The sequence below is a fragment of the Cannabis sativa genome, chromosome 8, assembly GCF_029168945.1.
Source record: "Cannabis sativa cultivar Pink pepper isolate KNU-18-1 chromosome 8, ASM2916894v1, whole genome shotgun sequence".
NCBI lineage: Eukaryota > Viridiplantae > Streptophyta > Magnoliopsida > Rosales > Cannabaceae > Cannabis > Cannabis sativa.
In genome coordinates, this window is record NC_083608.1 from 28063986 (window position 1) to 28135925 (window position 71940).

At 31.7% G+C, this 71940-nt stretch overlaps 5 protein-coding genes and 1 long non-coding RNA gene across 16 annotated transcripts; 3 read left to right on the forward strand and 3 right to left on the reverse strand.

Moving 5' to 3' along the window:
* Positions 1–2953: 2953 nt before the first annotated feature.
* Positions 2954–6746, reverse strand: LOC115699152 (WPP domain-interacting tail-anchored protein 2). 8 transcript variants are annotated; one of them, XM_030626405.2, is made up of 7 exons: positions 6312–6746; positions 6133–6185; positions 5897–5969; positions 5180–5711; positions 3953–5082; positions 3395–3592; positions 2954–3228 (listed from the first exon to the last, which is right to left on the reverse strand). In XM_030626405.2, the coding sequence occupies exons 4-7, from the start codon at positions 5679–5681 to the stop codon at positions 2992–2994; spliced, it is 2067 nt and encodes a 688-aa protein (XP_030482265.2). In that variant the 5' UTR covers positions 5682–5711; positions 5897–5969; positions 6133–6185; positions 6312–6746; the 3' UTR covers positions 2954–2991. The 8 variants fall into 8 exon arrangements, with proteins under 8 accessions (XP_030482265.2, XP_030482264.2, XP_060958668.1 ...); XM_030626404.2 differs by having other exon boundaries at positions 6290–6746; XM_061102685.1 differs by having other exon boundaries at positions 3391–3592; positions 6290–6739.
* A 4315-nt stretch (positions 6747–11061) lies between these two features.
* Positions 11062–12591, reverse strand: LOC115699155 (uncharacterized). The gene is made up of 2 exons (XR_004008301.2): positions 12371–12591; positions 11062–12268 (listed from the first exon to the last, which is right to left on the reverse strand). It is a non-coding gene; the product is annotated as an uncharacterized LOC115699155 (long non-coding RNA).
* A 120-nt stretch (positions 12592–12711) lies between these two features.
* Positions 12712–15570, forward strand: LOC115699154 (uncharacterized). Of its 3 annotated transcripts, XR_009684090.1 has the most exons (3): positions 12712–12884; positions 14929–14995; positions 15093–15570. XR_009684090.1 is itself a non-coding variant. In XM_061102688.1 (2 exons), the coding sequence occupies exons 1-2, from the start codon at positions 14023–14025 to the stop codon at positions 15319–15321; spliced, it is 321 nt and encodes a 106-aa protein (XP_060958671.1). In that variant the 5' UTR covers positions 13702–14022; the 3' UTR covers positions 15322–15570. The 3 variants fall into 3 exon arrangements, 2 of the variants coding, with proteins under 2 accessions (XP_060958671.1, XP_060958670.1); XM_061102688.1 differs by lacking the exons at positions 12712–12884; positions 14929–14995 and adding an exon at positions 13702–14114; XM_061102687.1 differs by lacking the exon at positions 12712–12884 and having other exon boundaries at positions 14152–14995.
* Positions 15571–50934: 35364 nt separating this feature from the next.
* On the forward strand, positions 50935–55092 carry LOC115699512 (transcription factor bHLH49). 2 transcript variants are annotated; one of them, XM_030626967.2, is made up of 9 exons: positions 50935–51482; positions 52032–53110; positions 53199–53438; positions 53533–53598; positions 53685–53753; positions 53904–53975; positions 54085–54285; positions 54488–54575; positions 54671–55092. In XM_030626967.2, the coding sequence occupies exons 2-9, from the start codon at positions 52160–52162 to the stop codon at positions 54706–54708; spliced, it is 1725 nt and encodes a 574-aa protein (XP_030482827.2). In that variant the 5' UTR covers positions 50935–51482; positions 52032–52159; the 3' UTR covers positions 54709–55092. The 2 variants fall into 2 exon arrangements, with proteins under 2 accessions (XP_030482827.2, XP_030482828.2); XM_030626968.2 differs by having other exon boundaries at positions 50935–51378.
* A 10108-nt stretch (positions 55093–65200) lies between these two features.
* Positions 65201–70735, forward strand: LOC115701256 (putative pentatricopeptide repeat-containing protein At1g68930). The gene is made up of 2 exons (XM_030629005.2): positions 65201–69401; positions 69595–70735. The coding sequence occupies exon 1, from the start codon at positions 65731–65733 to the stop codon at positions 67960–67962; it is 2232 nt and encodes a 743-aa protein (XP_030484865.2). The 5' UTR covers positions 65201–65730; the 3' UTR covers positions 67963–69401; positions 69595–70735.
* LOC115701258 (uncharacterized) lies at positions 68478–70642 on the reverse strand. The gene is made up of 5 exons (XM_030629007.2): positions 70382–70642; positions 69678–70291; positions 69217–69325; positions 68822–69142; positions 68478–68728 (listed from the first exon to the last, which is right to left on the reverse strand). Exons 1-5 carry the CDS (start codon positions 70532–70534, stop codon positions 68687–68689), a joined length of 1239 nt encoding a protein of 412 aa, XP_030484867.2. The 5' UTR covers positions 70535–70642; the 3' UTR covers positions 68478–68686.
* Positions 70736–71940: the final 1205 nt, after the last annotated feature.

Genomic DNA, 71940 nt, shown 5'->3' on the forward strand with positions numbered 1-71940 from the left:
TTGAGTATAACTCACAATTTCGGGACACTATTAAGAACTTACACACTTGTGTATAGACAAACTTAGCACACACTAAGACTTCACTTATTTTTGTGCACCCACATCCATGAGACCAAGAATCTATTTATAGTACCTCATGGTCGGTTGATGTAGCCACTTCAATTTGCTAGAGAATTCTAGCAATTATATCATAATGGGCTTGGCCCAAAAACTAGAAATATCTAGTGACTATTGTTTCTAAAAATTTTTAGAAAACTATTTTCTAGTCTTTCTTACATGGGCTATTTTCAAAAATATGGGAAAAATTATTAAGGTTATGATAAATATGGCATAAAAAATAAATGCCACTAAATATGGCATTATCTAACCAATCAAACTAAAAATATGGTTTTTTTTCTAAAAAAAACCATAGAAAACATTAAAAAGAAATCTGAATTTAAAATTCATAAAAAATAAAAACTTAATTAAATTACCATAAAAAATATTAAAATTCCCTTCATATTTATTTTTTTAAAAAAATAAAACAAATAAAACTATAGTGATTGCCGAAGTTATCATTCGTGCTGGGAAAGTCACCGGAGTTTACTGTCGGCACCGGAAAAGTCGTCGGAGTAGTCGCCGGTGCCGGAAAAGTCGCCGGAGTTGCTGTCGGCGCCGAAAAAGTCGTCAAAATTAGCATTGTCGCTGGAAAAATCACCAAGAAACTGGTTTCTTGATGTTAAAAACCGGTTTCTTGGTAATTTTTCCAGTAATTTTACCAGTGACAATGCCAAGTCCGATGACTATTCTAGAGTTTGATGTTGGTGTCGAAAAAGTTGCCGGAGTAGTTCCTGGTGTTGGAAAAATTGCCAGAGTTATTGCCGGCGTAAAAAAGTCGTCAGAATTGGCATTGTCGCCAGCAAAATCATTAGAAAAATCACCAAGAAAGTAGTTTTTTCATCAAGAAACTGGTTTCTTCACCAAGAAAGTGGTTTCTTCATCAAGAAACTAATTTTGTTACACAACAATAATAAAGATTATGAAAACAAAACAAAATGATATACACTGAAAATAATTGAAACCAGTTTCATCAATCAACCAAATAGAGAAAAAAAAAATACAAAAAAAAATTACCAAGAAATCGAAAAAAAAGCAGTTTCTTGGTGATTTTTCCGGTGACAATGCCAATTTTGACGAATTTCCCAGAGTTTACTGTCGGTACTAAAAAAGTCACCGGAGTAGCTGTCGGTGTATTAGTCGTCAGAGTTGCTACCAACGCTAGAAAATTCATCAAAATTGTCATTGTCGTCAGAAAAATTACCGGAAAAATTACCAAAAAACTGGTTTCTTCATCAAGAAATCAGAAACCAGTTTCTTGGTAATTTTTCCGGTGACTATGCCAATTCTGATGACTTTTCTGAAGTTTACTGTCGGTGCCGGAAAAGTCACCGGAGTAGCTGCTAGCATTAGAAAAGTCGTCAGAATTGGCATTGTCAACGGGAAAATCACCAAGAAACCGGTTTCTTAGACTTCAAGAAACCGGTTTCTTGGTGATTTTTCAGTGATTTTTCCGGCGACAATGCCAATTCTGACTAATTTTCCGGTGCCGGCAGCAACTCCGATGACTTTCCGGCACCGACCGCTACTCCGACGACTTTTCCGGCACCGGCAACAAACTCCGGTGACTTTTCCGGCATCAATTACAAATAAAACTTCATAAACAAATAAAAACATTAAATATGGGATTTAGAAACCTAATTACATATATATGGCATATCAAATACCATAAAAAAACCTAAAAATAAAAAAATACCATATAAATTTGTAAAACTTAAATGTGTCATATTTATCATAAGAACTTTTAAAATCTCATACTAATACTAAGTGTAATTTTCTCTTCTTACATTTATGTAGATTTTCTACTAACTTTTGGCAATTACAATGGGCTTTTGTCTCAAATCAACTAACAAATATGTAACTAGAAACTTCTAGAAGTTTAGAAGAGGTGATGATTTCTAACATGTATCCCCGATCCATTCTGCATAAGCACTTTTATCTTCTTTCCTATGAGTTGTTGAAGATCGTTGTTTACTTATATGGGATGTTTATTCTCTGAGATTTGGCATCTGCAGAGAAATATTAACATTAAAGGGGGAGATGTTAATGTGATGGTGGCTCTGGATAAGGTGCAGTCCATGTTCTCTAAATTTTCTGATCATGTCGAGACAGGTTCTGTTTCTTGTAAGGAACTAGAGTTAGTTCCTATCCATAGATGAGAGGAGGCAAATGTCGTTCTGTAAACAGATGCCTCCTGATCTGAAGGGATAGCGAGGGTTGTTGTTGTTATGATTAACACTCTCGATAATTCGTGGGCTTTCAACTCGCAACAAACGACTACAACATTTTCTTTGGAAGCAGAATCAAAGGCAATTTTGTTTGCCCTTTCGTGGGCTATTCAGAATGATTGGAGGGAGGTTCATGTTCTTTTTGACTCGCAAGTGGTGATTCAAGCTCTGGAAAGGCCTAGATGCATCCCTAACTAGAATTTTTTGAATGTATCGCTGTCAGTGTTAGATTTAATTGAATGCTTTCGTAGCTGCAGTTTTTTCTTTGTTAATCGTAGTTTAAACTCGTTTGCGGATGGTTTAGCAAAAAGTGCTAGAATTTCTAGCCAAGTTGTTGGTCCTTTTCAAGGGGAGGGAATTCTCCTGTGATTCCCATTTATCTTTTCTAGTAATTGAACTTGGCTTTCTTTCAAAAAAAAAAAAAAAAAAAACAACAACAAAGAAGATAGACATAGGAATAGGACAAACATTGCAAACTCATGTGGTTCTTATCAACAACCAACACAAATTCAAGAAATTCCTTGACGTCTCACTGAGGTCTTAGTGCATAGTTCCTTGAATGGATATTTCAGATATTTTCTTTTTAAAAAAAAAAAAAAATCTACAGAAATGGTACCTCTGCACTATGCTGAGAAAAACATTGGTGTTAAGACCATGAGAAATTCATTCACACAAAAAAAATCAATGAAATAGGTAAGGTTTGGTTAAGCAAATACATAGCTGAGACTATAAGTAGTGATACAAACATTGCCACAACAAATACATATTTTAGGTTCAAGCATCTAGTGGACGACACAACATTTGAGACCTCAAGCTTTGAAACTATATCAACACCACTATTTACAGAATTGGAGTTCCTGACATCATTATCTGATGAGGAAGAAGCTTCATGTGTTTCATCCAACTGATTCAATTGAGCAGTAAAACTTGTTAGTCATCACATTAAAAAAACTTAACAGGTTAATGAAGTTTCATTAGAAAAACAGATACATAATAGACTTATGAACAAGAGTATTGGGGACTCCTCCTATGTAAGTATCAAAGTAAGAAAGATACAGAAGAATACCTGCCTGGAAACTTTGACCAACAGAATCTTTCACAGCTTCCAAGGATGATTTTGCACAAGAATCATTGTTGCTTAAATTATTTGTCAAGGAAGGAAGATCTTTGTCATCATCATTATTGCTGTTGTACCCGACCGAGGCATCCTTCACTGTCATACCCAGCTTCACAGCCATAGTTTTGTTCTCCTTTGTTAAGAGATTTAACTGCAAAATAGTAACAAGTAATAAGAATGGTCCTCTTTAAGTTGTTTCATTATTGTTGAAGACTATTAATTAATCTTCCAAAAAAGCTTATCAAGCGAATTCGGACATTATGGATGCTGTGAGGACTGAGGAGATTCATAATCAAGCATAGTCTGTAATCTGGTCTTAAGTTTCTGGTTAATTATTTGAGGAGGTACCATGGAGCAAAAGCAAACGTTCTTATTGATATTTTCTTTTCTCTTATTTCATGACAAGTTCCAATTTTAGCTTTCTATAACTACTGCTTATTAGAGACAAAGACAAACAAATCAATCTCAATAATGAAAACAAGTGAACTATTCATACAAGATAGTTTCATACCTGCTTCTCAAGGTGCTCTCTCTCTTTCCCTAGTTGCACTACCAAATCCATTATGAATTTAGTCTTGACATTAATATCATTTGCACTTTCAACTTTTGACCTTGTAGCTTGCTCCAACGATTCCTCCAAGTACTCTATTCTTTCTCTAAGAATACTCAGTTCTTTAGTGAGTTCTGAATTAGTTTCGGATAAGATAATACAATGCTCCTCTGCATCATCAGTCTTGTTTTCAGCCTTTGCAACCTTTGATTTCAAATCTTCAATTAAAGTCTCCATATCCCATATTGCAGAATACAGCATATTCTGTTGCTCTTGACTTGCTTCAGACACTGCCTTTGCGTTCTGTAATTGGATCTCAGCTTCTCTCAGTTGCTTCTCAAGAACACCAACCTTTTTCTCTGCCTTACTAGCACTTCCTTTCAGAAAATTAAGCTCTTCTGTTAGTTCAACATTTGTTCCAGTCAACTCTGCAACTTTGAGCTCTGCACTTTCAGCTCTAGTGTCTGCTACATCAGTACTTTCTCTGAATGATTCAATTACATTTTCCAATTCCCTTATTTTCGCTTCACTTGAACTGTTTGTGGCCTTTTCATTGCTCAGATGGAGCTCTGATTCTTTAACCTTTTCCTCCAGAAGCTTCAGTGTCTCCCTCAAATTGGAGAGTTCAGCATCAATGGCACTATTTTCAGCAGTCCTGATCTTGAAACTTTGTAAGGCTGCATCTTTTTTCTTAAGGTCTTCTACACAATCTTGGTACTTACATTTCATCTCATTTTCTCGTTGAACCATGCTATTTAAATTAAAATGAGCAAGTTGGATTCGACCTAATAATTCGTGAGAAGTTCCCTTGAGCACCACAACTGAATTCTCAGCCTCTAGAAACCTTCCCCAAACTACTTGAGCAGTTTCTTCCATGCGAAACGCTACCTGCTCAGTGTAATGTAGCTTGTGTTTTAGTTCTTCCTCACTTTTTCTTGATTCTGTTAACCTCTTCTCAAGATCTAGCTCCCTTGCTAGTGATTTCTCTAGCATCTTTAGAATATGTCTTTGTCCAGCCATCTGCAGATTCGATTGGGCATTTATATTTGACAGCAGACCATGTTCAGATACCTCGACAATGCAGTTTTTCCCTATTATCAAGCAATCACAAAGTGAAAATAAACCCTTAATTACGTAAGTTCAAACAAAAGAGAACAAAAAAGAATTTACACTACTAGCATTGCTTACAATTTTCATGTGTAAAAGCAAGAACAGTTCTCTGCAACTTAGATGACTGAATCTTGACATCTGATATCTGAAGTTGAGTCTGTCTCAAAGATCCTTCAGTGTCAATCAACTTCTCCTCCATCATGGTAAATTGTTCTTTCAAGTTTCTGCATGAAGATTTTTTTTTATGTGCATCAACAATTTCTTCTTGGAGACTAACCATGAAACTGTCCAATTCTCTTACCTCAGAATCTAAAATACTAGATAAGAGATTAAATACCAGTGCCTTCTCCATAAATTCTTCTGAGATATAGTTATTCTCCACTGCTATTGTTTCAAGCTCATTTTCTTGTGCCAAAAGGTTCATCAGTAGTCCATGAAGATTTACTAATTTCTCAGAAGAATATGCCAAGTCCAAGTCTAGTTTTGTTAAAACTTCCATGCAGTTTTCTAATTCCACCATCTCTGTTTCTTTAGATGAATCTGAACTGTCAATATTGACAGTACTGGCATAATCCTCCATTATTCAAGCTCAATATTGCTCCTTTAGAGCCTAGTGAGAAAAGGAAAAAGCTTAATTTAGCATTAAATGCATAATTAATATAAGGACCCTTCATGTCACTCTTCATGATGAATCCACTGAACACCCAAGATCTAAAACTGGGTATTTCATTTGACCTGACTAGAAAATAATCAAAACCAAAATTTCATGGAAATAAATCGGGTAAAGCATATAACCTCAGAAACAAGAGCAACCCTTTTCATTCAACTACTCTAAAAACCAGGTTTAACTCATAATAAACTCCATCACCTACATTACCATTCACAAATCAACCAACTAACATTAATTCACATTCCATTTAACCCAAAACACTCATACAAATCATGATCTAAAGCTTATTTAATTCTGTAAGGACAGAAGAGCCTTGACTCCTTAGAAAATTTAATACAGATCCCCTTGAGAAAATAATTACCTGGAGCGAGTAGCTAGGGAGGAAATATTCCTGGGTCTTTCTTGGAAACGCAGCTGGAAAAAGAAAAAAATCCACCAAAGAATTGAAATGTTATATATAAAGAGAGAGAATTAGAAAGGACCGAGAGGAAAAAAAAAACAGTTTTTGTTTTAACTACCTTTAATAAATTTCAATATTACCGTTAAGAAAAAGAATTAAGGTACAAACTTTGATTCTGAATTCTGAGATTATGGGATCTGGTGAAAGCTGAGTCTTTTAATTAAACGCTTAATCAGTCTAAGAATAGTAATTGTTTGGTTGGGGTACTGTTCTTTTCCAATCATAATGTTGTGTGGCGCACGTTGTACAACCCCAGCTCGGATCCATGACCCCATGTAGGTATCAATTATTGAGTAAGGCCTTAAATAAACGACAGGTTTTTTTATTTATTTATTTTTAATTGTCCAATATGAGTTGTCAACGTAGGTAATAGTAATAGTACTGAACCCAAAGCTCAGTTCCAGTGCTTAGAAAAACTCAAGCTGTTTTATTCAGTGCATGTGAGTTTAGATGAATCCAAAGTCATATTGATACACTTTTTTTTTTTTTTTGAAGAATCATTTTGTTACTTCTTCACATCTATTTTTTTTCCTTCGCTATGACATTAATCAATCTATGTGTCGTTTTTTTGAATCTGTAATAAAGAAGATTTTTTTTTTCCATGGTTATGACATTAATAAAACTATTGATGGTGTCGTTTTTGAGCCTGTAATAAAGAAAAGTCTCATTTTAATAAAAACCATTAAATGGGAGAAGTCTAATTTATGATGAGAATTTCAATGAGGGCTCCTTCGTTAAGATTATTTTGAATAAGTATAGTTGAACCATTTTGCTATATTAAATGTTATCATGTAACATCATATTGTAAAACGGCTATTTATAGCGATATGAGGCATTTAATATATTGGATAAGTTAGTAAACAAATAAACATTGTAGCTGGAGTTGTTAAATAATTGTGGAATAATACTTAATACTAAATTCATGAGTACGTATAGCATATAATATAAATGTTTTTAATTACATAGCAACTGACATGAGAAGTGATTTGTCAGTAACTATTATTAAATAAAAAGCTAACAATTATTGAAGTTTTATAATGAAGACTCAAGAGTGATCCTGCTACGGCTGGACCTGGAGTGGACTAGTAGGAAATTATCTTTTAAGACTGTAGTTCCAATCTCCAACTACTACTTTATATTTAGATTTATATTCTAGTTTACTCCCTAGTCTTTAAAGCCCGATAACAGCCAACACGTCTAGTTTGCTCTTACGCTTTGAGCTTTAAATGTCTTATCCAATTGGGATTGGGTTCAGCCTAAGAGAGCCCAAACAGAAATGATCCAATCCGGACATTGGAAAAACTAGATAATTCATAAAAAAAGTAAGTTCAAAAATGTCTCTTTTATTAATCAATTAACCAAATTTGCTTCTAATTTTATATTTATTTGAAACATACCTCTTTTTATATATATTGTACCCAAAATATCCTGACATAAGAGAGTGAGTATCTTGAAGTGACAGGGGTAAAATTGGTACAATATTTAAAAAAAAGAGGTAAAAATGATAGACTTTAAAAAAGAGGGTAAAAATAAAAGAAGACAATATAAAAAGAGTATAGAGTGTAATTTCCTCTTCATAAAATAACCGATCTAATCTAATCTGCACGATCCAATCCAATCCAATCTGCAAAGTGCAGATATCCGCACTTGTGCGGATTGGATTGGATTGGAAAATTCAAAATCCGCACTTGTGCAGATTAGATGTTAATTGACATGTAAAAGTAACTGATTCAATCTAATCCACGCATTTATAAAAAAAATTTAAAAAAATTATATATACAAATAACATTTTAATATAAAGAAAATAATAATTTAAAAGTCTAATACATATAATACAATTATATTGTTAAACTTCATAGATCAAATATATATTCTATTCTTAAATATATATGGGTGACTATTCAATGGTTACATTTTTATTGTAACCATATGGTTACATTTTTCTTTAACCTGTAATAGCAGGTTACTAATAGGTAGACTTTCCTTTTTTAGATTTAATTAATTATAATTAATTATTTTCTTAAAATAATTAATTAAATAGACATTCCTTTTTTAGAATTATTTAATTATAATTAACTATTTTCTTAAAAAAATTAATTAAATATTTAACAAGATCTCTTTTAGCAATTAATATTTATATTTAAATCCTTACTTGAATTATTTTAATAATTAAGCCATTTAATTATAACATTTACAATAAAATTTATTTTTTTTACAAAAATTAAACTTCTTTTGACACAAATTAAAATTCTCTTCTTATAATAAATTTTCAAATAATTAATTATTTTTAAATGATATTTAATTATTTTGTTACAATTATATGAACTAAGTATGAGGCCTCAAGCTAATCAATCGATAACAAGTGCATCCATTTTTTTTTTCTAAAAAATCCTTCAACTTATTTTATTTTTTACTTTTTAAATATTTAAATAAAAAAATTAAATAATTAAGTGTAATAATTTAAAATTAAGATTACAAGTATAATAAAATTTAAATTATGAAATTATATGTGTATAATTTTAAATTATAAAAAGTTTTGCTATAAAATTTTAAATAATTTAAGTATAAAAAAAAATAAATTGCTAAAAGATCCTTATATAGTAATAAATTGTAAAAAATTAATTAATAATTATAATTAATTTAATTTTAAAATATAATTAATCTTAATTAAAGTTTTATAAGGAAATAAATGATTAGGTTACTTTCAGGTTACAAGTTATTTATTATTTATTTTTATTTAATTTCCAAATTAATCACAACCATTTAATAGTAATCCAATGGCTTAAAAAAATGTAACCATGATGGTTACAATAAAAATGTAACCATTGAAACCTCTTCCAATATATATACATGGAACATTTCTTAATAGGTATTACTTATGAATGGTTACTAAACAAATTTAATTATAAATATTAATTTTAAAAATATCAAACCATCGAATTTTGATCTAATAACAAATAATAAAATCACAAATTTGAATTTCTATGCTTAATTATACTGCTTAATTAAAAAAAATATCAAAAAATATCTCTTTTTTACACTATATCAAAAATATGTTCATACAAAAATATTTAACTCAAACTCAACTTTTTCTTTTCTTATTTTTCTTGCTAAAAAACTTTTTTTTTTTAATTTTTTTTTTACCGATGGAACAATCTCAGCCCATATGATATAAAAATGAGAGATTTTTTTAATTAGATAGAAAAATTAAGCATAAAAACTCAAAATTTTTTAATTTGGAACATTTCTTAATGGATATATATATATATAAATATATATTTCTACATACAATTTAAAATAAAATTAAATATTTTTTTACACATACAATTTTTTTTCTTTGAATTTATTATTTATTATTTATTTATTTTAATGTGTTGTTGAAGACATAAAATAACTATAATTTATTTTATTTTGTTGCTAGTTATGTGAAAAAAAAAATATTTTTTTCATAAATATTAAAAAGTATAACCAATCCAAAATAACTGATTGCAGATTGGATTGGATTGAATTTGAGTTGTTGTGCGGATTGGATTGGATCCAAAATATGAAATCCGCATATAGTGCGGATCGGATACACTATGAGCAAAATAGTGCAGATTGGATTGGATGAAACCCCTATAATTACATAAGACATTATTTTTTGTAAAAAAATTATATTTTTACGTTTGCAGAATTTTTTTTACATTTTTACAGTTTTTTATAGAAACAATACCAACACGTAAATAATAAAAAAAAACTACATAAAAATAACATCTAAATAGCATCAAAACAATAACAAAAAATAACATACAGAAACAAACAATTAACAACAAATTAATAAGAGTACAACATAAAAAGACTGTATTTTCTATAAATAAAATAAAAAATAATCGTAAAAATATTTAAAAAAAAATTTTTATTGTTTTTGTGTATTTGTGAAATAATCCCTAATTTTTGATGAGGGATTATAATAAGCATAAATACCCAAATATGATAACAAACAAATCTAAAAAATAATAAGCATCTACATTTTTCTAACATTTTTATGAGTTTAAATGTTTTTTATACAAAAATATGAATGGGTGTGTTTATATTGATTTCAAAATAATGTTATTTTCACGTTGCTATTACGTTATACTATATTGATCCAATGTGAAAACAGTGTTGTTTTTCAAAGATGTAAGTAAGAAGAAAACATGGTGAAAAAAAAATCTCTTAAAATGTAAATACATTTATATATATACTAGAAGAAAGTTATGTGTGAGACACGTATACTTCGTTTTATGCTAGGTACTTTCATTAAAAGTAAATATTGAATGCAACATATTAGTGATTTTAATTTAATAAATCTGTATGACGCTTGAAGAAATCTTGATAATCTAACTTTATTAAGAATAATTACTCAAAGGTAAAAGTAACCATTTTCAATTAAACAAAAAGCTCCTTGTACAATTGAAACCTAAATAACAAAATAAATTTAAATCTAATCACAAACAACCAAGTAAATTCTCAATCCGTGAAAAATAATTTGTAGATATATATCCAATTACAAGGGGCCACCATATTTTGAACCCCCAATTTATAGCATCCCTGGAAGAGCATATCTCCACAAAAATATATATACCCTTTAATACATATAAAGTAGGAAGATAAATACACAAAACATGTAACAAAAATTATGAATGGAAGCGTAACTATCACATATCAAATTTTATCTCATAAATATAGTTCCAAATACTTAATAAAATCTAAAAGGAGCCAAGATAAAAACACTGTGAGCATCATAGAGGTTATCATCAGTTTCTTCGTTTATATAGTTTAAGGCACGCATCCGATTTTACCAGAAGCAAGTTAAAAAATATAATTATATTAGCAAAATTATCCCACAACAAGAGTTATTCTAAATGATCAAGCATTACAATTAAGTATCACTATCAGATATATATGTCTCAAGAGGACCTAATGAAATATATAGTTAATCATAAATTATCAGTCTTGTGGGAAGTGTGAAAGTTGTGATTATTGAAAAGGCATATAAACCTAAAATAATGAAACTAAGTTTATGAAGATAAAAATTTTACTGCTCCACCAACCCTGAAGGTCATGATACTGTCATTCTAAGGAAATAGAAGCGTATCAAGATCTCCCTTATAGTTTCTTCAAATTAAAAAGATCAATACATCCCATCCCCTTAAGAAGACTCATAAAGGGTGGGCAGTATGGATAAATATTTGAAGTAAAAACTCTTAAATGTCTCTTGCTTGAACAACGTTTCCTAGAAATAGATAACAAATAAATAAAAATGAAATGCATATAAGGATAAATCGCTAATGAAACATTGAATAAATAAATAAGCATAACAAAATCAGTATAATGCATTTTAAGTAAAATAATTGACAAATTGAAGAAAGATTAGAGTGTAGCAAAGTAATACAATAACAATAGTAATACATATCTTTATTGTATTTAGAATGATGAGATATGATCGAAGATTTTCCACCAAAGTCTAAATATGACTTTGGGCTAAGTGATATTCTACAAGCTAGACACCAACCAATGATATTTTTCTTTTTTTTTTCTTTTAATATATATATATATATATAAATAAGATTTTCCCTTTTTACTATTGTTTGTTGGGATACATAACCTCCTGAAAAAATAATCATGAGTAACGAAACAACATAGCAGCAACAGTCTCTGCCATGTTTTATAGTAAAAATGTTCGAAGAATAAGTTAATGTTAATCAACTTACAATAACAAAACATAAGATCCAAAAATATCTCTACAAGTACAAATAACTTTCTAGTAAATTTAAGAAACTCACATTCAAGCAACAACCCCACAAGCTTATTTTTTTCAAACTACTATGTTTGATGATCAGATTCTAGTAAATATGTGAGACTGTGGCATTACCATGTTTTTTGTACTTCACAATCACTACTTTCTTCTGAGGTAGGCTCTGGAGAATTGGGATCACATATGGTCATGCCACAGTCCATGAGTTCAAGAATTGGCAATTGTGTTGTGGTAAATTGAATGATGACCTTAAAAGATATTCTAACATATATATTACACAATAAATCAGATATTAACATAAGAAATGACCTTAAAAGATATTCTAATATATATATAGATATAATTTAGGAGAATGTCACTTACATAACTCAAGAGGTCTCCACCACCGTGTGATTCATTGAAAAAATTGTTTCTCTTGCCACTGAGAATTCCTAGAAGCAACACGCCTTATTAAATTTTGGTAGGTAATGATACTGTAGAAAGAGATTAATGTTGTCATATTAAGTGTAGCCTCCCCAAAGATTCCAGATCTAGCCTACCCATGTTTAAACATTCATTAAAAATTATTGATTACTGTCAAAGTTTAAGTCATAGGTAATTTAATTAAATACATAATAACTTTAAGAAATAACAAAATATTCCATATAAATAATAATAAAAAAAAAAAAAAGCAATTACCTAATGGTCAATATCAATCGTTCTTGTTCTTTAGGTATTAGTAAGGCATTTAAGTCCATGGAAACACAACAATAATTGATGATATAATATGTAATCATGGATATATACACATTGTTGTAACACAAGCTCACACTCTCACCATGTCTAGTTGACACGGTGGTCGCACGTGTCGCATAGATTGACGATGCAAGCATCATTGGTACATATACATCACCCTATATTCTTCATTTTTTATTTCTTGGGTGGGTTTCAATAAGAGATTTTGAGAGATAAATAAAGAAAGGAAGATGGGTTCAGTTCTGATTTTTTATCTTTAAATTTTTACCAAAGCTACATAACAAGAATTAAATATGGATTTGTTTAAAAGAAGTTATCGAGCGTGGAATGTTTATCATCGCATGGTGAAATGCAATTCTCTAACTTAAATTCTCTTTTATGGTTAAAATAACAGATTCACTTATTTTTCAAAACATTAATTATTAAATAACATTAAATCAATAAAATCAGTTACATAATCATTTTAAATTTAAATTAAATTTTTTTTATATAAAATATTTACATAATTTTATTTTTATTAAAATCAAAAAACATTAAAAAAAAGTTACCCAATAATTTCTCATAAACCAAGAATTCTGTTATATAGCCACATTTTATATAGAATATATATATATATATATATATATATATGAATTTGAGTACTTTATGTAAAAATCACTTAATAGTGAGTTATACACATTTAATGGGTTCTATATAATTTGTACAAAATATGGTTTTTGTAACAATTTATTTTATGGAAAAAAAATTAAAAGAAATTAAAAATAGGAATTTTTACATAAAATGCCATTTTTTTCCGTTTTTAAACATTTATACGGTTCCATAGTTTCATTTTTCAATTTTACCATTTTGTTTAAACTTTTATATGGTTTCTTTAAAACTTTTTACATCATATACGGTTTTGATTACATCATCCAACTGCCTACACGTTTCCCTCCAAACTTTCAATTTTCAATCACTTCTCTTGTCAATTATCACACTCTAACCCACTTCCTCGTTAATATCAATATTTTTTTAATTTCCCATTCTTCATCATTTTCATTTTGCTCTTCTTCTTCATTCTGTTCATCGAGTTCCTCCTTTTTTTTTCTCTGTTTTGTTTTCTGATTGTTGTTTATGCATTTTTTCTTTGTTTTTGAGTAATGGCTGTTACTCGATCTCGTTCGAGTTCTTTGTCCCCTTCTCCTAAGAAACTCAAAAAAAGACTATTAAACAATCTAAACCCAAATTAGTTGCTCAAACTACTTCAAAACCTCTTAATCAGAAATTCAAAGTTGTGGTTCATGTGGGTGAGCCTTCATCTGGTGAAGCTAGGAAAGCTAAAAGGAAGAGAAACGATAATGAGGATGATTTTGTTGTTGTTCGTCCTAGAAAGGTATGTTTGATTTATTTTTATTTTTTTGTATTTTTTTTTTTGATCTGTTCTTGTCATGTTTTTGTTCATTGTTTATGACTAGTATTTTTTTTTATTATTTGTTTATTTCCTTAATTTTTCGTGTTTAGGGTTTTTTCTTTGTTTTTTTTTTATGTTGTGGGTTTCAATCTCATTTTTTTCCAAATTAGTTTTGTAAGTTCCATGTTATTAGTTTAGTTGTTTAATTTAAATTATGTTCAGCGAAAGATGTGGTTTCACTCGTTGCTTCATTGTGATCAGTTTCTTAGTGATTCTGTAAGTTTTGTGTTGCTTTTTTGTTGTTTTTATGTTTTTTGTCAGTATTATTTTTGTTTATTCATGTTTTCAATTTTTTCAGCACATAGATGTGATTTTTTATTATTTTAGAAAGAAAGTTAAGTATTCTACTGCAACAAACATGAAGATCACAACTACAGATTGCTATTTCAATAGCAGCATCAGGTCATTGCATGAGAAGTATGTAAGTATGAATGAACAAATGTCTCTTGTTCATTCCAAGCACCAAATTTCTCATTTCATAAAGGGTAAACGACTTCGATGTGGTACACGTTGGAGTTAGGCTAACCATGTGTTGTTATTGGTGCACATAAAGATTGTTAGTCATTGGGTTATGGGTAGGGTTGACATGAAGTCTAGAATTATATATTTGTATAATTCTCTAAGGACACCGAAGTATCGGTTGCTTCTTTGCTTGCTTTGGAACCTTATTCTGTCATGTTGTCATTGTTTTTCTCTCTGCTGGGTGTTTATGATGAGCTTCCTTATACCTTACCAGCATCTGTGAATCCTGTTGCACCTTTCCCTATTGTCAATGCTGAAGTACTTCCTGAACAAGTGGATAAGTATGAATGTTAATTGTTTATGTTCTGTTATATTTTTGTTGTTTTTATGTTAATTTAACATCTCTAACATTGATTATTTGTTTGTTATTGTTTCTAGTGATTGTGGTGCGTTTGTTGCTACTTTTGTTGAGTATTTCATTGAGGGAAAGAATATTCCAGCTGACTTCGATGTTGAGGAGTATCGCCTTAGGCTTTCTGTGTTGCCATACAAGTTTGGACTTATGAAACAGATTGACAATGTTGAAAGTGAGCTAGAAAGCCCACCTAAATCTCCAAAGAAGACGAAGGCAAAAGCTAAAGGGAAAGCGAGGGCAAAAGCGAAGTGATTTGAATTCAAGAAAAATACTCTATGTTTATCTTTTTTTGTTTAGCCAGGATATGATATAATACGTTGATATTTTGCTGTAGGCTTCTGTATGTTTTTGTGTTTTTATGTTGTTTAGCCATTAAAGCAGTTGTTGGTGTATTGCTTATGGCTATTTTTATGTTTTTGTTATGTGTTGTTAGCCTAAAGTACAGAGCAATGTTGGTTCATTACTGAATCTTTATATTCTATATAATGTTGATATTATGTACAGGTGTGATCTTGATTTTATTATTTTTTTCTTTGTATTTCAAATGATTATTAACATTTTTTATACAATGGTAAGACAAAAAAACCAACATGTACATCTATTTTCAAATGTATTTTTATACATCAACCAATTTCTATATGTTTTAATAGTTTACAACTTTAATTTTGCCATTCTATGAAATTCAAAACTAAACATTCCATTATCAAATCAATTCAGTTAAAATGTATTCCTGAGTTCATTTATTCAATAGAAACCAAATTCAAAGCTAATCATCTAAATAGCAATCATTATTTAAAATTCCTTATTTTTTTTCCTTTTTGTATCTGTAAAAATGTTCTATTTATGTTGTATTTATGTTGTTGTAATGTTCTGTAGCTGCTGTTGTTTTTCAGTTATACTTGGGTTGTTGCATGTCCTCCTGTTGTGTCCTTTTCTTCCACATTTGGTGTATTTGATTTGTGTCTTTGTCTCCCAACTAGGTCTTGTTCTTTTCTTCTTTGGTCTTCCCGCTTTCACCCTTTCAAGTGGTGGCAATATTTCAATATCTTTGATTTCTCATGGAATGTCCCAACTGCTTTGATTTCCTACTGGATATACAGTTGCTTCACAGGTTTCCAGCCAGTTCTTTGTGCTGTAGTAATCTGAACAGTAATTTTGTGAGTCAAGATACATCTCTTTCATCATTGCTAAGGCATGCGCACATGGCATTTAATCTATTTAAAACCTGTTGCATGTGCATGTTTTTTTGTTCTGGATTCACAACCCATGATCTTTTTACTTTGTACACTTCAAATATGTGTTCATTTGATGCTCTAACCTGAGAACAAATTTGTTGTGTATATTGTTTGTTAAAATAACAGAAATTAAACATTAGTTCAACATTATGAAATATAATTCTAGAAAAATTGTGTACCTTTAATTTCAAAGCAGTTTTGTAGTTGCCCTTCATCTTCATCTCTGCAACTGGAGTCAATTTTGTGAATGTTCCTTGTGCCATTTTCTTGTTTTTGCATGTCCATTCCTGGATTAAAGTCCTCAAAGCTTCCATTAGTGTTGTTATTGGGAGTTCTCTAGCTGCCAGGTTTGCTACATTCAATGATTCAACAACATTGGATGTCATTGTACTGGATCTTTTGTGTTTGGAATACAACCTTGACCATTTCTCATATCCAATTTTTTGTAGATAAGGTAGAACTCGTTTGCCTAAGGCATCGAGCTCTCTCATATGATATACGAATTTTTTAGCAGTGTATGCCTTGGCTGGACGAGAAAACGGTTTTTCAAAGAACCTTGCATTTTTCTTGAATGTTGTTTTCAGGTTGTTGAGTAGGTGATACACACAATATCCATGTTGTATTTCATGGAAGACTTGTTGAGCTGCCTTTATTATACTTTCATGTCTATCAGATATAACACATTGTTCTTGTCTAACACCAAATGTTGCTCTTAATTTTTCAAAGAACCATTCCCATGATAGACCATTTTATGAATCTGCCACACAAAAAGCTAATGGGAATATTTTACTTGCTGCATCTTGTGCACTAGCTGTTAGTAGTGTTCCCCCATATGTAGCTTTAAGAAATGTTCCGTCTACTACTATTATAGGTCTGCATTTTCCCATGCTTTCAGTGAAGCATTTAGTGCCATGAAGCAAAACAAGAAGTTGTTGTTTTCTTCAATTTCAATGTGCACTACAGATCCTGGGTTAGTTTTTTGGAGCATATAGAAATAGCTAGGCAGCAACTGATAAGACTCCTTTGCTTTTTCTCTAACTATGTTTAGAGCATGTTCCCTACTCCTCCATGCCTTAATGTAATTCATTTGTATCCCATATTTGTTATTCATCTCAAATCTGATATCTGTTGGTGTAGCTGTTGTCTTTATGTTCAAAAACTTGTATTTAACACAGTCCCTTATTATTTTTGCCGATGCTTGCCTTTGATCTACAAATCTGATGCTTAATGAGCAAGTGTGTTTTTCATTGTATTTTCTTATTATGAAATTCTCTGTTGCCCCATTCCTTGAAGCTCTTAGTGACCATTTGCAATCTTTATCCAAACACTCAATTTGAAATTCCTTTGTGCAAGATTTTTTCACCTTGTACTGAAATTGTTGTTTTATTGCAAAGTAGCTAAGTACGTTCTTCAAAATTTCCTTATCTTTGTACATTTGCCCTTTCTCAATTTCTGGATGATGTTTATCTATGATGACAAGTGCTTCTTCATCGTTTCTTTCTTGTTCATCCTTTGTCTGTCTTGTTAGTTGAGCCATCATTTCTGCAACAATTATCTTAGCATAGTCAAGAAAGTCAAATTCATCATTATCTGCTTTTTGGTTTTCTTGTTGTTGATGTGTTGGTGTTCCCCCTGATTGAGTTCCATATTCAAGCATGTGGACTTCATTTTCTTTGTCAACCTCTGTAAAAAAAAAAAAAAAGTATTTGTGATGTTGTTGTTGTGTTGGGGACTATATTTATGCACAAAGGATGTTTTGTGAGATCCCTTTCTGTTGATTTCAACTGCAAGTAAAACTCCAGGCTTTCATCATCTGTGATCTTTAATGCTGGATATCCAGACTGTAATGAAACTACATTTGTAGGGTACTTGAATTGTTGTTGCAGTTACGTTTTTTCATCAGTCTGTCCACTAGTTCTGTATACTTGTAATTTTTTTAGATGCATATCCAAGTAGCTTCAAAACCAGTGTACTGGTTGTTCTCATCCCAATGTCCAATTCTTTGAACTAGTATAAGTATTGATGCCATTTGGTCTGCAATTCAACAGTATGTCCATTAAATTGTATTTTTAATGTAAAGCAACAATAATTAAACAATAAATCAACATTTTTAAAAAATTAAATATTATATTCTTTTTTCCATACCACGTTTTAAAATTACTAAAGGCTCTTAAGACAAATAATTTTTTTTTTGTATTATTAACATTAAATCAATAATTTCTATTTGTTTGAATATATATGAATCTTTATTATTTTTTAATTATTTTTTAATTCATGAATAATGGAAACATTAAAGAATCATTTACCAAATTATGGATTTTTTTATGTATTTTTATTTTTTTTTCATATATAAAAACATCTGAATTACATGTTTTAACCAATAAATGAACAATAATTTTTAGTTATTTTTTTAAATGCAATATTATGTTTTTGTTTTAACCAAATTATTAACAATAAATCAACATTTTTCTTTTAATTTCAAGTTAAATGTAACTATTTATCTTCATTTTTTATTTTATTCTTCAACGTGTTGATTATTTAATTGATTTACATTAATTAAACAAAAAAAAAACAATAATAATTATTCACTGTTATTTATTTTGATTTTTTTTTAATTTTTGTGAATCAAATGTTTCAATCATTAACATGCAATCATTAGAAGTAATGCAATACCTTGTTATTGTATGTTTGGATTTGATTGGGAGCTTTGATCAACGATTTTCAACTCATCCTTATATGATCTGCAACAATTTAAAAACAAGTTTATGTTTTTTAGTATAAATATTTGTCTGTTAATGGTGTGTTTCTTTACTCTCTTTTTTCATACCTTTTGGATTAATAGGGAGCTGCGATCCTCAATTTTGTCAACTCATTTGTACTACGATCTCCAACAATCAAACAGCAATTACATGTTTTGTTATGTGAATGTTTTTATTTCGAAGTTTGTCGATTGGTTGTTAATTTAATACCTGTTTCAATTTGAATTTGAATTCAGTAGGGAGCTCGATCCGATCAACAATGTCTCGTATATTTATTGAATGCTCTGCAACATTCAAATTACAATTTTAGAAGAAGGTTTGTTGATACCTCAGTTATTTATGAGATTATAGTATAGAATCGTTGATACCTCTGTGTAAGCAGTTTTGATCAATGAGTAATTGCTCTTGATGAATTCACCTCTGTTGATGTTTTTTTGTTGTTTCTGTGGGTCTGATTGTTAGAGTAGAAAGGTTCTTTGTTGATTTTTCATTGAAATGTTGTTGAATCTTTGTTTCAGCAAGCTTTGTCGAGCATCAATGGATGCTCTATTTTTTTTTTCAGTCGGACTAGCATCAATGGTGTTGAAGAAGCTAATACCGTGTTTTATGTAATTTAGATTACACTTACCATATATAAGTTGTAATTTGGGGTGTAACCGTATATTTGTTAAGTTTTTCCTATTATAGTGCAATTGTGAAAATTTCCCTTTAAAATATCGAGAAAATATTATAAGGTAATTGCTTGTACCCTTGCCGCTCTGGTTATCCTAAGGACTAGTTCACCTAAACTGTTTTCACCATATTTGATTTTACTTTTTTTTTTTTTAATTTTCACAAAAATAAGTTTTTTGGAAAAAAAAAAAAAGATCATATTTGTAAATTTTACCAAATAAAACCATAAAATTAAAAATTTCCCATTTTAATAAAAAGATGCATATTTTTAAGTTTTAATCTTTTCAAAAGTACAATCAACCAAAAATATACTGCATATAATAATTTATATTGTTCTATTGAAAATAATACTTTTAAATTTTTAAAAACTAAAAAAATCTTAAAGCCCTTTTCCAAAAAAAACAAAAAAATCTTAAAGCCCACTGTGGAAAAGATTTAGAGTAAGTTAAGGAGAACGACGAGCTACAAGCCTTCAAAATTGATCTCAATAACATAGGGCTAAAGAAATGACATAAATAGATTAATTAAGTAAATATGTCTTTTTTCAAAAATTTAGCAAAATGACTAATATAACAAAACTAAATATATTATATGATCAAATATAAATATATATTTATATATATGTTGTGTATCACGATATATTTGATACCTGATACGGTAACATAAAAAATCAATGTACTATAATAATAAATTTATATTCTATAATTTTTTTAACAAAACTAAAATTCGTATATTATTACTTAATAATACATATAATATTAACAAAATTATATATACTGTTATTAAAATATATATATAGGATGCCAAAAATATTTATATATTCATTATATGTAATGAAATAGAAACTAAATATCATATTAAATAAATAATATACTATATGTTGTCTATATTGTTTTATCAAATTACGTAACAAATAGAGAATAGACTACGCGTCTATAGGGCCCACAAAAACATCATGACAGATCAATATTACATGTTAACCTTAAAAACATTCTAAAAGCACGGGAGCATATGAGGGTGCACAACAATTCTAAAATGATTGTTGAAACTAAGCTAGTGTTAGAGTTTATGCCCTAAAAGTAATTTTTTATTGGATAATATGTTAGTTAATATATGAGATGCAAGTATAAGATAAATGAATATGTTAATTATAGAAATATAATTCATAAATATATGAAAATTCTATATTCATATAGAGAATGTATGATCATGTAAGAAAGTACAAGAAAATTAAGATCATACAACATGAATAAAATAAGTTAGTAGTGTACTAAAATATGGAATCTTTAATATGAAATTACCGAGTACAGTTTACTAAGCACTGTACTCTAGTATGTGTGATTTTGATTCAAACCCCAATGTCGATAGATATTTAATAAATATATTGTGTATAATTTGATTATACATGACTGGAACGATATAAAGTAACATCTTTTATTAACGTGTCGTTTATCATAAAAGAGTTATTCACATGAGAACGATAATCACTAGTAGATCAATCTTTATCCTAAGTATTCATGAACTCGTGTTTGTATTCATTAGGTTATTTGATTAACTCGTTGAAGTTTCTCACACAAGATAATTTTTACAACTTTTGTTTTGGGAACCTAATAACATAAGTGGCTAGAATTTTCAATAATAGAATCTAAATTTTTTAAAATGATCGAATATCAGTTCCCTTATAGTATTAATTCTGGAAGTTCTAACAGTTGGATCCAAATCTATAATTAAATTATAGATTAACTGTTCACATTGAATTATAGTAGATAAAAAATTCAAATGATAATTAAAAGGAAAAAATGGTAATTTGACTAACTCTAATTATGAACTAATAATTGTAGGACGTGAACTACTAGAAAAAATTTGTAAATATGATTCTATATTTTTAAAAGAATACAATTTCATATTTATAATGGAGTAATAATTGTTGGGTTTTGTGCCCTAAATAAAACCCATTACAATCTGATTAGTTATCAATCTAAGAAATTTGAAGTGATTTATGTTTGCATGAATTTTTCATGCTTATGGTTTAATATATCTGTTTAATATATGCACAAAATCAGTTAAGTCCAGAACATATATTTATTCACAATTACAATATTGTCAACACAGTGGAATGTGATTGTGATTATATGATTCAAAAGACTTAGTCCCTGTTTCATCAGTGTTTTGGATTTACACTGATGTGATAATCAGCGATGATGTGTACTTACACTTGGAGTAAGTGTTATGTTCTTTCCAGGACATTGGTAAAGTATACTAGTTTCGAATGTATGGAGTATATATTGGACTGGACCGATATTGAACTTAGTCAAGATATTATAAACTTACTGTTGTATCTTTCGAAGTCAATATCACTAGTTGATCTTAGATTAAAAGAATCTAAATCCTGATATGCTTAGGCTCAACTCAGGAGTGCTATTCATGTTCTTTGATTTATTAGTTAAGCCTACTTTTGGGTCAGAGTGATACGTATATTTTGGGAACATGATAGTATGATTGAGTGGGAGCGCTTAACATAAATATGGAATCTATAGCTTCTACTGGTGTATAGAAGTCAAGTGATGATTCCCTTCGAGCTTAGCTAAATAGAAGTAAATGGATGAGCTCTTGTTTCAGTGACTATTTCTTAGATCACTAAAATATCATTTACAGGTAGTTAAGTGTTTTAAGGGGCCAAATACATTGAGGGGTGAAAACAGTAAATTTATCCTATCTCGATGTAAATCATCTATATAGAGGATCTTTGATCACATTAAGATTATAACAATGGTTAAATGAGATAGCATATCTATATCGTGGAACATATAGAATGCTTTATATAAGTCTGACAGTGAAATTCCAAGTTCTAATAGTGGATTCAACAAGGAATTAATAAGTTAGGAAATTTACTTAGTAAATTCGGTTCGGCTTATTGGAAGCTCAGCAATATAGATCCATGGTCCCCATTCTAGTTGAGACCATACTACTTGTAAGACTCAATAAGTAATTTATGATTAATCAATTATAATTCTAAAGTTAGACTATGTCTAATTTGTGAATTTTCACTAAGCAGGGGTGAAATTGTAAAGAAAAGAGATTCTATGGTTATTTATTAATTAAGAGACTCTATATGTCTAATTAATAATTATATTAAATGACAACATTATTTAATAATCTATTTTAATTATTAAATAATTAGTTTTGGCATTTAAATGGTTAGAATTGAAAAATTGGCATTTTTGAGAAAATAGAAATAAAAATTGTGAAAACTGCAAAATCCAAGTGAGGCCCATTAACACCTATGGTCGGCCACTTGATTGGGTTTTTTCAATTAATATTTTCATTATTTTAATGCCAAATAATTACTAACCTAAACTTAGTAGTTGCCTATAAATAGAAAGTGATGGCTCAGTCTAAATAAGAGTTTGTCAGTAATTCAAGAGATTGCCTTTCAGAAAACTGAGTCTTCCACTTTCTCTCTATAGCCGACCCTCTCTCTCTCTTTTCTTCTTCATAATTTCGAAACCTCTTAGTGATAGAGTAGTGCCCACACACAGCAAGTGGTACCTCAATCATAGATTGGAAAATCGTGAAGGATCAAATTCAAAGAGAAGGACATTCGGGCTCAGATCTTGATAATACTCTGTGACAGAAAGGATACAAGGGTTAGAGATCTGAGTGGAAGGAGACATATTATTCCGCTGCAACCAATGTAAGGTTTTCTTAACTTTATATGTGTTTATTATCGTTTTAGAAAGTTCATATTTAGGATGTTAAACAACATACTTGTGAGTAGATCTAAGATCCTGGTAAAATAAATATCCAACAATAATGAAATTAATAAACTTGATTATTTTATTGAAAAGTTCAAAAATAATCATGTGTTTATTAGAGCTTCAACATATAAGTTCATGGTTCTCAGATCACCTATATACAACATTGTACAAGAGAAGGTTTAATTTTAGGAATCAATTAGGAAAAAATTAATTTCTATGAGAAATAATTCTTGAGGGCTAAATAATAATTTTGTATAATTATATCAATTATCAATTGAGTAATTAAAGTGGATTTAACTATTTAGTTTTATTTGATAAAAATATATTTATTAGTAAAATATAATATTATTGTTAGTTATCCTAATTTTTACACTATGACGTGGCATGTGACTAAGTGACACGTTTCTCACATTTCATAACATGGGTGGATGATTATGCTCCTAGCAAGCTATGAAAATTGATATGAAGCCTAAAGTCGTTCATGAATGATAGGATGTCCGGACAAGCTCACTGGTGGACATCCAACCAGCTCTATTAGGTAAATAGCTCGCATGCACCGACGAGGAGGTGTGAGTTGCCAATTTTAGAGATGGACATTGTTATTTCCTAGCTTGCATATCACGAAGATAATCCCTATATTTATGGGATAAATTTAAAGAATAAAGGCAATAAGCCTAGATTTTCCAATCTCTGCATTGTAATTATGGAAATAAACTAGTTTCTTATTGTTTATCGAGATTTTTGAAAAACTAATTATAAATAATCATAATTGAAGAAATAAATAACTAAAAGAGAAAATGCAGGAAAGACACAAACAGTTTTTACATGGTTGGGGCGTTACTTAGCCTTAGTCCACGAGTCGATATTATTAAGTAATTCATTGGCTTGAAAAGCCTTTAGGAATACAATGAATGTAAGTTCTCAAATTTGTATATTTTCATGCAAAAATCCTATGTTCCATGAGAGAACAAATCACATAGAAATCAAATATCACTTTATACGAGATAAAGTGACTCGAGGTGAAATTGAAATTGAAATGGTGCCTACTGAAGACAACCCAACAGACATGGGTACTGAAATTGTGACTTTTAATAAGTTCGTACATTGTATGAACTTATTGAGAATCAACCTTGGAGACTAACAGTAGGACCTATCAAGCTAGCAATCTCAGAGATAAAAACACATACTACATCAAAATTTATTATAGGAGGAATTCAGGTGGAAACTGTTGAGTAAATTCCACTTATAATCAGTCCACTTACAACATATCCACATCACCATACAACAACAATAACAAAATAATAGAAAGTAAGACTCATCCTAGGTGGCTTTGCCTCTACAAGACCAAGAACCAGAAGTTAGTTACAACTAGTTTTTGTAACTAACTTCTAGCTCTGATCAACCGACTCAGTACACTATAAAATACAAGAAATTAAAAGTAAAAGTAGAACAGAACAAAAAAAAAGGAGAAGAAGTAAGAGAAGATTAAACCCTAGATCGAGACTTCTGCTCCAAAATCCAGAGAGGAAAAGCTAGGCAGAGAGATAGCTCTCGTGGTGAGGAGATAGAAGGAAGGAAGTACATGCACAAAGAAGAAAAATGAAGTTAGATCGGGCTATTAAACAGAGAAGAAAAATAAATCAAAAAAATTGTGGAAAGAGGAATCGAGCCTTACCTGATCAAATAGTGTGACAGGAAGCTCCAACAATTGTAAAATCACCATTGTTGATAGTGGATATAAAGCTAGATCTCTGAGATGAGCTTGACAGAGACGTAGCCCTAATTTTGGGGTGAACTCTGAAATGATTCTTGTGTTTTCTCTCTTATTCTCTCTTGTTTTCTTTAAACCTAACCTGTTTTTGTGTGTGAAGGTGAAGATCCTAGGTTTTCTACTTAGGATCGAGCAAGTTCTTGAGAATAACTTGCTCTGCTAGGGTTTCAGGAAGTGTTTCTTCATTGTGTGTTGTGTTTGATTTCTAAGATTTCTAGACTTTTCTTGAAAAGTCTTCTAGCCGAAGATATTAAATGACACTAAGACTGTTGTCGTGTTGATTAAAGCTTTGTCGTTTTGTCTAAATTCATTTAGACTAAGGAAAGGTCTTTTTTAACCTTAAATACTGATAACTAATATTTTGTTGGTGTAGGTTAAAACAGTAAAATTTCTACATATACTATAATATATATATAAATTAACAAAGAAATAAATATATATACCTAAAAAAAGTAATGTCGGTGGTCGCCAATGGTGGCCACAAAGTGGTTGGCGGCCGAGGTGGGGTGGTGGTGGTGGCGGTAGTGTAGCCGAGAAGATGGTGGATGTTGGGAATGGCGAGATCGAGAGGAAGGAAGATCGTCGTCAGTGGTGGAGCTCTATTGGATCGACAGAGAATGAGAGAGTGAGAGAGCTTTGAATGGGGGTTTCTAGGTGGTGGATGGCCTTCGTCGATGGTGAAGCTTCATAGTTTGGGCTTCGAAGGGGGGGGGTTTTAGGATTGAGCTTTGAATCGCAGGAGTGTGTGTGTGTGTGTGTGTGTGTGTGTGTGTGTGTGTGTGTGTGTGTGTGTGAGAGAGAGAGAGAGAGAGAGAGAGAGAGAGAGAGAGAGAGAGAGAGAGAGAGAGAGAGAGAGAGAGAGAGAGAAAGAGAGAGAATGAGATTTGAAACTGGGTTTTAGGATATTAAATATCCCCAAGTATAGCCGACAGTTTTGCACTGTCGCTATTAGTATAGCCCTCAATTTTAAACCATCGATAATTAAGTAAAAACACACATTTTTCATTACTAATTAAGTAACTATTGTAAACTGAAAGGTAATGCATAATAACTTTTTTAAGCTGATGACAATACTCAATTATAGTTGTCGTTTTTCAACAAATGGACAAATTTCAATAGAGTCGATCTTAAATAAATAATTTTCTGACTGACGAGAATTTCTTATATTTGTACTCGTGATTATTCCACCTTTGGGAGCTTATAAACTAAATGTTGATGTGTCAGTGGATGTTTCTTCTAATACTATAGGTATTGAGGCGATACTTCAAGAAACTTCTAGGAATGTGCTTGGGTGTTTATGCAAATCCTTACTTGGTATGGGTTTTATAACATTTTATTGTCTAGCTCTTTTGTCTTGATTAACTTTTGGTAACTTATTTATTATGATGATGAGGTATGGATGTCTTTTTTGTTGGGTTTTTTGCCCTAAATAACACCCATTTCAAAATAATTAGATTTACTAATTAATAAAGATCAGAAATTGTATTTTATGTTGCATGGTTCACATGATTTATTTCATGATTATGTTTAATGTATAAATTCTATTAAGTCCAGAACATATGTATTTGTTCATGATTATAGTGTCGTCAGCACAGTGGAATATAATCATGATTATAAGTTCAAAAGTTTAATTTCCTAATTTGTCAGTTCACTAGATTTAGACTGGCATGATAATCAGCGATATGTATACTTACACCTTGGATAAAGGTTATGTCCTTTCCAGGGTATTGGTAAAGTTTACCAGTATCGGATGTATGGAGTATACATTAGAAGGAACCGATATTGATCTTAGATAAGATATCCTAAACTTACCGTTATATCTTTCTAAGTCAATATCAATGGTTGATCTTAGGTCTATGGATCTTAATCCTGACATGGTTAGGTTCGATCTCGAGAGTGTTATTTGTGTTCTTTGATTTGTTAGTCAAGCCTACCTTTTGGTCTGGGGGATACGTGTATTTTGGGAACATGATAGTACAATTGAGTGGGAGCGCTAAATATAGATATGAAATTTATAGCTTCTATAAGTTTTTAGAAGTGAAACGATGATTTCCTTCGAGCTTGGCTGAATAGAGATAAATGATTGAGATCTCATTTCAGTAATTATATTAGTAGACTGAAATATCATTTATAGGTAGCTAAGTGTTTTAAGGATAAAATACATTGAAGGATAGAACGGTAAATTGGTCCCTATTCAGTGTAGATCATCTATAGAGGATCCTTTACTATTAGGATTGTAACAATGGATAATCATAACGTATCTATATCGTGGTACAGATAGAGCGTTCTATATAACTGAGAGTGTATTCAATTCCAAGTTCTATAGTGGTTCAATGAGGAATTAATAAGTTGAGAATTTACTTGGTGAATTCTAGATCTACTTATTGAAAGCTCGGTGATACAGGCCCATGGTCCCCTCACTAGTTGAGATAATACTGCTTGCAGACTCAGTTAATTGATTTTAATTAATCAATTATAATTCTAAAATTAGACTATGTCTTATTTAAGAATTTTCACTAAGTAAGGCCTTAATTGTGAAGAAAGAGATTTTGGGGTCAATTTGTTAATTAAGAGACTTTGCATGGTCTAATTAATAATTTACATAAATGATAATTTTATTTAGTAATTAATTATAATTATTAAATAAATAGTTTTGGCATTTATAGGTTTAAATTGGAAAATATGGTATTATTGAAAAGAAAAATAAGTGGTTGGAAAAAGTGGCAAAATTGTAACTAGTAATTGGCTTACTAAAGTGTACGGCCAAGTGTGAAATTTTGCCCAATATTTTATTTTTTTTTTAATTCATATAATTCAACCCTAAGCCCTAGTTGAAACACTATAAAAGGAACATGATACTCTCACTCATCCAACTTTTGTCAACTTGACTATTCAACCAACCTAGATGAGAGAGTTCCTTCCTAGGTGTTTTCTCACCTCCTTCATTGTTCTTCACCATTCAAACCCTTAGTGATGAGTGTTATGCCCACACATAGCAAGTTAAGTACTCAATCATAGTGAGTAAGACGGTGGTAATCAAACCCGAAGGAGAGAAAGAGATCTAGGTTCAGATCTTGATAATGCTCTGCTACATAAAGGAATCAAGGGCTAGAGATCTTGAACGGAAGGAGTCATTATATTCTGCTGCTATTAATGTAAGATTTTCTTAAACCCTTATGTGTATATTTCATTGTTTTAGAGAATTCATATTTAAGATGTTAATTCAACATACTTGTTAGTAAATCTAGATCCTGATAAAATATTCCCAACATTTTTATGGTGTATATATATATGTATTTTTTTTTTTTTTTTGAAGAGTTGTTGTTGTCTTCATTTTTTGAAGGGAGTAATTATTTGTGTTGATGGTTTTAAAGACAAGTTCGGGTATTTGTTTTTAGGGTGTAAGTGGATTTTTAAGTTTCTATAATTGTCATCCTTTTTTTTATTTTCTTGTGATTAACACTTGATTTTTTCTTATGACTTTGAATGTAAAGACTTCTATGATTTTTTTGCTATAAGATTTATACTGGTTAGAATTTTGGAGTATGCTTTCTTTGTAAGTTTATACGAGGTAGTTTATTTTACATACTAACTGTGAAGGAATTATGGAGCTATTTTTTTATTAGGTAGTTTATTGTTTATCTTTTATCTTTATTTTAATATATTTATCTTATTAGGATATGTTTTACCATTTTTAATACAATTTCTTTTATATGAACTTATTCTTTGCTTTATAGTATATTGTAGGAAATTTTTAAGTTGTCTAAGCAGAAATATTAGTATTTGTAAGAACCTTTATTTTCTGTAGTGACAAATTATGTCCAATTGCATTCCAGTTGCGTCTGGGACTCGTAGTGTTTTGTCTGGAGTTCGTACTGTTACTGTTAGTCCACGTCAGCAAAGATATTTTAGGTTTTAATTGTTCAGATGGTAACAGCTGTCTATTTCGGGTTTCTTGGTTTAGCTGGGTATAAATACGATTTCTGAGTATTTTGTTGACGAACTTTTTGATCGGAGATTAGGGATTACGTTTCTTTCTTCTTGTTTCTTCTTTATATTCCATGGCAGGTGATCTTTGAGCTTGGAGGTATTACTCCATAGTTGCAGATCAAAGCTTGAAGATGTTGAGTTCAGACTGAAGGGATTTCAGTATCATCTTCATCACCAGATCTGAAGGGAGTTCAGATTGAAGAAGTATTGAAGAGAGCTCATCATTCACACAAGAGGATCTTGTGTCTCCAATCAAGGGTCTTGGTTGGTATGGGTATAGATTCACTGTATTTTGTAAAAGAGTGTATTGTTTACAATATTGTTGGTTTTTGTAAGATACATCTTTGAATATAGTGAAAGGTATTACCCTGGTTCGGGGAACCCAAGCACTAGCCGCCTAGAATGAGTTTCTAGGGCAGGTGAAGCTTGTAAAATTCTGGTGTTGAATCTTTGATTTTGTTCTTTTTATATTCAAGCTTAAATCAAGATAAAATCAATCTAAATATGAAAAAGATAGGTTAGACAAGAACTTGGGGCTTTCAATTGGTATCAAAGCCAGCTATTTCTGTTAGAAATATTGATCCTTAGAGTTCTCGCTAGATTCGTTATACTAAAATTCATTGTTGCTGCAATTCTTAATTTTTCTGCATTTTTTCCTTTCTGCAACACCCAGTTGGAGCTAACCCCCTCTCCAGACACGACTCTGGGAGTATACTGCTCTCTATCTTTGTTTTGTTTTTCCTTGATTCGTACAGGAATGGAGATGTTCAGAGAAGGAGGGTCCATATCACGACCCCCAATGCTGGAAGTGCCAATTACCCATACTGGAAAACCAAAATGCGAGCATTCTTGAGGGCGGTGAATGAAAGAGTTTGGATGGCCATAGAAGATGGTTGGACATGCCCAACGGTGATGGATAATGGTGTCACCAAACCAAAACCTATGAGCTTGTGGACTCCAGATGAGATGGAGAGGGCCAATTTTAATTCGAAGGCCATGCATGCTCTATTTAATGCAGTGTCCACAAATCAATTGAAGGTCATTGCAAACTGTGAGATGGCCAAAGAGGCTTGGGAAAAACTTCTAATTAAAAATGAAGGAACGGATGCTGTAAAGAAATCCCGTCTTCGTGCTTTGGCAAAAGCGTTTGAAGATTTATCAATGGAGGAAGAAGAAACGGTGGCTGAGTTCCATGCTAAATTGTGTGACATATCAAATGAATCTTATGCTTTGGGAAAGACTTATTCAAATGCAAAGGTGGTTCGTAAAGTCCTTGGAGTTCTACCTAGGAGATTTATGTCTAAAGTAACCTCCATTGAAGAAATGAGAGACGTGGAGGAACTGGATCTTGATGAACTGATTGGATCCTTGCAGAATTATGAAATGTCATTAACAAGGTGGAAGAAAGAAAAAAAGAAGAAGGATGTGAACAAAAAAAAAAAGGGGACAACAATATTGCGTTCATTCATAAAGAAGAAAAGAAGTCTATCCCAGATTTGACTGCTGGTTTCTCAGATGAAGCTGTAGATTTGCTCACCAAGAACTATGCAAAATTCTTGTAAAATAAGTACAAGAAACTGTGTTCTGAGAGTAAGGAAAATGCTTCCAAAAGAAATCCTCTTGGGAACTTCTGGCATGGTCAGCAACCCAGTGACAATAAGAGCATGGCACTACTAGAAAAATGGGATTCAGTGACCCATTTTGAGAGACTCTAAAGATTTTTAGTGACACTCCATTGCGTGTTACTAATGTGGGTGTCAGTAAAAGTAATATTTAGTGACCTTCAGTACGGGTTTTCTTGATATGGAATAGGAATAGTCGAGAGAGAGAGAGAGAAAGAGGTTTATTATATATTATTTTTTTAAATGGGCTGATTATACTTAGCTTTTTTTTTCTTTTTTTATTAAGTTTTTTTAATGTTTATTGTATTATATTTATTTTATATTCTATTATTTAATATTTTATATTAGTTGGTAAATATTTTAATTGATTGAGAATTTAAATTGATTAAGAAAGAAAGAGTTGCATGAATAATTAAGATTTACTATTATTAAATATATTTTTTATTTTTTTTATTTATTAATTACAGTTGTACTTTTTTTATAAAAATATTAGGTAATGATATAGTGACACGCCAGATGCGTGGGGATATATTTATCCATTCGCGCCTGGCGTGTCACTATATGCCAATATTTTTTATATTAATAAAAATAAAATTGTTTTGGGTTTTACTCTTTAGTGACACTCCATATTTTTAGTGACCCACATTACAAGAGACTAACACTCAATTTTTAGAGTCTAATATTGCATGTCACTAAAAATCACTCCCAACTCTTTAGTGACCCGCACTTTGCTGCGAGTCACTATATAGTGTCACTAAAATGACAAATTGTAGTAGTGTGGGCATTCAGTGTAGAGAATGTGATGGGTTCGGACACATTCAGGCCGAGTGTGCCAACACTCTCAAAAAGAAGAAAGCCCTTGTTGCCACCTGGAGCGATAGTGACGAAGAAAAAGACTCTATTGCAAGAAAAAGTTCTAATGAGGATAAACAGGTAGTGGCTTTCATGGCTCAAAGTCATCAGTCTGTTGAATCTGAGGATGATGGAGTCTCCACTGTGTCTGAAGTCGACAGTAATGGAAGACAAAATGCATATGAAGAGATGTTTGCTCAGTGAGAATATATGACCAAGAAGATTAGAGGTCTGAATAGTGTCAAGGAGCAGATAGAGTCTGAAAAAGTCAAGCTCGAGGACACTGTTAAGAATCTCAACAAACTTCTTGATGAGAAGGACAATGAGATCTACAAGCTTTCAGCTGAACTCATAAGAGCTAAACAGGCTTTAGAGTTTATCCCTCCAGGAACGGCTGCCATCAATCAAACTCTTCAACTTCAAAAACCTTATGGTGATCGAACCTCTATTGGATACAAGATGTTGTATAAGCAAGGAGATAACTTGGGGGAAGAAGAGTCCACTACACCAGTGATCAACCTGAACAAAAAGGCTGACAAGCAATCATCACTTCCCTCGACACCTGAATCCTCAGACCCCACTAGAAAATTCCATGTTCCATCTGGACCTACCAAGGTGAAGTTAGAAGGAAGAAGAATTTCCACGGAGAATATATCTCAGATGGAGAGATTCATCCCAGTGTGTCACTTTTGTAACAGGAGGGGTCATATTCGACCCAGATGCTATAAGCTGCAGAACTACTTGAAAGCTATGATCAATCGACCTAAGAGTTTTCAAAAACCCAATAAAACTCGAAAGGAAGGATCTCAAAGTGAGTGGAGATTGAGGGGTGATCGTGAATCGAATGTTGGGTTGGTGGCTCAAGTTTCGCTGTCTGCATTTCTGGAAGGACAGTGGTACTTGGATAGTGGTTGCTCTCGACACATGACTGGCAACAAGAAATTTGTTAGTCAATTACAAAGAAGCAAAGGAGGGAGCTGTCACTTTTGGTGATGGAAATAAGGGCCAGATTATTGGGAAAGGAGACTTGGTGATGAGTAGAGCTGCACCTCTTACTGAAGTACTGTATGTGAAAGGGCTCAAGGCAAATCTGATAAGCATCAGTCAACTTTGTGATGCAAATTACACTGTAAGTTTTTCTAAAACTCATTGTTTATTAGTTTCATCTGATGGGTGCTCAGTCTTAACAGGGAAGAGATCTAGTGATGGTAGTTATTTGTTGGACAATGTTGTCATATGTAATAGTGCATCATTGGATAAATCAGATATTGAAGACTATACTGCTATTCCAAAAGTTTTAACCAAAAGAAATAAGAGTGTTAAATCATCACCTCGTCTTTCAAGAGCTCATTCACTATTATTAGTGCTATGGTATGGTCTTCTAAACCTTATATTGTTGAATCTTGGGTTTAAACAAAGAAAGGATGATGTTTTTGTCCTAATGTATGCTGGTTTTGATCATGTTGCACATCGTACTCCCTTGCTTCAAAAGAAATATGATACACACATGATATGTTGTCTAGTGCTCCTCATTGCTTGTTTATGTGTCATCATGTGTGATAATGAAAGTTCCACAAACATTCCTCAAAATGCATGTTTACTCAAAATATCTAGATAACGGATATCATTTTTTAGAATTGGTTGAGTAAAAATACATTGGATAATCACATATTATTCTTGATGCTCTCTTGGATTTTTGTTTAATAAAGCCTTGAAGTCTCGTATTAATGTGTGCAACTTGGGAAGTTTTTTTTTATGTGTTCTATCTGATTAATTCGTTGTGGTATATGATCATTATCTTTCTCAGTTTGTTCAGCTAAGCCTTGATTGCTATCATTTTTTTTTTTCTATGAGGCACTTCATGTCCCATCTACAGGTTCTCCAGTTCTATCGAGGAAGCTCTAAATAGGTGAATTTTTCAGGATCTTTTGAACCTTTATTTTTCCCAGCTAAAAAGGCTACCTTTTTTAGATGCAATGGGAAGAGCTCTCTTTAGTCCATTTACTAATAAGTAGTATGCTCCTTCTATATTAGTATTTCTGATGAAAAGAGGACGGCTACATCTCTGAGGGAGAGTGAAAGTCGTAGCTGGTTGCAAAAGAAAGAGCCAGAGTGTCTAAAGATAAAAAAGGCAGAAAAAAAATGGGCAGCTTAATAAAAAATTGTGAGAGTGAGCCAATGTTCTCACTTGAGGTCACTAGCACACACCGAAGAAAAATCTTGGTTCAAAATCCTGCAAAAAAAAAAATTCATTGTTTATTGTCTTTCTCAAGTGTGTGTGAATATGTGGATTGGTAGAAGGTGTCTCATCTTTTTATTAAGTATGGCTCATTGTGAAGTTGAATGAATTTGTTCTTTGCTCAAATGATCATTGCTCACTTGTTAATTGATTAGGCCACTCATTGTGTTTCCTCTTTACAAGTTGAACATGTTAATTCTTGAGATATATCATTTGGCATGTTTTTGATTGAAATAAAAATAAATCTCATTTGTAGCATCATTCGTAATATTGTGGTGATCTGATTGTTTTGCTTAGTCAATCTCTCATTTTTTTTATATCTAATATCCATATGTTTTAGGTCATGTTGTGAGATGGTTTGACTTTCTTTTTTAATGTTGTAATAGATACTTTAGAATTTCTTTGCAATGAGGAGTTTATGTTGCATTTTCTGTCGCCATTCAGGGGGAGCTCTTTGTTAAACTTCTTATTTTCTTAGGGGGAGAATTTGGTTTAGGACAATATTATTGACATGGATTATGCTCAATGAAGGGGGAGAAATACTTGCATTTGCTGTTTGCTTTTCTGTTTGTTTAGACTCTGTTATATTTTGATGGTTGTTTTGTTTTGCACTGGTATTGTTGTCATTGACCATAATTTGTCAAGGGGGAGATTGTAAGAACCTTTATTTTCTGTAGTGACAAATTATGTCCTGTTGCATTCCAGCTGCGTCTGGGACTCGTAGTGTTTTGTCTGGAGTTCGTACTGTTAGTGTTAGTCCACGTCAGCAAAGTTATTTTAGGTTTTAATTGTTCAGATGGTAACAGCTGTCTATTTCGGGTTTCTTGGTTTAGCTGGGTATAAATACGATTTCTGAGTATTTTGTTGACGAACTTTTTGATCGGAGATTAGGGATTACGTTTCTTTCTTCTTGTTTCTTCTTTATGTTCCATGGCAGGTGATCTTTGAGCTTGGAGGTATTACTCCATAGTTGCAGATCAAAGCTTGAAGATGTTGAGTTTAGACTGAAGGGATTTCAGTATCATCTTCATCACCAGATCTGAAGGGAGTTCAGATTGAAGAAGTGTTGAAGAGAGCTCATCATTCACACAAGGGGATCTTGTGTCTCCAATCAAGGGTCTTGCTTGGTATGGGTATAGATTCACTGTATTTTGTAAAAGAGTGTATTGTTTACAATATTGTTGGTTTTTGTAAGATACATCTTTGAATATAGTGAAAGGTATTACCCTGGTTCGGGGAACCCAAGCACTAGCCGCCTAGAATGAGTTTCTAGGGCAGGTGAAGCTTGTAAAATTCTGGTGTTGAATCTTTGATTTTGTTCTTTTTATATTCAAGCTTAAATCAAGATAAAATCAATCTAAATATGAAAAAGATAGGTTAGACAAGAACTTGGGGCTTTCAGTATTAATGATAGTGTTAGATTGGTCTCACACTCTTGGTCTCTTCTTTGTTCTGTAAAGTCTAGATTGTTGTTTAGCATTGGTTTCTACTTTTACGAAACGTTCTTCCTTTTGTAATGAGTTTGGTTTTTTGTAAGATAATATTGCAAGTTTGATTTTTAGTTTTATTGAGGCATTTTTAATGTTCACCGTACAACTAATAAAACCTTCTCATAAATTAATTATGCAAACATTTAAAGTGGATAGTAAATTAATTAAAAATTACCTGTCTTTTCTTATTAATATATTAAACTTTAATTATTGTTAATAAAAGTTTAATTCCTGGAAAATAAAAAAAAAGAGTTATATTGTCCAACCCTTGTCTATGACATGAGTTTGGGTATAACTAATACAGTCATGTGCATTGTAACTTTGGTGACAACACCATTTGCGTTTAGGTTATTTTGGATTGAACCAGGACCACTAGTTTATTAACAACTACTACTACTACCACTCATCATCATCATCCTATAATATTATATATATTCTGTATAATTAATGTATATATATATATATATATATTGAGCAATTGTATCAGCTTTGTACTTCTTTCTTGAAGACTTGAACTATTCAGATAGCAAAATAAGCTCACTCCCTTTTGTGGTCCTCTTTTGATATTCTAAATTAAGTTTCTGTCAAATTATAGTACTATATAGACTATAGTACATTTTATCAATATCAAATAAATTAATTAGAAAGTATAAAAGGAACTAATAAAATGATTGCACCATGGAACTGTCTCAAAGTAGTTTCTATAGCCACCACGGCCATAATATGCATTATCACTTTATTAAGAATATATATAATCATGGGGAAGACTAATAATAATTTGCCACAACAAACAAAACCGGAACTTAATTATATTTCATTCTTATGAGATGATCATTTTTTTTTTTTCTTATGGTAATATTTTAGTGAGTGATCTACATTTTTGAATATTTAGACAATAGAAGCTATTATGACACATGGTGGAAAAATCTTATAGATAAGCATAGTATAAGGGAAAAAGAATACAAATATATAGAGGCTATATTATATACATATATTAATTTTTATTTGACATATTTTTCTGAAAAATATACTTGTTAGTAATTGTTTACTCCACTAGTAATGGCACCAAATGATATTGTCTATGTCCTGAAGTTAAAAGCGTACTGGAACTCTATATTTAGGAGAACCCTTTTAATGCTCTCTCAAAGCTATTATTTGTAAGAAAAACGTGTGCTTTCAAATCAATTAAGCTAAACCTTTTATAGGAAAAAAAAAAAAAAAAAAAAAAAAAAAAAAAAAAAAAAACCTTTTTTCAAGAGCAAAAGATCCATATTTTTTGGCCCGCAGAATATACCGATTTTGCCAATATCTAATATCTATATTATATAAGGAGATCAATATGATTATATAGATCTAATCTAATACTCGAATTGATACTGTGATCTTCTGCTTGGTGGACTAAATGTAGCTCATAATAAAAATTAATTTATATAAAAAAATATGATTTTAGTAATAATTGATTCAGTTGTTTCTCTTTTACATACCCTGTATAGATTTGATCCAAAACTGGCAAATAGTTATATGTATATTAATTAATAAGTGAAATTTGATTTTTTGGTTTGTTTTTTTTTTTTTTTTTTTTTTTTTTTTTGTAGAAGATATTTTATTATACATGATCGATGCTAGCTAGCAAGGTCAATAGATACACTATATGATATAATCATTTAGTAATTTGATTATATACATTATTAACTTTATGATATCTTTAGAACTATATTATGGTTGACTATGGGAAAATTTTATGGTGCATCCGGAAACTAGTTACTTTTCTTTTTATATTATAATATACATTGTATTATTTGGTATATTATGTAAAAAAATTTATATTTTAAATAACTACAATATATATATCATATAAAAGAATTAAATTATAATTGTTTAGGTGGGTGTGTGTTAGAAGTCATAGTTCGAGTTCCCGTGAAACATGATTGTAATATATAAACGTTTAAATAAAAAAAATATATATTAAAAATACAAAAATAGTGCATTAGGACACCCGATTTTGACTTTTGAGGAATCACATTAGAAATACCATATATTTTATATATATAATTATACATCTTCAGAGTGGAATTAAATTAACTTGAGTAAATATTTCCAATAATAATAATAAGCTCTACAAAAAAAAAAAAGGCAGGTAAGAATTGACGTTTATCAACTAAAAAGTCTGTTTTTTTTTTTTTTTTGGTTTACCAAATGTGAAAAAGAAAAAGTATATCTATATGATGATTAAGTGCTTGCTTATATTACAAAAATGACTCAATGCGTGGAGGAGACAAATGAGAAGGAATGGCTTGAAAAGCCTTTTTCCTTTTATCACAATTTCTTAGCCATTTATATAAACCATACAAATATATATAATATACATGTAAGCTGAATGCATCCACTACCGTAAAGGGTCCCATATCAATTATATATGAGTTGCATTAGGTTTCGAGAAAGAAGAGTAAAAATCTGGTTTAATTGGAGAAAAAGAGAAAAGTACTGGGAGAGAAACATGATGCCCACATTTTTTTTGTTTGTTTTGTTTTTCTTTCGAGAAAGAATCTTTTTAATCAAAAAAGAAAAGAAAAAAGTGGTATGAGGCAGAAAAGAAAAAAGAAAAAAAGTCTCTAAAAGTTTGAAAAACAATCATTCAAGAACATCACATCATATGCGGTTTGCAATGATGTTTGGTTTTGCATAAAATTCACAACTGCAAATATTAAGATTGGATTGAATAAATGGAATTGTGTTTGTAGAGTAGACCCCTGCAAACTGACATTGTTCCTCTACTTACTCATCACTCTACTCTTCTATAATCTTCTTCAAAATATCATAAACGCAATCTTATCAAAGATGGTACGTTAAACAATTATTATTTCTTTTGATAAATACTTGCGATCACAATCAATATATGACCGGTCAAACAGAATGAGCTGTACAATTTCACCTAAATCATTATACTACGTACACCAATAATTTCATACCAAACCAAGTTATCATTTTACCCCTTCATTTTTTATGTTACCATATCTCACTTTTTTGTTTTTTTATTCATTGATAAATAATTTAGATCTTGCGGACATTATAAAATAATAATAAGTCTGTTAATTCACTTAAAGAGTTTTAAGCAAAAATAAAAACAAATTATAATAATTCTCAATCTCCCAGCAAAATGACAAGCGATTAAAAGAATTCATCACCACTCTAAAATTACTCTCCATGATGATGAATGAGTACCCTTTGAACTTTGTTGTATCAAGTGCTAAGCTAAGATGCAGCCTCCTTACTACAAAGAGCATTTGAAAAATCTAATCTAGTTGTATTAACCCAAACCACTTCATCAGAATGATTTCTAGCGACATGATTGGCCCTAGGTATAGACGGGCTAGGCCCGCACCTAGGGTCCACTCATTTTAGGGATTCAAATAAAAAAAATATATTTTAAAAAAATATATATTTTTAATAATTTTTATAAATATTATTTATCTTTAAATAAAGGTTCAAGAATTTTTTTTACCTATAATCTATTTTAACTCAGCGCTGAACTTGTCTAACGACCACCGCATGCAATTCACAAGCTTTACGCTATGTATCTTTGTACTTTAGTTAATTAGGCAAATATTCATCAATATATTAAAAGTTTAGATTTCATATTTTTGTACTGTCAAGGATTTGTATTGAGGACTTGTTATAAATCTTTTCATGTGTGTGTATTTGGAGAATAATGATCTATATATATAATAAGTGGGGTTGTACACAAAAATTTGTAAACTGCCCAAATCGAATAACCCGTTCAAACCAAACTAAAAAAATCGATAAAAAATACAAACTGAAATAACCCGAAAAAATTACAAACTGCCAATTTGTTAATTGGGCGGGTTGAAAATAGGTCCAACCCACCCAATTAAACCGAATGACCCGACCAACCCGACTATAGATTTTTTATTTTTTTTTTACTTTTTAGTTTTTATTATATATAACATAAATGATTAAATATATAATAATATAAAGTTATATACTTAATTGTTAGTTTCAAAGTATATATGTGTTGTGCTTTGGTGGACTCTGATATTTTTTAGTTTTTATTGACTTTGACTTTAAAACTAAAAAAAAAATGTTTGGCCCGGTTTGAGCAGGTTAACTCGCCCAAACTATTAGTCGGTTTACAGATTTTTTTTTAAAAAAAAAAAAAATTAGGCGGGTTGCACTTAAATTTTAGCAACCCGAACTTTAAATTGTGTTAAAAAATATATAGGATAAACTGCCCAAACCGACCGATATACAGCCCTATAATAATAATAATAATAATAATAATAATAATAATAATAATAATAATAATAATAGTATAACTCTATTTTATGTAGATAAAGAAATGTATGCACTATATACATTGTCGTCAATGGTGCTCATGTAAAATCATAAGAACATTAACAATTCTTTTGAAGTTGCATTTTCTTTAAAATTTTAAAGAACTAAGAATTCCAATCCTTCCAACCGATTTTTTAAACTCTATAATTATTTTAAAATTTATCTAAATTATAAATATTTTTTGGTAAATAAACAAAAGTATTAATATTACTTCATTTTAACTAAGCACATAGCTAATTCAGCTAATTACAATTGCCTTTTAGGTCTCAAAACAAAACTCAACATATAATTTTGCAGAGTCCATCTTTATCCTCGACGCTAATTTTTTTTTTTTATCTATTTAATATATTATTATCAATGTTTCTTTTATATTTTGTACAACTTTTTCAATATCATATATATTGTGGCGAATTCAAAATTTAAGTTGAGGGGAGGGGGCGACACTTTTTTTTGTAAGTGAGGGGGGCTTTTTTTCTACATTGTATAGCATGTTAAAAATTGATGCAAATTTGTATTTCAGTATTAAATGTAGTATAAAATAAATAAAAATAACAATAAAAGTATTGTATTCAATAATTAAGACACTAAATACAAGTTTTACACGTAGAGGTTCAAAAAATAAAATTCAAATACTAAAGTATTAATATTACTTCATATTAATCAAGTACATAACTAATTCAACTAATTAGAATTGCCTTTCAGGTCTCAAAACTCAACTCAGCATATAATTTTGCAGAGCCCATCTTTATCCTCAACACTAACTTTTTTTGTATCTATTTAATATACTCTATTATTATCAATGTTTTTTTTTTTATATTCTGTACAACTTTTTCAACTTCATATATACTGTGGCGGATCCAAATTCAAGTTGAGGGAAGGGGACGACACTTTTTTTTGTAAGTGAGGGGCGTTTTTTTTTTTTCTACATTGTATAACATGTTAAAAATTGATGCAAATTTGTATTTAATATTAAATGTAGTATAAAGTAAAAAAATAACTATAAAAATATTAGGTTCAATAATTAAGACACTAAATACAAGTTTTATAGGTAGAGGTTCAAAAAATAAAATTCAAATACTAAAGTATTAATATTACTTCATTTTAACCAAGTACATAACTGATTCAACTAATTACAATTGCCTTTCATGTCTCAAAACTCAACTCAGCATATAATTTTGCAGAGCCCATCTTTATCCTCGACGCTAACTTTTTTTTGTATCTATTTAATTTATTGTATTATTTTAAATGTTTCTTTTATATTTTGTACAACTTTTTCAACATCATGTATATTGTGGCGGATCCAAATCCAAGTTGAGGGGAGGGGGCGACACAATTTTTTTTTGTGAGGGGGGCGTTTTTTTTCTACATTGTATAACATGTTAAAAATTGATACAAATGTATATTTTATCATTAAATATAGTATAAAGTAAAAAAAAAAATAACAATAAAAATATTAGGTTCAATAATTAAGACAATAAATACAAGTTTTATAGGTAGAGGTTCAAAAAATAAAATTCAAATACTAAAGTATACATACTTTTATTGGGATTAGATACCATGACCTCCACTATGTGCATGGAATAGCTTTATACCAGTATACCAAAGCTTGTATTATATTTACAAATATCACTTTTATTTAGAAATATATGTTGTAACTAGCTAAAATACATATACATTTTTCCCCAATTTTTTTTTTTTCAAGAGGCAAATGCGACTACCCCACATCGCCTCTATGTGGATCTGCCCCTGCATATATACACTATAGTTCCACAAAGCTTCATTTTGAGCATACTATAGCTGGTAAAAATAGCATTCACACCTCCTACATACACCTATCAGCGCACTCTTGAATATTTGCTCTTAAGGCTACCCAATTGGTATTGCTTTGTACCAATATCTAGCCAGCTTAGCACTTCTAGAGCAATTTTTTTTTTTACTTTAATAACACTTAAAAAAATAGGTGTGAAGAGTTTTTCTCTCAAATCCACAAATCAAATAACTCTCTTTCCTTTGTCAATCAATAATAGAAAAGTCTATCTCTTGTTTGGAGTTGGCCCAAACAACTACATTCCAGACTTTATTTTTCAATCTAAGCCACAACTTCGAGTACAACAAGGAGACCCCAAATTTCATTTAAAAAAATTCTGCTTTCTCTAATTTACTTTTGATTATGTCTTTCACCATAACTACCTTCCTCCAATATCTTTTACTCCCTTGTAGAGCCACATAGCTCTACCAATCTTTTTCTTTTAATAAGTAAACGGAATGAATCCAACGCACCCACTAATTATCTTATACCTTCCAATAGTAGCTATGTTGCATCTCTCAATTCTTTTCAGTCCCAAGCTGCCTTTGGATTTCCCAACGTAATCTCAAGCTAGTTTTCCTGGACCTGCATATACAACAGAGCTTTTTCACAAAAAAGCCCAACAAATACTATCAATTTTTTGCAATAATGATTGAGGAAGAATGACTATTTTTGCCCAATATAAATGAATTGAGTTGAGATCTGAGTTTATACATCTTCCCACATAGGATATTGTAGTGTTTTTGACATAAGTCAACAAGTGGCAAGTGGAACTCTCAGATTTGTCATTTTTAAAGGACAGTTATGTTAGTTGGTCTTGGAGGGAAAATTGCTCGAGCTATAAATAATAGCTTTTGGCACCTGGTTTTGGGACTGGAGTGTGATCACCCTAAACAGATTCAAGAGAAAGAAGAGAGAGTGAGATAGAGTGATTGGGGAGGGTCATGAGCAAGTCTCCTTTGTATTTGATCATTCTTAGTTTAGCTCATTAGTTCTGTAATCACAATTGCTTCCATTAATAAAGATTCAAATGTTGATTGTTTCCTGAGAATGTAGGCACAAGTTACTCTAACTTGTGTTCGAACCTCATTAAGGAAAGGTGTCATCTTTATTTTTTTCAGTTCAATGCCATTAAAGTTCAAGTTTACAATTCACGCTTATTGATTGATCTTTGCTGGTTTAATTTCACATTTTCATTACTAGTGTGAGTTAATGTTCTTTGTTGATTTATGTTCTTGAACGAGGTGAATTATGATTCATCACACAAATGGTATCAGAGCTCAATGAAAAAGAGGATTAGCATTCAAGAATTGGTTCAAGATTCAAAGACTCAATCAAAAATGTCATCAGCAAGATTCTAAGTGGACAAGTTCACTAGGACAAATGACTTCAGTCTATGGAGAATTAAGATGAAAGTATTACTTGTTCATTAGGGCATTTCAAAAGCAATTGATCCTATTTGACTTGCGAAAATCACAGATGAAAAGATCAAGAGGGATACTGAATCAAAGGCTCACAGTGCCATTTTGTTGAGTCTTGGAGATGAAGTCTTGAGAGAGGTCTCAGATGAAACCATTGCTTCAGGTTTATGGATCAAATTTGCCTCCATCTACTTAAAGAAATCTTTGGCCAATGAATTGTATCTGAAGAAGAAGCTTTGTGCCATGAAGATGGATGAAAGTAAGGAATTGAGAAGTCACTTGGATGAATTTAACAAAATTGTTCTTGACTTGAACAACATAGGTGTCAAGATAGAGGAAGAAGATCAAGCCATCATCTTGCTAAATTCCCTACCTAAAACCTATGAACATTTTATAGATATACAACTCTCTATGAAAAAGATACATTAACCATGTAAAAGGTAAAAGTTGCACTCAATTCAAAAGAGATCCAAAAGAAAACAGAGGACAGAGGGGACTCAAATGGTGATGGTCTGTACATTGTAAGAGGAAGGACTGACAAAAGAAAATTCAAGAATAAATATGGAAGCAATAGCCAATCCAAGACAAAGTCCAAGTTTAAGAGTGGAAAATTTTGTTACTACTGGAAGAAGGAAGCACATTTTTTAGATAAATGTAGAGCATTGAAAGCCAAGAATGCCAGAAGCAAGAGCAAAGACATGGCACTTTTTATAGTTTTTGAAACTATTTTTTTTTTAATAGGAAACTGGTTTTTTTAGGTGTCTTATTTATGTTCAATTTCTTAGTTAGTTGTACAATATAACTAATTTTCGTGCTAAAATGTTAGTTTTTTTTTTTTTTTAAATGTAATTGAGGTTTAAGATTTTTTTTGTTATTTTAAGAAACTAGTTTCATTGTTCAGATTTCTAATTAGCTAATAAATATAATTAGTTTCTATGAGACAGATTCTAACGTCAAACTCCGATGACGACTCTGGCATTAAACTCTGATAACGACAATAACTCAGACAACTTTTTTGGTGATTATTTCGGTGACGATGCTAATTCTGGCGACTTTTTTAGCACCATCAGCAACTCTAGAGACTTTCCGTCACCGTCAACAAATTCTGACAAATTTTTTGGCACGATAGTAACTCTAGCGACTGGGTTGGTGGTCAAGTCTTAGAGCTTTTAAGAAGCATGTAAAACTTATATGTTTTGGTATTTGTAATTATTTTTTTTGTTAAGAAACTAATTTTTGATTACATAGAATTAATTAGTTTATTATTTATTGTCTTAATAAAATTATTTTAGTATTGCTTCAGTTTCTTTAAAAAAAATAAAATAAAAAAAACTTCGGTTGACATAATTTTTATTATTCCAGTATTTTTAATTTTTTTTTTTTGAAAAAAAATAGAAAAAAAAAATACAATTTTAAAATTTTATCTATAGTATTTTTCTATATATCTTTATATTAAAAGTGTCTATCTAACGGCATTTCTTGGTTTAACAGAATATACTTTAAAAATAAAAGAATATTCTGTTAAATTTAACGATGTTAATAGGTTTGATCTCCGTTAACAAATAAACCCAATAATTAAACCAAAAAATTAAACAATCTTTTTTTTAAATTTAAAAAAATATCTTAGCCACATATTTCTCTAACAAACAGTATATCCCAAATTATGAAATCCAATTCTCTCGCTTTAGTTTACGATCAAACAACTATCTTTGCACTCTGGTATTATTATTATTATTATTATTATTATTATTATTATTATTATTATTATTATTATTATTATTATTATTATTATTAGTCATTATGATTAATTTAGCGTTACAAAGCACATATTGCTCATAGTTGGACTTTTCTCATGAATTAGGATTGTACTGCCTCAATGACTATTTCAATCAAATAGTCGACTACCGTTTATTTAGTGTAACTTCAAACGTCGACTAGGCTTCTTTAAATATATAGTTCGAGTCATGACATTATATTCTTTATATTATTATTTTTTTCCTGTTTGGTTTAGATATATAGTTCGTGTTACTATTGCTCTTTAAATAGTTCAATTATTCTATTTTATGAGAGAATGTTTTAGTGTGAATATTTTGTTGGTGTTGTCGTTTGATGGTTCCAAGGCCTGCGTCTTCTTTCGTTCTTACTTCCTGGAAAGCGACAGGATTAGGACGTTGATGGTACTAAATAGCTACTATTGTTATTTTGCTGTTGGGTCACTGAGAGCCCTCGGGAAGGGTCCATTTTGGCATCTCAGACCCATTCAAATAATACTTATCTTTCGATCTTGCTAATTTCTTCTCTCTAGGGTACACTGCCGCTGTTTTGCTCAATAACCATAAATTATCGGACTTGCTCGGAGAGCTTCAAGTACTCTTTTAATTTTCTTGTTATTATTCTTAATTTCAATTTTAGCTTCGTATGTTGTTAAATTATTGAAGCTTACGTGTTTGTTAATTTACTTTTTTCTTATTGTTGGGTGGATTTGATTAATTTCGATTTTGTAGTTTGGGTTTTCAAGTGGCTTTGTAACGATCCTATGGAGTTCTACATTAGCATATAAGATGAATTAGGTCGACAAATATATAGTTTCTGAGAAAATTTGAGCCACCATCGACTTGATAATTTTTTTAATTTATTTATGTATTTATGCGATTTTTTTTTTTTGATGAATTACTCTTTTTAAAAATAAATATATTTATATAAATTTAAATTTAAACTCTATATAAAATAATACTAGAAACATAAAGCTACAGTCTAATCTCATTAACCACCATCAATATAAAATTTAAACTCTATATTAAAAAATACATTTTTTTTCCTAGAAACATAAAGCTACAGACTAATTTCATTAACAATCATCAATATAAATATTCAAGTATGAATAAATCAGAACAAATAAATATTCAAGTATTTCAATAAATTCATAAACAAATAAATCAAAATAATTCAAAATCTCAAATCAAGAAAATTAAAAGTTTAGATTTATAATCTTTACAAATATGAAAAACTTAAATAGATCTATCTACCATTATTGTTGTCGTTGCTTAATTAGTTATTGAATTCTTAAACAAAAATCACTAGAACTTATATAAAACTAATATTTACGTGGCTCGCCACGTAACTCTCATCTAGTATATATATATATATATATTAATTTTTCCCATATTTTTAAATTTTTTTAAAAAAATACATATTTTGTACATGTTGAGTTTGTTGGCCATATAACATTCTTTACCTATTCTACCCCTAGCTCAATTAACTTAACCAATTGTCTGTTATGACAGTTGGTGCTCGAGTCATGCCTATATAAGGCTCACATTGAAACAAGCTCAGCTCAGGTGGAGCACATCAAGAGAAATCAAATAAGAGAGAGAGAGAGAGAGAGAGAGAGAGAGAGAGAGAGAGAGAGAGAGAGAGAGAGAGAGAGAGAGAGAGAGAGAGAGAGAGAGAGAGAGAGAGAGAGAATTGGGAGTTGTTGTTCATAAAGAAAAGAGAGAGAATAGTGAATGTACGTTCTTGAGATTGTAATGGTATGATGCATCTTGAAACATCATCACCACTAGTGTAACTGTTTGTACCAGAAGCTAAGCTTCTCGAGCTAAGTAATTGAACATTGCAATCTCTTCATATTGATCAGCAAATAAAGGAATCTCTCAGCCCTGTTGTGGCTGTTTTTTGGCTGGGGATGTAGGCAAGGTGATGTTCTATCACCTTGTTCGAACCTCGTTAAGTTCATGTGTTTAGTGTTGATTTTAATATGTTTTTGCCATGGATATTGATTGGTGTCATTCCTTGCTAATCTTTAAGGAATAAATTAAAAATTACCTCTTTTTTTTTTTTTTTATTCATTAATCAAAAATACCCTCATATTATAATATTTTATTAAAATATATCCATTCTTTTTGAGTGGGTTGTCCAATATATCCTCACTCTCTACTTAAATCTAGGATATAAAAGGAGTCTAATGGGAAGTGGGTATATTTTAAAAAAATATAAAAATTAAGGTAAAAATTAAAACAAGTAAAATAAAGTGGATATACAATGTAATTTTCTCAATCTTTAACTGGTTTTATTGTTTAATCTCGTCATTTAATGTTCTTGCTGAGTTTCACAACAATACACTTAAGTTTTTACGCTATATTTATCAAAACTTACATTTTTTTCCTATATTTTTGTAAATAACCCTTCGATTTAGAGACCCAAAATAATTTTTCTCTTTTAAATACACATAATTTTTTGTAATTTTTGAAAATACTATATTTTTTTTAACAAGGGCCCAATAATATTATTTTCTTAGGGTCCGGCAAATCTGAGAAGCCTCCTGTGATCAACACTATAGAAGTACATAGAGATAAAAATCGATCACAATTTTTAAATTAATAAGGATTATTCTATAAGATAATTGTCTAGTATATATATTTATTAATAATATATTACAGTACAGTAAGATAAATTTGTAATAATTATGTTATTGTGAAACGACGATGTCTAAGTATAAAAGTTTAGAAATATGAATATTTTGCATATCTAGATTTATTATACAAGTTTTTATAATTATTTAATATTAATTAATTTAAATCTATGAAAGAGATGCTCTTAATTGGACTCTCCTTTGAATCATATTCTCCAAATATATACATTTTAATATAAATAAATAAATGATAAAAAGTTTATTCCGATTTACTATAAGAAAGAACATGGATCATGTCGTTAACATATATGATGAATATTCAGTTGAAATCTTGGTTTGCAAGTAACAAGAGTATATATATATTATAAGTAATAAGAGTTACCTAAGTCCCATAATTAATCTTTTTCCCCTATGAGAAGAAGCTCTTTAAGTAAATCAGAAGAATGATAGTTATTATATAATATATACAAAAATATACACACAAGAACACAACTATACGTGGGTATTTTAAAATTAGATGAATATATTATATGAGTACTGTAGTAGACTATGATTAGCAGAAAAATATGTCATAATGATGATAATATTTATTAATGTAATAAGTCATAACGTGCTTCTTCATCAATTGATTAAAGGTGTTAAGCCCTCCTTGGACTACTTTATTAAACATCTTCAATATATATATATATATATAAAAAAATATGTATATATATATATATATAAAGAAGAGAGAGATCATCAAAGATTACAGATACAGTGGTTGATTGAGGTTAAAGAATTCTAAAGCTCTGCTTAAGAGATCTCGAATCCCCAACTCTCATCCCATGTTGCAATGGATGGGATTTGGTTGCTTGGTTTTATCTTTCCCAAAAGCAGAGCCATGCCAACCATGAACCAACTCTTCCCTCTCTATAATATAATATATAATATTTATTTTAATTAATTTTAACATTTTTAACTTTTTATACTCATTTATATTTTTTTATATGACACCAATCAATAGGAACCTCCTATCGAAAGGGTACACCTTAACATGTGTCAGTTTCCCATTTGTCAAGTTCTTTGGCATTCTCATAATCCAAAATGTTTTCTTTAAAAACTATGTGGTACTGGTAAGGAATCTAATTCTCCCTTTTTATTTTATTTTATTTAGTTTTTTTCCCCCTAATAAGGTAGTAGGTTTTATATTTGTTGTTGTCTTCTTCTTTGGACTGTCCTTCTTTGAAGGTTTTTTGTTCATGGTTTATATATATTATATAAATATTCACATTCACACAGAAATGATAATGATATTAAATTCCTTTATTGTTACTTAAATAAAGAAGAAGAAGAGTGATAATAAATAAATATATGTAATTTCTGATATATTTTTTTCCCCTTAAAAATGTAACCCAATCAACACAAATTACCTCTTTAATTGGGCAATTTTCTATTGCCCCCTGGTTAAATAAGTACATAGGGTTTGTATAAAAGTAGAGAGTGTGTGAGAGAGATTCCATTATTCTAAAGCCTAGGTCATTGTGATTGCAAGTCCCAATGCCAACTAATAATGACATGAGAGAAAGAAAGAAAGGGACAGTCCAATGGTATAAAGTAGTAAATAAATATTGCAAGTCTGCAGATTTTTATTATTTAATATATGTAGCCTTAGTTTTTTAATTGTTCATGGATGACCCTTTTGGTAAAACCTTGTTCATGAAGTGTTCCTAATTCATGGTTCAACACTGGGAATGTGATTAAATTATCCCACCCCTCTGATTTAATTGCCATTATTTTTCTGGGTGTTACTACTGCAGAGTGGTGGGAGAAGAATAAAAAATGTCCAAAAATTTGGGTTCACATTTAGCAAAATTAATGAAAATTTTATATGAGTTGACTGACAATGTAATTCAATTTTTATGACAGAACAATTTCATTGGTGAAAATTATGTAGAGGGTAAATTATACTGACTAGTCAATGACTATCCATCAAGTACTTGTGTGATCTTGAATCGTTTTGCTTTTTTTTTTTTTTTTTTTACTTGATTAGCTTATTTTTATTTCTTTCTCTCATATGTAACTATACTTGAGCACTGGATTCATTGTTTGATTCACAAGTTTTCCCCATAAATAAAAATGTCCTGCAAATGTAATATTGTTTTTCTTTTAGAAATAAAATAAAAATAAGAATAAATCTTAAAATAACGAAGAGTGATACCGTCAACCTCTTATTACAATCTCTTAGTCAATCTTCACGGTCAAAAACACATATCGATATATTTTTTTTCAAATTTTTTTTCACAGTGGTGTTCGTTATGCTTACAACATCATCCTTATAAATTTTTAAACAATTTCAAATAGTTTACAGTGTCGAAAATACGTTTGAAATTTTTTGAACGAGAGTGGTAAACTAAAATATTAGGAACTCTATTTTCAGCACTGTAAATTATTCGAAATTTTTCAAAAAATTACAGAGATGATAATATAACTATAACGAATATCGCTATGAAAAAAATATTTGAAAAAAAATATTCTGGTATGTAATTTCGAACGTGAAAGTTAACTAAGAGATTGTAATAAGAGGTTGTAATTAGCACTCCTCTAAAATAATTGGAACCCTGGAACTTTCTTCTTGTTTGTCACACATTTAAAAAGAAAAAAAAAACACACACACATAAGCAAATGGTTGAGTTATTGCAACACATAAATATCGTCTATGACCATGACCAGGATATGTTGGTTTTTCTGAAAACTATGCAAGTTTTCCTAATGGGCATCACTGAAAACCAAAGGATTTGTTTGAGATTTGCTCAAGATATGGTCCATTAATAAAGAAAAGAAAAAAAAATTGTAGGGTTTCCCATTTTCATACTAGCCTCAAAGTTTGGAGAAATATCAAATAACATTAAATGGAAAAATAAAAATAAAGTATTTGTGATAATTTAATAAAAATAAGTTGATAGGTTGAGTGTAGTGTAGTACTATTTTGTTGTCCTTGGGCTGGTCAAAATAAGGAGCATAGAACTAGAGCATAGATGTTCCCGCACAATAGAGTGACAGATAAGATGGTCAAGCTATCAGAAAAGGAGGGATAGGACTCTATACCATAGATCTTCCACTACAATAATGCACTGTTTTGTATGAATAACAAACCAAAACCAAATGGTCTAGTTTTAGTTTTAGTTTTTGTAGAGGATTAGATTAATAGCTAAACAAATGATAAAGTTTGAAAATGAGCTAGATTTTGGGGTTCTATATCTTGACCAAACAAACCCCATTAAAGATCTTAAGCTCTTCTCCCAATGTGTAATGAAGGACAATGTAATAAGATAAAGAAAAAGGCTTGAGGTTGAGAGCTGGCACTGTCAGTTGGTAGCTCAAACTAGAATAATTATAAGTTACAAAAGGAAAAATACATATAATAAAAGAAGATAAAATAAAAATTATCCCATTAATTAATAATTAATTGAAGTAAATAATTTAAGGTAGTGAGAGAAGGAAGGGAAGGAAAAGCTTTGGGCTTTGGAAGTGAGAGAGAGAGAGAGAGGTCTTTTTAATATTTTACAGTAGCAGTGGCGGTGGTTAATCATCAAGAGCTCTCTTTTTGATGTAAGCGTGGGTATAAATGCAGGACCTTTGCTAATGCTCTTTTCTCTTTCACTCTCTTTGAAACACCCACCTATACATAGTTTCATTATCTCTCTCTCTCTTTCTCTCTATTAAACTCTGCTACTGTCCTCTATTTCTGTGTCTACATGAGTAAAAAATCTCCCTTCTTTTGGCTGTGACAGTGTTTTGTGAAGCTGAAAAAAAAAAAATAAATAAGAGAAAGATTAAAGGAAACGGGTGTGTTTGAACACACCAACCCAAATTCAATAAAAGTTCTTTTCTGTGAGTAAAAAGCTTGAATGGAAGGGAGACTACCAAAAGTAGCACAGAATCTGAAATGGGTATCTTTCTCTTGCTACTTTTAGTTGGGTCTCAATCTCTTTCTCTCTCCTCTGTGTCTCAGAGCTGGGGTTTTCTGATGCTTTCTGACTAGGGTTTTGAATAGGTATTTATTATGCTGAAATCAATGTTCTTTGCTTTTAATTTTGACTGCTTCCCATAGACTCTTCTTTTTTTCTTTTCTTCCGGCTCTTCTTTGAACTATCTTTTTTTAGTTTGTGTCTTGGGAGAACATCCTTTGTGTAACTTGGTACTTCAAGTTCAGTGTTTTTTGGCTTTGGAAATGGGAGCTTATAGGTTCTTGTGATCGTTGGTAACAGTTGCTTTTGGGTACAATGGGCTTTCTTGTTTCAGAGCTCCTTGGAGTACTAAGCTCATTAATTGAAAGTGGTTCTTCCGTTTACTAGCTCCTTGTGTGCTGTTTCTTTTGGGCTAGTTAGTTTCAGTTCAAATTACTTTAGGTGGGTTAAGTTTTTGATGGAATATCTTTGATACCACTATGAAGTTTCTTCTATTTTGAGTTTCAAAGATTCAGGTTTGAAGCTTGTTGGTGCTATATTTATGATGATTTAGTGTGGTTCCTTGTTTCTCTATGACTATACATCTGTCTTCTCTGCCATTTTTAATTCTGGATTATTACTGTTTGAGGTAGCAGGGTACAACTGAGAGTGGTCAATTTTGGAGGCTTTTATTGGATTTTGTGTAGATAGCTGGGCTGAGTTATTAAATTCAGTTATTAGAGTGGAAACTAGTGGCTGAGTTTGTTGGTCTTGTCAAGAAGTAATGGATATGGGAGAGAAAGATAAATTTGAGTTGGATAATAAGAATGAAGATCATATGAGTTATTCATCTGGCATGGCCTCAGACTGGCGGTTTGATGGCTCTAATCTTGCAAATACATCTATGGGTTTGGTCCAGGCTGCAAATTCTATGGCAATCGGCAAGGGTGATCTAGTTGGTTCTTCTTCCTGCTCCTCTGCTCCAATGGTGGACTCATTTGTCTCACCACTTTGGGACCACACCACCACCAATCCTCAGAACTTGGGTTTTTGTGATATGAATATTCAGAACAATGCAAGCAACTTCAACTCATTAGGCATTAGGAAAGGTAGTAGTCCTGCCTCAATGAGAAATGGTGTTGATAGATCACATGATATGTGTTGGAATCCATCGACTCCAATTTCAAAAGGAGGTATATTCTTACCAAATATGCCTGGAATGATCCCACAGAGCTTGTCTCAGTTGCCAACCGATTCTGCTTTCATTGAGCGCGCAGCAAGGTTCTCGTGCTTCAATGGCGGAAATTTTAGTGATATGGTGAACCCTTTTGCAATTCAAGACACTGTGAATCTATATCCAAGGGGTGGAGGAGGAATGGTGCAAGGTGGTCAAGATGTTTTAGCCGGAAATGGGTTGAAGCAAGTAATGTCTGGTGTGCATTCTCAAAAGGGTCAGCTCAATATGAGTGAAGTTTCAAAAGATACTTCTTTAACAGCTGAACTGGGGTGCACCGAAGGGAGTCCGCTTACGAATGAGAGAAAAAACGATAGCCTTGCGAGATCTCATGATGAAGCAAAACAATGTGTTGGTGGGTCTGGAAATGATTCTGATGAAGCTGAATTTAGCAATGGTGCTGGAGGTGGAGTAGAGGAACCCTCTATTTTGGAGGGTACCAGAGGTGGTGAACCTTCTGCTAAGGGACTTGGCTCAAAGAAACGGAAAAGAAATGGACAGGTAAAACGAATGGTTTGAAAAGTTTCCTTTTGATTTGTAGTATGAACTTGCATTTTCCTTACCAATGTTCCTGGTTCTGATTGCGCAGGATTCTGATCCTGATCAAGCCAAAGGAGCTTCTCAGCAGCATGGTGAATCCACAATGGATCATAATACTGAACAACATCAGAAGGGAGATCAGAACCCAAGTACAACCAACAACAAGGCAAGTGGAAAACACAGCAAACAACAACAGGGTTCTCAAGGTTCAGATCCTCCAAAGGAAGAATATATACATGTTAGAGCTCGAAGAGGCCAAGCAACAAATAGCCATAGTCTTGCAGAGAGAGTGAGCTTTCAACTCTGAAGTTTGTTTCTTACCAAATTCATGATAACTCTAAAATATAGCTGTGTAATAAAGCTAAAGTGGTTATTGTCTGTAGGTAAGACGAGAAAAGATCAGTGAAAGGATGAAGTTTCTTCAGGACCTTGTACCTGGGTGCAGTAAGGTGGGTTTTATTTCGTTTAGGGAGTCATTGGTTGAACTCTTGGCGAATTTAGGTGGCATTTTTTATAAATTGGTTGGTCTTTGCAGGTCACTGGAAAGGCAGTGATGTTAGATGAAATCATTAACTATGTTCAATCACTACAACGGCAGGTTGAGGTATGAGATTATGTATAACATCACAATCTAATCTTTCACATGGGCGCAATTCAATTTTTATACCTTTCCTTTTTTTGATGTCAGAATTCTGTGCTCTTCTGATTAGTTAAAGGATGCAATATTTAATACTTCTGTTTTCCTTGCTTGCAGTTTTTGTCAATGAAACTCGCAACAGTAAATCCGCGACTAGAATTTAACATTGAAGGTCTCCTTGCAAAAGATGTAAGTTATAATTTGTGCATTTCAGCCTGATGCATTAGAGATTGTGAATGAAAGCTAGTCTCCAATTCTTTACAGATGCATTACCATTCTAATCTCCAATTCTTGACAGATGCTTCAGTCCAGAGTTGGTACTTCTTCTTCCTTAGCATTTTCTCCGGATATGCATATGCCTTATCCTACATTACAACCACCATCACAAGGGCTTATTCAGGCGAGCCTTGCTGGACTGGGAAGCACTTCTGATGTAATTCGGAGAGCAATCAGTTCCCAATTGACGCCTTTGTCTGGAGGATTCAAAGAACCTACTCAGGTAGGCATCTTTCGGTTATAGTTCTCTCATTTACTAAATAATATTCTTCAATGGTAGTGTGAAACCCTGTTGGGGTTGGGGAAACCCAAACATTACTGCAACACTGGCCATTTTTAGCAACCATTGTTGAGTTCTATGTTTGATCATTCTCTTCATTAAGTCTGTGTTGTAGAAATAACCTATAATATGCTTATAACTACAGATACCGAATGTGTGGGAAGATGAACTTAACAATGTTGTCCAAATGAGCTTTGGAACAAGAAGTTCTCCCAGCAGCCAAGATGGAGATGGTCTGAATAGTTGATTTTTTCTTTTTTTTCATATAAAAAGTTCATCTGATATAATCCCAAGTGGTTTTAAGCAATTTCTTCTGCTGCATTTTCAGGGTCTATGCCAACTGGCCAAATGAAAGTTGAACTTTGATTATTCTCTTGGAATATTTTATGCCACATAGTCCTATGGTCAGACCCCATATATATACACAGCTAATTAAATGAGAAGTCAAACATCAAAAACATGACAATCCCTCTTTGAGATGACAAGAAAATAACCTGAAAATAATTCTACTTAAGCTGTACCTGAGAAGATCCTAACTTCAGCTCCTTTCATCAGGGAGTTTTCATGATCCAGGAAAGCTACATTCCTCTTTGGAAGGGAATGTTGTATAGATTGATATTTACAAAAAATATAAAAGGGATGAAATGTTATGAAAGATGATATGTGGGCTGCTTTTGTATCTTAAGGCTTGGAGGGCCTAGTGTAGTTAACAAGAAAATTGTAATCCAAATCATGGTCTTCTTTTGTTCATTTAGTTAGTTAGAAGCTATATATGTGCTAATCATATATCACCAAATGTTATGTCTTTCTTCTTTTCTTTTGATTCTGCAGCTCTTCTGAATCAGATTACTGTGTCTATTTTTTCCTCTCTTTTTTTTCTTTTTTTCCTTTTTTTCTTTTTTTTTTTCAGTAAAAGATGTTTAGAATCAGGGGAAAGTTCTAACTGTTAATATACTTGGAAAAATATTTTTGGTAGGAATGAATAAGTGGTAAGATCATTTCCAATCCATAGTGCTAAATTCTATTCAAAATTTAGCCCAAAAAAAAAAAAGAAGCTCAATTAATTCCTAAATTCAACTTAGTTATTAAATTTTTATTGAAATTATATATAAAAAAATTATTATAAATAAATAAATAAACTATTAAAAAGTCTTAATTAATAAAAATCATTAATCTCGGCTAATGAGCAAATAATAGAAAATAGCAGCTATACCTTTTGAATTATCATTTTATCTGCACTTACTTTTTAAGTTTAAATTTTAGTAGTAAAATCTTTCATATTAATGAACTGTTAGTAAATTTAAGGTGTTATTTATTTACTACAGTTAAGTGTCAATATAAATTGTTTACATGTACACGTGACACATTTATATTGGTACACATAATATTATTATTTAATAATTACAAAAAAATTATTTCAAAATTTATTTTTTTTAAAAAAATAATTTAAAGTTATAAAATTAATAGAATAAATAAATAAATTTTTTTTCTTCTTTTATTTTATTATTTCTTCCTGATGACTCTCCCTATCCCTAGGCCTAACTCTTTCTTTACTTTTCCCAAAACTAAGCTCAAATTCGAGCTGCTATCCCTTCTTGTGACGATGGTTTTAATGGCAAACTGAGGACTCACATCTCGTCGGTGAATCAAACCTAGGAGCCCGATCAGGTGATCAGCGCCCTCTCTATATTTTCTCCTGATGCCAGTAGACAAGGCACACACATGATGAGCGTCACCAGAGCCCAACTCTCAGTGTCGTTGTGGTCCCGTTCCCATTCCAATTTCGTGCCTCTCTCACTTGATAAGTTTAGAATGTTAGATTGAGAGAGAGAGAGAGTAAGAAATATGCAATGTGAATGTATATATCTTACTGATAATGGAGGTGTTAACTCAATATATATATATGTAAGAGTTAAGTTAGTTAATGTAATTAACTAAAAGAATATACAATTGTCAAAATATAACAAACAATGAACTAACTAAGGCTGGTATAACTAACTAATGACATCACTAACGCTCCCTCAAACTTAGAGTGGATTTGGAAAATAAATTGAGTTTGTCCCTTAAAAGCTTAAATATGGTGCTAGATAATGTCTAAGTAAAAGTATTTGCAATATGGTCATAGGTAGGAGTATGCTTCACCAGCAACTGCTTGTTGATCACTCTTTCTCGAACAAAGTATAAATCTAATTCAATGTGATTGGTCCGAGAATGGAGAATTGGATTGGCAGACATGAGTACAGTACTCTGGTTATCACACCGCATTGTAAGTGGCTTCTAAAAAGAACTTTAACTTCAGTGAGTAAAGACTCAACCCAAACCAGATCAGCAGTAGCTAGAGCCAAACTTTGATATTCTACTTCAATGCTGGAGTGAGACACTGTGTTTTGCTTCTTTGAGGACCAAGAGACAAGGTTAGGACCAAGGTAGACACCCTATCATCTGGATTCGAGGCCCAATCTGCATCACAAAAACCAGTGAAAGACAAGGTAGAAGGAGGTTTCAAGAGCAGTCCAAAGTCATATGTACCAGTGAGATATCTAAGTATTTTCTTCGCAATTTTCCAATGGGATTCAAGGGATGTTTGCATAAACTGTGATACTTTATTGACTGCATAATATATTCTTGGCCTAGTGACAATAGCATACTAAAGTGCACTAATAATGTTCCTATAATAGGCATCACTCGCTGTAGTTGTAAGTTTTTCACCTTATGTTTAAGTAATGGATTTGCATTATCCATTTTAGCCCTGACCAAGAGATCTAGAATGTATTTCTTTTGACATAGATGTAACCCTTCAGCAAAATGAGTAACTTCTATGCCTAAGAGATAATTGAGATAACCTAAATATTTGAGTGCAAACAGAGAGTTGAGGCTTTCTATTAATGATGTAACAACTGCATTTGAACTACATGTAACAAGATATCATCCACATATATGAGTACAATTGTGGAATGATCTAAGGTGTGCATGAAGAATGAAAAATTGTCTGCATGAGCACACTGAGATCCAAAGGAAGTAAGAGTAGCCTTTAGTTTATCAAACCAAGTCCTTGGAACTTGTCTTAAGTCATAGATAGTTTTGTGAAGTTTGCACACCATATGGGGATTTTTTGGATCAACAAAACTAGCAGGTTGGTTCATATACACCTCCTCTTCTAAATCCCCATTCAAAAATATATTATTAACATCAAGTTTCCTTATTGACTATTTCTAGTATAGTGAAGCAATTAAGATAATTTTGATAGTAGCTAATTTGACCAGAGGACTAAAGGTTTCTTTGAAATCATGGCCATATTGTTGAAGAAACCCTCTTGCTACAAGCCTTGCTTTATATTTGGACACTGTCCCATCAGGGTTTTGTTAGGTTATTTTTAGTATTAATTTTAGATTAAGTTTAGTATATTTTTAATTGAGTTTTAATCGTGTTTGGAGCATTTTTACACTTGTTATCTTTTATTTTTGCAGATTTAAAATAAAAGAAGATTAGAAAAATATCAGAGGAAAAAGATGGAAAAAAAAAGATAAAAATGTCTCACAAAAAGATGATATTTAAAATAGAAAAAATTATGCAAAAAAATAAAGATGAAATTTCAAGCCTGAATTCGACTATCTTTTGATTAGATTTTGAAATATGTCTAAACATAAAAGTTATAGATCTATCTTTTATCTTTCTGGAACATCTTGAATCGTTAGATTCTGAGAAATATCGAGAGAGTTATGGCCAAAATACTATCAGTCGACGTAGTAGAAAAATTACCGTCGAAACGTGAAACTCCAACACGGGCCGCGGCATGATAAAGCTGGGCCACAACCCGTCCCCCAAAACTACACAAAAATCATTTTTTTCTCTCATGTGGATGTTGGTAGTTTCCTAATTTGAATAGGCATTTAACATGTGCGTTTTTCTATCTTTTTAGTCCCTGAAAGCCTATATAAAGGGTGAACCGGAGTTGATTTCAGTGAAGCAATTTCAGAAGGAAATAAACAGAGAATACAGATGCGAATTTCAGAGATCAACTGCAATATTGGAGGCATTCTTCAGAGGGTTTTCAATATTTTTTCTTCTCTATTTTCTTCACTTTTCTTAAAGTTAATATGTGTGATTGTGCTGATGAGTAGCTAAACATTTAATTAGGGTTTAGATAGAGATTGTTTAACATTATTTTATGGTTTTAATATGATTTATTTCCCCCCTAATTTTTGTGTATTCTATTTCATTCGTGCTTAATTACTTTAATTGTTTGGCCATCAATTAACTGTTTTATGATTTCGATGCGAGATCTGAGAAGTGAGTGTCGATTATGCTATAGTGAAATAGAACTGAATTTTGATATAGGACGAGAGTACTTGTATGGATTAGATAGCTTATAGGGTTTCTGTGTTTAATGCCTGTTGCATGTTAAATTTATCACTAGAGTAGAAAGTTTGCATGTGATTGAGATTTATATATCTGAGAAGACTATAAATTACCTTAGTAAACCTGATATTGCATAGAAATTAATAATAGGGAGATAATCATATTAGGCCATAATCAATAGAAACAATTGAAGTTGAAGCCCTAGTTCTTATTAATCGTTAATTTCCTTATTAATTTAATTGCTTATTCTTGCACTATTTTTATTTTCTAATTTTAATCTTTTCTTAATTTTTATTCAACCAAATATAAGTAGAAGTTTAATTTTAACGTACTTAACTACAATCCTTGTGGGATCGACCTCACTCTTGGTGAGTTTACTACTTGTAACGATACGTGCACTTGCGTGTGCAAAATATCATAACAGCTAGGTTTTCCTTCTTTTTGTAGACCCATTTATAGGTAATAGCCTTTTTTTAGGAAATAAAAGAACTAGAGTCCATGTTCTTTTTCTTTTAAGAGTCACTACCTCAGTACTCATAGCATTATTCCACATAGGATATTGAAGAGCAACTTAAACATTGTGAGGAATAGTACTGGTAAGAAAGGCTTTTGGCTTGGTGATACATGCTTTGGCTCTAGTGATCATAGAGTGATTGTTGACATGTAATTGAACTTGGTGTTGGTTTTTGTATAGGAACAGGGGCTGAAGTTTAGGAATGTTGAGCAGTGGGAGATGGTGCATGATCAATTGATCTGATAACACCTGTTGAACATGTGCTTTGAGAACCTGTATTACCAGAACCTACACTTTTAGCGTTAGTACCATTTGAATTATGGGAAGTGGTGAGAGTGGGTGAGAATAAATGATAGTATTTGAGGTGGAAGTGTTTTAAGGTGTGAACAGTGAGGGTAAGTCAAATTGGTGAAGTATGGGAGGTATAGAAATTGGTATATTATGATCAGGATGAGATTGTTGAGTATTGGGATTCTAGAATATGCAAGATAGGGAAAATGATGCTCATTGAAAATAACATCTCTAGATATGTATACTCTGCCAGTGGGAACTAGACACTTGTAACCCTTGTGTTTGAGACTATAACATAAAAAGGTACACATGGCAGACATAAATTCAAGCTTGTGTCTGTTGTAGGGCCTAGTATTAGGATAGCAAGCACACCCAAATACCCTTAGTTGACAATAGTCAAGTTGTTTCTTGAAAAGTAAATTCAAGGGAGTGTCATTATTAAGCACTAGTGAGGGTAATCTGTTTATGATCAACCTTGAGCAATAGTATAGACAAATACATTCCTTAGGAGGACAAAAATAAAGCCGTCTCAAGGCCAGTTTATAGTCCCTCTGTGTTGACCAATAATGGAGGTCGTAGGTTACATTGACATGTACTCCTTCTCCCACTTACTATTTTAAGTTAATGTGTTTGGTTTATTAATTCTTAGAGTTAATACATATTAACTACTTTAATAATTATGATTAATTTATTTATAATAAAAGACTCAAATTATAAAAAATTACGTGTCATAATTATCAAATATGAATTAACTCTTTAATTCGTAATTTAAAACTTTTTTAAATTAATAGGTTAATTTTATAATTTACCAAGTTAATTCTAAATTAAATTTAGTCAGTTTACATGTTTTCGGTTTCAAAAATAGTAAATACATACACATAGGACAATTCTAATATATCATGTTTCTAATATGAGATGCATACTAATGCATGAACATGTTATTAATCAACTATTAATGAATATTTATTTAAAAGCAATAAATAAATAGTGATGATGAATCGAGTACTAATTGGGTATTTCTAATTTTACAACCTTTAAAATTAGAAACTAAATTACGAAACTTATGTCCATAGCAGCAATGATATTTTTGTAAATTTGTAGGATCTTCGTAAGCCTCAAATTAATTAAAATAATTTTAATTTAGTATACCTTTTTAAATCCTTTTAATTAATTAAAATAATTTTAATTAATTAATTCTTAAATAAATTTTCTATTTAAGACAAATTAATTATCTTTTAGTTTTGTCTTAAAGTAGTAATATTTATTATTTATTTTGAGTTAAGACAATTTTTTTTTAAAATTTAGTTTTAGGTTTAAGTTTGAATTTCAAACCTAAAATTAATTATATTTATTTAGTTCAAATATGAATTTGAAAAAAAATATCCTTCAAAACTCTATTAATTTGGTTTAATTATTAAAAATAATAAAACAGTTTTATTATTTACTAATTAATAATTAGGATAGTTATTATTGAGATTAGAATTCAAATAATAACTATGATATTTATTTGAAATTTAAATTCAGATAAATATCTCAAAATAAAATTAATTATTTATTAAATAATTAATAGATAATTTATAGTGTATATATACATTATATACATGATATATATACATTATATACATAATATATATACTAAAAATATATATATAGTTAGTCGGGTATCAAAAGGGAGAGGGGCCGGTCACCACCATCAACCACCGTGGTCGGTAGCTTGATAGCCACCAGGCGGGCGATGGCCATGGTGGCCGCAGGAAGGGGCGGTGCTTGAGAGGAGCAGCCAAGCTAGGCTTGGGGAAGGCGGGTCAAACCCAACCAGGACCCACACAAATCGTTCATCCAAGAGGGCGAGAACGGGGAAGAGGGACCAAGTTCTTGTGGTGCTCAATGGTGGTCCAACCACCTTAGAACCCTCGAGGATTTATGCTCCCTTCTTCCTATTATTTTCTTATTTTTTTAATCTATATAATTAAATTATGAACCCTAGTTGAAATACTATAAAAGGAACATGATGCTCTCATTCTCATCCAACCTTTCAACCTATCTAAACCTAGCTTTCTAACTTTGTCAGACAACTAGTAGATGAGAGACTCATTTCTATAGTGATTTCGCACCTCTTGATGTTCTTCACCAATTCTAGACTTTAGTGATAGAGTAACATGCCTACACATAGCAAGTCAAGTACTCAATCATAATGCGAAAGACAGTGGTTAACCAAACCGAAGGACAGAAACAGATCCAGGCTTAAATCTTGTTTTTACTCTGCGACAGAAAGGAACAAGGATTAGAGATTTGAGCGAAAGGAGTCATATTATTCTACTACCATCAATGTAAGGTTTTCTAAATTCTAATGTGTTTATCGTATTAGAAAATTTATATTTAGGGTGTTAATCAACATACATGTTAGTAAATCTAGATCCTGGTAAAATAAGTTTCAACATGAACAACATTTACCCATTATTGAGGTAAATGTGTGATTCTTTTCGATGATGAGGTCTAGTCGTCCACTGTGAGAGAGAGAGAGAGAGAGAGAGAGAGAGAGAGAGAGAGAGAGAGAGAGAGAGAGAGAGAGAGAGAGAGAGAGAGAGAGAGAGAGAGAGAGAGAGAGAGAGAGAGAGAGAGAGAGAGAGAGAGAGAGCCAAGTGTAATTAATTTTGTTTTTGTTTTTTTTAATTAGCCAATGGTAAAATGGGAAAAGTATGTAAACAAAAGAATTATTTTGTATAAATTAGTTAGGGTCTAGTTTTTTATATGGGGTAATTTTTTAAGCATACAAAAGGAAAGCTTCCTTCTATTTTAAGGTGTGCAAATAAAATTCTAAAAATAATTGTTAAAAAAAAATCCTAAAATACGTATTTTCAATTTAAGTGTTGAAAAGTAAAAAGAAGGGATATTGGCGGTAAAATCACCCGAACTTTACATTTTTTAACACTTAACCACAAAAATTGAAATTTTGACGGTAAAACATATTGAACACGGTTTTGTTTTGCTCATTACAATTCTATAAAAATATTTCAGTTAAGTGCCACAGTGAACTGCATGTAGTGAATTTTTAGTGGTCCACGTAATTTTAATGATTAAAATATTATAAAAATTATAAAAAAAATATTTTATTACTTTTTTTCTTTTTTTTTCCATAACTAAACAAATTCTAATCTATTCACACCACCCTCTCTCCCTTCTTCTTCTCAATTTATTATTATTATTCTTCTTCTTCTTCTTCTTCTTGTGTGTTATTGCGATATTTAGCACACGCAAGTGTACGTATCGTTTCAAGTAGTAGATTCACTAGGAGTGAGGTCGATCCCACAGGGAGTGTAGTTAAGTACGCTAAAATTAAACTTTTACTTCTATTTGATTAAATAAAAGATAGGAAAAAAAACAATGAAGTATAAGAAAAATAGTTGGAAGCAACGATTCGAGAAAATTGATAGTTAATAAACTAGGGTGTCGATTTCAATTGTTTTTATTGAATATGGCTTAATATGATTATTTTCCTAATATTAATTCCTATGCAATAGCAGGTTTACAAAGGTAATTTATAGTCTTCTCAGATATATAAACCTCAATTACATGTAAACTTTCTACTCTCGTGATAAATTTAACATGTAACAGGCATTTGGAGGAACCAGACGACGAAAAAAGGAGGGGCCAAATAAAATGTATTTTCACCTAATTTTTTTAGTATGTAGTATTTTATAAATCAATATAAGAAGTTAAGTAACTTTATACAAGGTATAAAAAATAATAAAGGGCGCCTTATAGTGCCAAGTATTATAAAATAATATCGAGTCCTATATATTTTGATTTAATAAATAACATAAGAAACCGCTAAGTGCCATATTAATATGGTATTGGATATCAAAAAGATACATATATAAAGACACATATGAATATATATCATACAAAAGTACTCTTCAAAAATAAATTATATTAATCATTTTTTTGTCATTTTTACCATAAAATAGATAACTAATTTAAATGGGCTATTGAGTTTGGGCTTCTTTTCAATCTCAACTTCACAATTTATTATTAAGCTTAGTAATAAGAGAATTATCACATTTTTTTAATAAGTAAAATCTAATTATCTTAATTTAATTTATATATTATGTATATTTTTTTCTTTTTCTAAAAAATTAGGGGGGGCCATGGCCACTCCATAGCTACATATAGTTCCGCCACTAGGCATTAAACACAGAAACCCTATAAGTTATCTAAACCATATAGGTACTCTCGTCCTATATCAAAATTCAAGGCATGATATTTTTTTGCTATAAATTGCACCCACAACACAACAAACACAACCATATTCAAATTTAAAGTTCCAGGTTACATTCAGAGGCTATAAAAAACCCTAAGATTGAACTAGCAGGTGACTTTTTTCAAGGCATGGTATTTTTTTGCTATAAATTGCAGCCACACCACAACAAACACAACCATATTCAAATTTAAAGTTCCAGGTTACATTCAGAGGCAATAAAAAACCCTAAGATTGAACTAGCAGGTGACTTTTTTCAAGGCATGGTATTTTTCTGCTATTAATTGCAGCCACAACACAACAAACACAACCATATTCAAATTTAAAGTTTCAGGTTACATTCAGAGGCAATAAAAAACCCTAAGATTGAACTAGCAGGTGACTTTTTTCAATGCATGATATTTTTTTTTCTATAAATTGCACCCACAACACAACAAACACAGCCATATTCAAATTTAAAGTTCCAGGTTACATTCAGAGGCAATAAAAAAATCCTAAGATTGAACTAGCAGGTGACTTTTTTCAAGGCATGGTATTTTTTTGTTATAAATTGCACCCACAACACAACAAACACAGCCATATTCAAATTTAAAGTTCCAGGTTACATTCAGAGGCTATAAAAAACCCTAAGATTGAACTAGCAGGTGACTTTTTTCAAGGCATGGTATTTTTTTGCTATAAATTGCAGCCACAACACAACAAACACAACCATATTCAAATTTAAAGTTCCAGGTTACATTCAGAGGCTATAAAAAACCCTAAGATTGAACTAGCAGGTGACTTTTTTCAAGGCATGGTATTTTTTTGCTATAAATTGCAGCCACACCACAACAAACACAACCATATTCAAATTTAAAGTTCCAGGTTACATTCAGAGGCAATAAAAAACCCTAAGATTGAACTAGCAGGTGACTTTTTTCAAGGCGTGGTATTTTTCTGCTATTAATTGCAGCCACAACACAACAAACACAACCATATTCAAATTTAAAGTTCCATGTTACATTCAGAGGCAATAAAAAACCCTAAGATTGAACTAGCAGGTGACTTTTTTCAAGATATGAGAGTTCTTTTGTTAAAAATTACAATCACAGCACAACACATTACTATGAGAACCAAAATAAAAACCTAAAATGAAAATTCCTTATCATTTTTCCTAAATAATATGTTAACTACATCAAGAATGTAATCAAATTCAATAGTTTGTTACCTTTGTCTATTTTGACTTCAGATTTTATTGATTTTCGTCATCGGCGGCTGTAGGATCATGAACAATAAGATGAAGAATGATAATCACACTAGAGGAGAAGGAAAGAAGTCAGATGAGAATCGCAAGAAACTTGAGAATTCCCTTGAGCTGCTATGCCGAACATGAGAATTCCATTGACCTTCATATATTAAGAAACCTAAGATCAACCATATGAGTTGCACAGAGACAAAATCACCAAGAATTTCAGAGAGAAATCGCAGGAGAAGGGAAGAAATCGTAAGAGAGTGCAAGATGAATCGTAACAGAATTTCAGAGTTACAAGAATTGGTGAATTTGGATATTTAGGGTGGGAATTTTATAAATGGAAATATCCTTTTATAGGTATTCTATTTTTTTCTATTTTTTAAGTTTTTTATTTTTTTTTCCAGATTTTAAGTTCTTTTTATAAATGTCCATATTTTTCAAAATGGTTTTAAGAAATTCTATTTATAAAAAATTCCCTTTCCTAAAAAGAAACATTCAACAGAGCGGTTTTTTTCAGTATAGAAGCGCGCTTTTTTCAGCATTTCGAATTTCTCTTGTGACAGTCCACACTCCCATAGTCTTCCATTGACAAATTTCTCCAGTTGAGTTTTCAGTTGCAGAAGCCATAAATAAGCCCCTCTTTCTTCGTTGTCGTAGTTTAGTTACGCAGGCACAAAAAGGAGGAAAGAAGAAAACTTTATGTCGTTTTCGGCCAAATATTAGTTGGAGGCCAATATGTGTTGGTCCACCGGCTACTACATTGGTCTGTTCAAACTTTGCTGCGATACCCAGAACCATGCGCTAGTAAAGAAGCTCCATTCTCACATAATCAGAAACTTGACACACCCAGAAACTATTCTTATCAATAAACTCATTGATGCGTATGGAAAGTTGGGTAACATAAAGTATGCGCGCCAGTCGTTCGATGAAATGTCTGAACCAAACATTTTCTCGTGGAATACCATCCTTTCTGCATATTCCAAAACGGGTCATCTTCCTGAGATGCGAAAGATGTTTAATCGCATGCCAGCTCGCGATGGAGTCTCCTGGAATGCACTTATTTCAGGCTATGCATCATTTGGTTCATTGGCTGAGTCTGTAAAGGTTTATAATTTGATGTTATGTGATCGAACTGCCAGTTTGAATCGTATTACTTTCTCTACGATTCTTATGGTTGCATCAAGTAAGGGTTGTGTTGACTTGGGTAGGCAGGTTCATGGGCAAATAGTGAAATATGGGTTCGAGTTATACTTATTTGTTGGCAGTCCTTTGGTGGATATGTACTCCAAAGCGGGTTTGATATACGATGCAAAGCTAGTTTTTGAAAAGATTGTAGAGAAAAATGTGGTTATGTACAATACAATGCTCACTGGGCTTTTACGGTGTGGATTGATAGAAAATGCTGAGTGTCTGTTTAGTAGAATGCCGGAAAAAGATTCGATTTCGTGGACTACAATGATTACTGGATTCACCCAGAAAGGTTTGGGCAGAGAAGCGCTTGACAAGTTTCGAGATATGAGATCGGAGGGTTTGACTATGGATCAATTTACATTTGGGAGCGTCTTGACTGCGTGTGGAGGACTGTTGGCCTTGGAAGAAGGCAAGCAAATTCATGCCTTTATTATTAGGACTTATCCCAAGGATAATGTCTTTGTGGGCAGTGCTCTTGTTGATATGTATTGCAAGTGTAGAAACATAAAATATGCTGATGCAGTTTTCAACAGAATGCCACGCAAGAATGTGGTGTCTTGGACGGCTATGCTGGTTGGTTATGGCCAGAATGGACACAGCGAAGAAGCTGTTAAAATTTTTTCTGAAATGCAGAGAAATGGGGTTGAGCCAGATGATTTTACTCTAGGAAGTGTAATTAGCTCATGTGGGAACCTAGCAAGCTTAGAAGAGGGTTCCCAGTTTCATGGCCGGGCAATTGTTTCCGGGTTAGTTTCATTCATGACAGTTTCAAATGCAATTGTTACATTGTATGGTAAATGTGGAAGCATCGAGGACGCTCATAAGCTGTTTAATGAGATGAAGGTGAGGGATGAAGTCTCCTGGACGGCATTGGTTACAGGGTATGCCCAATTTGGAAAGGCCAATGAAACTATTGACTTGTTTGAAAAGATGTTATTCCATGGTTTTAAACCAGATGGAGTTACTTTCATTGGGGTTCTTTCTGCTTGCAGCAGAGCAGGACTGGTGGATAAAGGACTTCAGTATTTTGAATCAATGGTGAAAGAACATGTAATAACACCAGTTTCTGATCACTACACTTGCATGATTGACCTTCTCAGCCGAGCTGGAAGGTTAGAAGAAGCAAAAAACTTTATAAATACAATGCCTCATAAGCCTGATGCAATTGGTTGGGTTACCTTATTGAGTTCATGCCGAAATCATCACAACATGGACATTGGTAAATGGGCAGCTGAGTCTCTTCTGGAATTAGAACCTCAGCACCCTGCAAGCTATGTATTGCTTTCAAGTATCTATGCTGCTAGAGGGAAATGGGATGATGTAGCCAAATTGAGAAGAGATATGAGAGATAAGCAGGTGAGAAAGGAACCGGGATGTAGTTGGATCAAATACAAGGGCAAAGTACACATTTTCTCAGCAGATGACTGGTCCAGCCCATATGCTGATCAAATATATTATGAGCTGGAGAAACTAAATCAAAAGATGATAGAGGAAGGTTATGTGCCAGATATGAGCTATGTTTTCCATGATGTAGAGGAGTCTGAGAAGATGAAGATGCTTAACTATCACAGTGAGAAGCTTGCAATTGCTTTTGGGCTAATATTTATTCCATCAAGTCTTCCCATACGAGTAGTTAAAAACCTTCGAGTTTGTGGTGATTGTCACAATGCCACTAAATATATTTCTAAGATCACCAAAAGAGAGATACTTGTAAGAGATGCTGTTCGGTTCCATTTATTTAAAGATGGGAAATGTTCCTGTGGTGATTTCTGGTGAGAGGATATTTAAAAATCAGGAGCATGGCAAGAGAAGGGTGGAAATTCATTTGATTCGTTATCATCATTTTGCAGCAATCATGTTTCAAGGAACTCAGTTAATAAGTTGATGCACTAACAGGCTTTTGGTCGTCCCAGTTGATTTGGAATGGATAGTTTTGTGAATTTTTATCAACCACATTTTACTAGCCATTATCAGTCTGGTTGTTGATTTCAGTTTTTTTTGGCTGTAGCTGGCTGAGGATCATGAAGGTGAGTGGTGTAGAATTAAGCTTTAATGGACAGAATCTATTGATACTAGCAAGCCACTGAGAGATGTGTACTTATTTCCTGCACAAAGTGGCTATGCTTCACACTCAAACAGAAGATGTTAATTATGCTTTGTGATATGTCCACCAAAGCGTTGTGTACACATTTGTGCGGGAATGGGATTGGAATTTATACTACATTTTTGTCCTTAATTCATTTGAGCAAGTTATGGTGATGGAATTGGTGAAGACCACTAATACTTAGTTATTTGTTTTTACAAAAAAAGGAGAAATTACATTAAAAATAAAGAATATCCAGTCTGAGAGAACATAAGAGAATAAAGGAAGAGGGAGGAAAACACATCTAAATAATTCTAAAATGTTCTCAAATCAAGCTGATTAGTCTATTGAAGCTTAAGCTTTGTGAATCTGAGTGAAAAGTTCTTGGAATGTAAACAATTAACTTCAAGTTTATTGCTATGATGATTTGTTCGAGCTCCCTTGACCTTGATGAGGATTCTGCATTCAGTGAAGAAAAGCTGCTTATGTTAATGTAAAAGTTACAAAATGGAACTCAATTTATGATACAATTGAAATGCCATAAGTACTTACCTGCAGCTGAGTACAGATTTCTATGATTTCAGCCGAAGGTGCCCAATCACCAAAATTCCTCTCAATGAACTGGTATGCAATACCGCTCCTTCCACCCCCTACTATGAAGAGTCCACCTTTGATTTCACCTTCTCCTTTGAAGTTTTGCTTTATCCCCATAGCCTTTGCACGCCTGTAATTTGTTATGGCTCGGGGGTTGAAAATAAAACCTGATATGAACTTGTCTTTGAGCAGTTCCCCCCCACCAAGAGCTTTGAAGAATTCCATATTCCGATCATGGACTACAACACCACCCCAGTAGCGGGGCCAGAAGTCTTTTACCTGCACCATTTGATTAGTGATTCAACTGTATGTTGCTTGAAAATTCAAGGAACATGAAATTAATGCTGAATTACCTCTGACTCTATGTACTCATGAAGAACCGCATATAGTTGAACTCCCAGTGCGTCGAATAAGGGTTTTTTGGCATATAGTTGGTGAGCTTCAGCTCTACACATGATGCACCTGTTTCGATCCAACAGAGTTCAGAAACAAACTAGAATCAGTTTATTGCTCAAGGGATACAAATTCTTCAGGAAAAGTAAAGTCTCAAACTTTGACTACCCTGTTATTCACAATCTTAAATCCATATCTCATCTCTCTTTTTCTCATTGTTTGTTTTTTTTTTTTGGTGTGTATGTGTGTGTAATAATGATGTATTAATTATGAGCATAGTAGTTGATGAAACCTTTGTCTCACATTATTTGTTTAGAGTAATGGTAAATGTATTGCAGAGCAGAGGCAAAGTTGACAAAAGGAGACCATGCAGAAAACGAAAACCAGGTGCATGTAATTGATGTTTTGGTATAGGATTTACCCTGGACGTCTAATGCAGAGGAGAACAGCTGGTTTATCTCTCCACAATTCCGATGCCTTCATCGGAGGTGACTTTGCTTTCACTAAACGCTCCATCCCAATCTTGTATTCTGGAGTCAACTTTTGCACTGAGATGTTTTCAATAGTAGAGTAAGGAGCCACTTGTTCAACAACAGGAGGAGGTTTCACACAACCACATGCTCTACTCTGAGCTGGCCCAGCAGCAACAATCCCTTTGAAGGTGTATCCATCTCCAATCTTGAAATCAGCCAAAGATTGTTCTAGTTGTTTACTGCTGTTTCGAGCCATTGGTCTGGTTAAACTTCTCAGCTTTTGAGAATTGACCTGCACAAGACTCTTCATGCTGTTGTTTCTAGAGGCTGTGCTGTTTGTTCTTGTTGGAGGGAGTGCGTGTGATCGGGTTTTAGGATCAGTACATGGACCAGTTTTATCCATGAAACGGGCGATATGTCCTCTCTTCATACCGAACTGGGAAAAAAGATCTGATGTACTTAAACTAAGAAGCTCTGGAAGACATGTCCTGGATAACTCAAGCTTATCTGCATATTGCATCAGAGAACGATCGTGTAGATATGTCCTGATTTCTAGTGCATCCTACAGTGAATGAAAAGACACTGCTGAGAATGAATGATTAGAAAAAGAAAACAGAAAAATTGACTTCTAATCTATAGATGACCAACCGACCTTCTCCTGTTGTGTCATGCTTATTGCGTCCATATCTTCTAAGCTCATGATCTTCAACGTCGGCACGTCATCCCAGCCTTCTTCCAAAAGCTTTGGAAGCAGTTCTTTGAGGATTCCATTCCCAACAAATTCATCAATTGCAAAAGAAGCCATGTTTGGAAGAAAGGAGAGAACAGTTCAATCTTATCAAACTTGTTCTACTCCCTGAAATCTTTAAAATACCGAGTCTTATGAGCAAAAACAAACACATATTTTCGGCAACATCAATGACGTAACAGTTGTATATTCATATAAATATTATATATGTATCTGTCATTACAATCCAACCAATCCACATAATCTTTATTTTGTCAATGAGTATCAAGTTTGAAAATTTATAATGGTTAAGTAAATTAGTCTATAAGAGCTAAACTCCAAAAGCTGCAAACAGTGTCCAGACTGAGAACATAATAAAATAGATGCCACTAATTAAAGAAGAAAAAAGAAGTAAACTTTGGACTAAAATATTAAGTAAAGTGGATAGATTTGAGTTTGTCGTGAGCAGGTGGATTGCAGGCTAAATTGATCATTTTTGTTGTGTCATTGCCGGCCAAGTCCTGCTTTTGTTATATATTATAATTTTGGAAAATTTGCGGTAAAGTTCTAAATTTATTTTGATGTAGATAACTCTCTATTCTCGAAAAATAACGGTCATAATCCTCAAGTTCGCGATTCCTGTAAGTTTGTTAGTTGTTCTAAAAATAACACGTGTTGATGATATTAAATTGTGGCATAAGTTTTCAAAAAATTCACTTTGATGCAGATAAATCGTTAGTTTTGAAAAATTGCAATAAAGTCTTCAAAAAACCAATTAAGCAAAAGAAAAAAGAAAAGATGTGATCGGGATTGAGATCGAGATCGGAATCTTGGAGAGAGATGATTTTTTTTTTTGTCTTTATGTTTCTAGGAAACTGAGAGATATTGATGGAGTATACGGTAGAGAAAGAGAGATATGGGTAGTGGTGGACGGCGGGTTTTGGTGGCCGATTCTTTGACCTCAACTTTTTTGGTTCAAAATTTACTTAGACAGTTTTTTTAGTGGCCCCTCTTGGAGAGTTTTAGTAAAGCAGATCAAAGCTCGCAGGTTGGACTCGGAGTGAACGAGAAGAAGAAGCAGAAAGAAAAAAAATGGAAAAGATTAAAAAAATTAATTAATTAATTTTAAAAATTATTTATTCATATATTTATTTATTTTAAATTAGTTTAAAGTAAAATTATGATTTTGACCAATAAAATATCAACATGTGATATTTTGGAGCAACAAACGAAGCAGTTAAGTAGAAATAGACATTGTCTAGTGGTTATACACTTCTCCTCACAAAGAAAAGGTCCCAAATTCGAATAACCCTCTCCAGTGTTAAAAAAAAAAACAAAAACAAAACAAACAAATAGAACAATTCAATTAAATACCTAGAGACTAACGAGAATTTTAATCTTGGAGCTATTGATACAAAATTTTGAGATTAGAGACTTATTTGCATTAAAATAATTTTTTTAAAAATTTATAATGCAGTTTAATA

Bases quoted from the DNA above. Each gene is read 5' to 3' on its own strand.
- LOC115699152 (XM_030626405.2), bottom strand. From the start codon at position 5,681: ATGGAGGATTATGCCAGTACTGTCAATATTGACAGTTCAGATTCATCT. The intron at 3,593-3,952 runs GTATGAAACTAT...ACTATTTTGCAG, and splicing joins GAGAGCACCTTGAGAAGCAG to TTAAATCTCTTAACAAAGGA. The intron at 3,229-3,394 runs GCAGGTATTCTT...CAATTGAATCAG, and splicing joins CTGTTGGTCAAAGTTTCCAG to TTGGATGAAACACATGAAGC.
- LOC115699154 (XM_061102687.1), top strand. From the start codon at position 14,868: ATGTTGTCATTGTTTTTCTCTCTGCTGGGTGTTTATGATGAGCTTCCT. The intron at 14,996-15,092 runs GTATGAATGTTA...TATTGTTTCTAG, and splicing joins CTTCCTGAACAAGTGGATAA to TGATTGTGGTGCGTTTGTTG.
- LOC115699512 (XM_030626967.2), top strand. From the start codon at position 52,160: ATGGATATGGGAGAGAAAGATAAATTTGAGTTGGATAATAAGAATGAA. The intron at 53,439-53,532 runs GTGAGCTTTCAA...TATTGTCTGTAG, and splicing joins GCCATAGTCTTGCAGAGAGA to GTAAGACGAGAAAAGATCAG. The intron at 53,754-53,903 runs GTATGAGATTAT...CCTTGCTTGCAG, and splicing joins CACTACAACGGCAGGTTGAG to TTTTTGTCAATGAAACTCGC.
- LOC115701256 (XM_030629005.2), top strand. From the start codon at position 65,731: ATGTGTTGGTCCACCGGCTACTACATTGGTCTGTTCAAACTTTGCTGC.
- LOC115701258 (XM_030629007.2), bottom strand. From the start codon at position 70,534: ATGGCTTCTTTTGCAATTGATGAATTTGTTGGGAATGGAATCCTCAAA. The intron at 69,143-69,216 runs GTAATTCAGCAT...CAAATGGTGCAG, and splicing joins ATGAGTACATAGAGTCAGAG to GTAAAAGACTTCTGGCCCCG. The intron at 68,729-68,821 runs GTAAGTACTTAT...CACTGAATGCAG, and splicing joins AAATCTGTACTCAGCTGCAG to AATCCTCATCAAGGTCAAGG.